Below are 72,089 nucleotides of genomic sequence, written 5' to 3'. Positions count from 1 at the left end.
AGGGAGAGAATATGAAACTCAATTTTTTTAAAAGAATTAACCAATTAATTTTTTTAAAAAAGGAGCAATATGAAGAGGAAAAAATTGTAATTGTACAGCATGTCCTCTGTGATTTTGCAAACAGTAAATTATCTTTCTCTCTAACGCACAGTCATATATTGGCAAAATGTGGGACTATTATCAATGTCAGTCACTCAGACAATAAAAAATGTGTTTCCTATGTACTAGGCAGAGTGTTAAGCTCTGGGGATAAAATGAAGAGCAAAATCGAATTCCTGCTCTCAAGGAGCTCTAATGGGAGAGACAAAATGAAAACAACTATATACAAACAAGATACATCCGGGAGAAATTGGAGATTATCAATATAGGAAGGCACTAGTATTAAGGAGGATCAAGACGCACACCATGGTTTCCCAGCTGCTTGCCATAGGACAAATCTGGCTGGCTGCCTATGTGTTTGTACTGTGAATTATGTATGTCTTTTACATTTTAAAATAAAGTGTTATTCTTTTGAAAATTTTAAAAACCACCCTTAGATCATTGCCTTATGAAAACAGGCAGGGGGCAGATTTGGCCCCTGGGTTGTAGTTTTGGCCCCTGCTCAGCACAATAGGTATTTTAACCTCTGTGACTCATGAATTTTCCATCCTTGCCAATGCTTTAAATTAAGCTGGGATCTCTGAGCTTTATAAACATTCAAACAATAAAGTTACTAATCTGAGAAGATAAAGTGCATGTGAGGCCACACGAGCACTTATTTAACACTTATTGTTTGCCAGGCAACATGACAGTTTTTGAGGATTCAAAGAAAGGCAAATAAGGCTATTGACCTTATAGAGCTTATATACTGATAGAGGAGACAACATGTAAATGAACAAGTATGATAGATAGGTGAATACATATATATATATATATATATATATATATATATATATATATATATATGTATATATATATGTATATATACATACATACATACACACATACATAATGTTTGTGTATACACACACAGAATATGTGAAAGGCAATATGGGAGAAGAAGACATTAGTAGCTAGGGAGGACCAAGAAAGGCCTCCTGCAGAAGCTAAGCTTTGAGCTTCCTCTTAAAGAAAGCTTGGGTAACTAAGAGACAGAGGTGAATAGTGAACACATTCCAGATGTGGATGACAGGTAGAGCAAGGGTATTTAAATGGAATTGCAAGGAGGCTAATTTTAATCAATTGTACAGCACATGGAGAGTAGTACAGTATAAGAAGATTGGAAATGGAGGAAGGACCCTAACTCATTAGAGTTATAAATGTGAAAAAAAGAATTTATGTCAGATTGCAGAGGTTATAAGGATTCATTGGAGTTCATTAAACAGGGTAGGAGTGACATAAATCAGTTTTTTTAGGAAGGTCACTTTGGCAGGTATGTGGAGAATGGATTATAAAAGGAAGAGACTTGAGATGGGGAGATCCATTAGAAGGTATATTTTCATCCTATATATGGAAGTACTAAAGAAAAAATATTTGAAATGAATCAGTGTCACAGACAAATATTTTGCCTTCTTTCCATAAACTTTTGAGAACTTGGCTTACAATAGGATTTTCTTCTGTAATACTGTCCTTTATTTTTTGCATCCAGAAGGAGAACATTAAAGTATGCTCCTATGATGGATGGGAAAAACCAATTATATTAGAAGTTATGTGCTAATTATGTCCCTCAAGTATGGCATAATAAAAATGTGGAATTTACTGAGAGGAGATCATGCCTTCTTCCTTATTCTGCTAATGCTATAGCATTCTTTGAAATTGCCTATTATACTATCATTTTCTAGCCTGTAGTCGATTGGCCACTTCTCCAGCCCATAACAGAGGACACTAAAATCATCATTTACATTCCCTTATCCCCATTAATTCAACAATCACAATCCATTAACTTCAGTGCAATTTAATTCAATAATAATTTATTAATGTCTACTAGGTGTAGGCCCTGTTCTAGGTGTGCGAATGGGGCTGGGAGTCAAAGACCACAATCCCCCTAAGTAGTTTGCATTTACCTGGAGGGGGAAACATGTATGCAGATAAACAAATACCACAAAATAGTGTGCATTCTTGAGGCCTTATGAGCCTTCCAGCCTCTAGTGCCTTCTCCACCCCAATTACCTTATATTTCTTGTGTGTGTATGTGTGTGTGTGTGTGTGTGTGTGTGTGTGTGTGTGTATTTATATACACACATGTATATGTGTATGCGTATTTGTTTGTAGTGATGGAGCATGCACAAATATCTTTGCTAATTTATAGTGAACCATGTGGGAGTGGTGAGGAGCCAGCTTCCAGCCATGTATGACTCACCATTGTAGTGAGTACTCATGATTGACAGCTGAGCTAAAACCCTATGAATATACTAAAGAGGTAGCTTGTCCAACAGCCGTTCCTCTTTCTTCCAGTTTCAAAATATGAAGATGACTCTGAACTGTCTGGAGTTTCAGGTGGGGAAAGACAACTGCTCATTTCTCACTTGCCTGTAAGCCATGGGTAAATAGGCTGCCTAATCAAGCTGGCACCTGACAGGGAAGCCTCCATTTTCTGGCTTCTTTCCTTTGATAAAAGTTTTGTGAGAATTCAAAAGGCATTAGGCACTTTGACTAACAATAGGAGAGAATGCCTACACAGTGGCAGGCTTGGGAGGGCACCAAGTAGGGAGTTGGAATCAGAAAAAATCTACTAGAAAAATCAATCTTAATGGACTGTTCACAAAATATCATTTCAGAGTTGAAATGTGAAGTTGCTAGTTAGAAGCTTTGTAGGAGAGGGGCTGATCCAAAATGGCAGAGTGAGAGGAATCAAAAATCTAGGAAATGCACCAGATTGAATCCTGAGAGGGAAATCTAGAAAGAAAAGGCACAGTTAACCCTTTATCCAGCACAGCTTAGTATAATTTGAGACACAGGGAGATTTTTGGACAGTGCAGATGCATTGGGTGGGCAATACTCTGTGTGGCTGAGCACTATACCTGGGGAGCACTGCAGTGACCACGGGCCGGCTGTGTACCAAGGCAAAAGGGGATTTCATCCCCATCTCAGTATATCCTGAGACCTATGTGAGGGACTGTGCCTGGGGCAGGGGTCAACTGGCAGCTTCACTGTTGCTTATTAACCAATCCCAAGTCTTAGATCCAAGCCAGAGTGAGAAAGTGCCTTGAACCCAGCAGTTACTTCCTGGGAAGGGAAGCCCTGAGGGGTTAAGAATGAGTGAGTTCGGAGTAGCAATGGTATGGCTCAGACTTCAGGCACAAAGCAGCGTAACACTTCTAATGATGAGTGTAGCTTAAAGAGGAATAAACCAAGACAGGACCTGACTTTAGGGGAGCCTATAATTCTGCCACACTGAATCAACAGAGCTTCCCAGCTGTTTGATAGGAGTGGAATCTAGAAGTAGTCTACTCTCATATAGACCCAAACCAGGTCAGAAACTAGAACATTTCAGAAGGGGGGACAATCAGCAAACTTTGTCCCAGATGAGACTACTTTGGGAGCACTGAAAGCTTGCACATCCCCAGTCTATCTCTGAGATCCTAGAATCATATACCACTAAGAAAGCAGCAGCATGACCAGCCCAGATTTCCCTCTAAAAGACTAGCATCAAGTCTGAAATCAGAAAGTAGGTTTGAAAAATGGGCAAACAAAAAACCCTATCATAATGAATTATTATAGTGGCAAGGATGCTTAAGACAGACATGCAAATGAGAAGGACTGCAAAATATCTACAATCATTGCCTCAGATAAAAAGACAGCTTTGTCTTAGACTCGACTAGAATTCCTGGAAGAGACAAAGCAAGAGTTAAAAACTGTTTTGTAAGTAGGATGAGAGTGCTTGAGAAAAAAAAAAACTGGAAAAGACATGAGAACAACAAAGAAAGAATTGGAAAGGAAATTAACAGTTTGGCAGAAGAGGAACAAAACCTCCCCTAAGCAAAAAAACTCCCTCCAAACTAGGATGGACTAAAAAGAAGCCAGTGATTCTGTGGAGCAATAAGAAATATTGAAACAAAGTCATAAGTCTGAAAAAGAGAAAAAGTGTAGGGCATCTCATAATAATAAAAAACTGACCAGGAAAGCCGATGGAAGAGAAAAAAAATTTTAAATCACTGAACTGTCTGAATGCCATCACCAAAAACAGAGCCTAAGCACCATATTTGAAGACTTTTAAAATTGCTAGGGTCTCTTGGAACCAAATGGCCCATTTGAAATAGAAAGCACACACTGGTCATCTCCTTAAAGAAACCCCCAAATGAAAATTCCCAGGGACATCAGAGCCAAAATCTAGAGTTTTCAAAAGAAAGAAAAAATACTGAAAGTAACCGGAAAGAAAGAATCCAAGTAGTGAGAAGGATCACTCATCCTTTAGTAGTCATCACCATAAAGCAGGGAGAACTTGGAATATGATACTGCCAAAGGCAAAGGATATGGATTTAAAGCCAAGAATAACTTACCTGGCAAAACCAAGAATAATCCTATAGGGAAAAATTGGACCCTTAATGAAACAGAGGATTTCCAAGCAATCTTGATAAAAAAAAAATAACAGAGCTGGGTACAAACTTTGAAGTATAAACACAGGACTGAAGAGAAACAATAAAAAGTAAATATGAATAAACAACGATAAAGGACTACACAAGAATAAATTGCTTAGATTAAATATGGTGAAAAGACGCATGTGGACTCTTTGATCCCTATCAGCATAAGGAAGTCCAATTAGACAAAGCCTGGGAGTGGTTGTCATATTTCAATGATATTAGGAAAATAATGGAAAGAGAAAAGTAGAAAAATATCCTGGGTGGAGGAAGGGAAGCTAGAGAAAGGTCAGGAAAATGATCTCAAATAATTAGGGTCCACCAGTAGACATCTTTATAAATAAAAAAAAAGGAGTGGGGGGGGGTATGTGGTTGGGTGGCTGACATTTGAACTTCAGTGGTCAAAAGAAGGAAAAATTCACATATGTTCTATTGGTTGCAGAAATAAAGTTTGCTCAACAAAAAATAGGAGGGAAAGAGGATAATAGGGTAGCTAAAGGGAAGGTAGATTAAGAGAGGTATTGACCTAAGCAAAGGAAATTCTAAAGTTAGACAAAAATATTTATGGCTCTTTTTTGAGGTGGCAAAGAATGAGTCTTTTGGAATACCCATAAATTGGGGAATAAATGAACTAGTTATGGTATATAAATGCAATGAAAGATACTATCCACCTCCTGATAGAGAAGTGTAGGACTCAGATTGCAGAATGAGGCAAATATTTTTAGGACATAGCCAATATAAAAATTTGTTTTGATTGACAATGTATGGTCAATGTTTTTTTTCCTGTTCTCAATGGGAGTGCACATGGAAGGATAACAAGACAGATCATAGATAATTAAAATAAAATACATTTTTTAAAACTTGGGAATTCTGATCAACATGACAAACAAACACAATTTCTAATGACTCACGATGAAACATGCTACTGACTTCCTGGCAAAAAAAGTGACAAGAGTCAGAAGGCAGATTGAGACTAATTTTAAAGACTCAAATCTTCAAATGAAAGAAAAATACTGAAAGTAACCAGAAAGAAAGAATCCAAGTAGTGAGAAGGATCATATATCATTTAGTAGCCATCACTATAAATCAGTGGAGAACTTGGAATATGATACTGAATGAAAAATTTTGTTCTGCTTGACTATAACATACCTTAACAGGAGTTATATTTTTCTTGCTTTTTAATTGGGGGAAGAGAAGGAGGTGATCCTGATATTTGCTTGAAAATAAAAGAAAATTTAATTTAAAAAAAAGAGGAATAAGCCTTGCAGGAATTCTTTTATGGCCCAGAGAAGCTCAAATCATGGTCTCCCAGCTAAAGGTGTTTGTAATACTAAGTGAGCTAATGATAATGTTGGTCACTTTATAATGTATGCTTATATAGATAATTGCTTCCTTTGGATAGACATGAATCATCTGTTCTGTACCTGATTCATCTTAGTCCTTTGGTTAGCACTTTTACTGATCCCTTTTTGGATGAGATATTGGCCAGAGCAAAAAATAGAATTTTCCTTGGAGAAGGTAGAAAAGAAGCAGTGAGCCAATGAATGGGAGAGTGGGGTAAGTGTCTGAGAAAGGTCAGGCTCCCCCAACAATGAATCTAGAATATAATTTCATAATTGGGAAACCAGGACTGGTTAAGGTCACCAGCCCACAGACCTTACCCTAGGAGCTGCTTCTAGACAATATGCTAAAATAGAAATATGCATGCTGTCTTCTCCAGTTAGATTGTAAACTTCTTGAAGGCAAGGACTACTTCAGGTGTGTGTGTGTGTGTGTGTGTGTGTGTGTGTGTGTATGCCCAGGGCTAACTACAGTACTTGGTACATAATAGATACTTAATAATAACTTCTTATTGGTTTATTAACCAATTAAATGGAATAGTGCTGGTACATAGTAAATGCTATATAAAAATTGGGTAAGCTAGATGGTACAGTGGAGAAAACAAAAGTGTGAGTCTTGACAGTGACGGTTGACTTACCGAACTATAGATATTCAACTAATCATTAACAGAAATGATAACTTCAGAAAAGTAGCAAAATCTAAATTAAGTTCACAGTATCATCAGCCTCTGTTCTTTAGGACCAAAGCACATAAAATAATATAGAAAAAAGAATGCCATTTAACCTTACTATGGAATGCATAAAATATTTGGACACTTTCTTACTAAGAAGAACACAGGGATTACACTAATATGATGAAAAAACAGCCCTTACAGAAATAAAGATAGGCAAATAATTAGCATGGCAATTAGCATACAAAAGTTTGAACCATACTGACATAATAAAAATTACAAAAAACCTTAAATTTCTTATCCAATGCCATGATGATCAAACTATCAAAAGTAACCTTCATGGAATTAGGCAAAATAAAAATAAAATTTGTTTGGAGGAATATAAGTCAAGAATCTCAGGGAATTAATAAAAGGTTCACAGAAACAAAATGTATACTATTAGAATTATAAGGGAAATAACTGACTGGATAAACAAACTTTCCATTAAGTTTATCTGATAAAGTTCTAATAACCAAGGTATATAGAAAACTTATATAAAATATATAAGAATAAAAGTTATTCCCCAGTCTTTAAAAAAGCAGGTTATAAGTAGATTTCTCAAAAGCAGAAAAAACAAACTATTAACGACTATATTGAAAATATGCTTCAAATCACTAATTGGAGAAACATATCTGAGATTTCCCCCATCCACCTGCTAGATTGGTAAAGATGACCAAAAACTCAGAAAATGACAAATGTTGGAGGGAATGTGGGAGGACAGGTATACTCTGATGTTCATGGAGCTACCAATTAGTCCAATCATTCTGGAAAGCAATGTGGAAATATTCCTCCAAATCACTAAACTATACATACAGTTTGATTAGTAAAACTAATATTAATCAGAATAGCTAGTTTTGCTTAGGACTTTAAGGTTAAGATATGTTTTACAAATATTATCCTAGTTTATCCTCACAATAACCCAAGGAAGCAGAAGCTATTATTATTTTAATTTTACAAAAGAGATACTGAAGCATATAGAGGTTAAATGATTTGTTTTGGATCACACAGCTAGGAAAAGTGTCTCAGACTAGAGTTAACTTCAGCTTATCTCGACTCCAATTCTAGCATTCTCTCCACATCACCACCTACATGCCTCTAGTAGACCTATGTGCCAAAAACATCGAAGAAAAAAAAGGCTATACATGAAATATTTATAATAGCTCTTTTGTGGCAGCTGAGTGAGTGTGTGGGGGGGGGCATCAATTGGGGAATGGATGAACATATTATGGAATGCAGATATAATGGAACATTATTGCAATGGAAAAATGATGAAAAGGAGAGATTCCGGGAAACCCTAAAAGACCTCCATAAACTGTTCAGAGGAAACTGAACAGAAGCTTAGAGAATCATTTGAATAATAATGTCAACATTGTAAAAGAAAACAACTTTGAATTTAATGTAATGACCAATCATGTCATAGGAAGGCTGGATAATGAAGCATGGCACCATCTTTTGGCAGACAGTTGATTGACTGTTGATACGGAATGAGATAGTCTCAGCCATGACCAATACATTGCTGATTTGTTTTGGCTGAATGTAATTATTTTTCCCCAACAAGGGAAGGCTTTTAGTTATGGGAGAGAGGAGTTTGGTGGGATGGTTTGGGATAGTGATAGTGATAAAAACCATAAAGGAAAAAAGGGCATCCATGAAACTCTTAAAAATACAAAGAAGACAGCAGATGGTAGTTAGGAATGGGACACAGGTAACTAGGGTAAGGTTGGTACTACCTTGATAAAACTAATCTATACTTTAAAAATCCAAGCCATATGTAACAGATTTATGGTTGAATATACATTCCTTAATTTCTGATTTTTCTTTGAATATGGAAAATTCTGTTTGTTGATGATTTCTAGTAGGTGATTTAAAAAAAAATCGAGAATACCAAGGGAATATATCTTGAACACTCACAGGAGAATATCCAGGATTTTTTTAAACAAAATATCATGGTTTAAAGATGCAAAGTTCTTAAAGAAATGACAAGACAGTGGGAAGAATGGATTTTTTATAAAGCCTAGGATGTCAGAAGACTATTGTTATACAGAGGAGCCAAACAGATTTTTCCCTAGATAAATTATAAAGAATTTATTTCTTTAAATAGAAAAAGATTCTGGCAAGAAAAACTCGTACCAGTAAAATAGAAAATAAAATACCAAAAAAAAACTTTTGACAAAACAATATGAAGAAAAAACTATCTTAACTAAAACTCTATATATTTCCACTGAAAGTATGTATATATATATATATATATGATCTATATGTATATATATCTATGCATGTGTGTATGTATAAATACATGTATATATATACATACAAACATACATACACACACATACATATATACATATATATATATAATCTTTGACAGAACCTTATAATAAAAATGTTGATTTCATAAGAAACTTTTAGAAAGAAGACAACCAGAAAAATGGTATCAATTATTAGATATGAAGGAAAAGAATACAGTGAGAAATGAGGCACTTATAAATTATTCTGACAGCCTAAAAATATATAACAGTATAGACATTGTAATTCATTTGGCTGGAAGCCTGGAAATTGCCTACCTAGGAAATGCTGAACCCAGTTAGACTTAACAAATACTTGCAATGGGGTAAAACATTTGAAAGTTAGCTAATAAATTTGATTCAATAAACATTTATTAAGTGCCAACTATATGCAAAACACTGAACTAGGTCTGGGGATAACAAAGATGAAAAAGGATGAAGTCCATCCCCCCCCCCAAGGATTTGTACCCTAATGAGAGATGTGGCATGTATACAAATAAGAGCAGTAGACTTTTAATTAATGAGGTATAAAATATTATAGAGGAAGCTACCTCCCCCATATGCATGTTCTACTAAGGCATTAGATAAGATTTGATAAGATATCCAAAGGAGAAGAATAAACATGTACTTTTATGCAGGTTCAGAAAAAAAGAAGATGGCTAGAAGTCTGCAGGTATTTGGAAAATTCTACAAATGAAGTAAGCACGAGTAATAGGTTGGGAAACTGACAGTATTTGTCCAGGAAATGGTACATACACAATATTCATATATGTATTGTATTTATGTGTGTGCATATATTTGTGCATACGTATATGTGTATAGGTTTGGATGTATTTCTAAGAAAGGCTATGGCAAATTTCAAAGCTTCCAGGCCAAATAAAAACTATTGTGAACAGCGAGCAAATTCAATTATCAAGCAACAATAATCAGGAACACACAAGACTCAGTAGCAACAATAATAAAACAGAAATAAAATCTTAGAATTTGATTTGTCAAAAGCAAAAAAAGTAAAGGCTTACAATCAAGAGTAACATGTTGTAAGATGGAATCTAATCCTATAGGTGGAGAAACAAATTGTTAATGGCATAAAAAACGCTGCAGCATTCTCTGTGAAAAGATAAACACAGAGCAGAAACATAAGAGTTGAGAGAAACGTAGAAAAGCAAGTGGGAGGGACTAAATGATGATGAAATGTTTGCATCATCACAGGAGAGAGAAGAGAGTATGTGCTGAATTGGGGGAAGACAGCTAGGCCTCACTGTAAGAGCACCTTAGTCCTACTGACTGCCCATCATCTATAAGTCTCAGAGAAGCTCCAAACATGCACAATAGGATCAACAGAACAGCAACAAAGCATTATGCTAATGAACTAACTTTAAAATGTTGCTGATAATTTGAGATGATGTGGCTATGCTAATCAACTACTCCTAAGGTGGTATGTATAAGGGTGAGTTTGCACCCCCAAACCTATAAAAATGAGACCCAAAACTCCTGCCCCCTGAGTACCCGTACATCTGTTGTGGGTCCATGCTGCCAGAATGTTCCCAACTCTAATCCATTACATAAAATGAATCTCTGTGCCCCATCCTTCTCCTCATTCTCTTCCCCATACTGCCTACCTCCTCCACTACCCCATTCATCTCCTTATGCAGTATGCCTCTGTTCCACCGTGCCCTTTGCCTCTGTATTTTCTCTGCTGTAATGGAAGCACCACTCTCAGCTTGCTGCCGTTATGATCTTTCCCGGTGAGTACACACACAAAAAACACAGGTATGCCTCTGTCTCCCTCAACCCAGAGGTCCCATTCCCTTAGTCATAAACTGAGAGCACCAGAATTCAGATTATAAGCTATTAACAGTCTTCCCTACCTTTGGACAAGTAGGATGCAATGAATTCATGGGTAGAAAGCAGGGGTGGGTAGCCAAATCTTATGTCTCCTTCTGTGAGATTCCCCCTTCTTTTATTGGAGCTGCAAAAAACAGACAAAAAAACTCAATAATTCCATAAATTAAATGGCAATTTCATGATGGTGGGAAGAGGGGATGAGAAGCGGGATGGTCAAGGGGACCAGAACAAGATAGATTTTTAACAGAATCATCTTCCCAGTGTCTCAGGTTCATAATTTTGGCATTCTATCTCAGTCTTCTTAAGCCATGGCAATGACACCAAGATGAGAGATAGGGTGTCATGTGCGAAGAACACAGAGAATGACATTTAGGCTGGGTGACAGAGTTTGGGGCTGGGCTATAATGTCCAATGAATATTGGTAATATAAGTTGAGGCTGGTTTGGGCAGGGCTTAAAAGCAAAACAAAGGTATTTTTATTTGATCCTACACACAACAAGAAGCCAATGAAGTTGGCTGTTATAAGCTAACTGGCCAGATCAGTGCTTAAGGCAAATAAATTCTGTGGCAGTCCATAGGAAAGATTACAATAGTGAGTGATAAAGCAGAGATAACATGTAGGAGGCTGTTGAAGTAATTCATATTAAAGGTGATAAAAAGCTAAACTGAGATAGTAGCAATGTGAGTAAAGAGAAGGTATCAGATTGAAGAGATATTAAGAAGGTAGAAATGGCAAGATTTGGTGGCATCTGGGATGAAGAAGAGGGAGGAGATGAGGATAATGCCCAAATTATGAACCCAAGACAGTGGAAAGAAGATTGTTAAAATGAGAAGAGGTATGAGGAGGAAACAGTTGAACTTTTGCACACCATATTTTGTAACATGTTGCATCTTTATTGTTATTTAATTCACAAAAAGATAGAAAACATACAACATTGTGCTTGTTATTTGTGAACTATAAAGAAACATTTAGTTTGGTAGAATAAATCAGCCTCTCCTTCAACAACATAACTTGTGTGCTCATATAAAAAATCCTGTAATATTCCTTGAAAAATGTAACAGCAAAGATAACTTTGTTCTAATATCCTCTGATTATTACTACCAAGAGAAGCGCAAAACAGGAATGTGTTCTCTTGCTAAAGATGCTTGCCATTGTAAAGGTGCATTTCCATCACATGGAAATCCAAATGATAAAGGAATTTCCTATGGATGGTGAAATCTTATAGATGCTACCATTGAACATTACCTAGTTCGTGGTTGCTTACAATTGTGCTAATTGCATCAAGCTTCAGAACACTGCAAGAATTTTTCAGTAAGAAATATAGTTATTAAAATGAGTTTGTTCCAACTCTTCATACAAGAAAAATATGTGAAAAGAGTACCTAATCTCTGGACTGTGATACATGATCTTAATGCTTTCATAGAGCTGGACCTTTAGTGCATATATGTGATACAAGTACTACAGATGGCTAGTAGCATGGCCTCGGATTTAAACTAGAGAAGAAGAGTGGGCTGAATTGCCTTTGATAATAGAGCAGTTTCTCTCTGGCTGGAATAAGATGGATCAGCCATACAATGAACGTGGGGGATTACTGTAGGATATAGCATGTACGCCATTGGAATTCACAAAATATCAAGAGAATAGGAAGACCCCCTAAAAATCATTGAGTAAATCTCTCTGTGAGAAATACAGTATTAGTTAAATGATTAGATCCAAAGGGTAGTAAGAGAAAATAGAAAAGAGTAAGCTCTTTAACCAAGTGTCCCAAGGGTAAATCTTCAATCCTTGTATGTTCAACAAATTTATAAATTATTTGGTTAAAAATACTGGTGTCACTTCCTTTAAATTTTCAGATAGCCCATATCTGTGAGGAATAATTAATATGTTGGTTGACAGAATCAAGATTTGTAAGGATCTCAACAGGCAAGAATGGGTACAATCAAATAAGATGAAATTTAATATGACACTCCTCTCCTTGAGTTCAAAAAATCAGTTTAGTAAGTAGAGATAGGGGAGGCCTGGCTTAACAGCATTTCATGTGAAGTAGTCCTTTAGGTGATAGCCAACCAAAAGCCAGCATGGCAAAATATCAGCCAAGAAATCTAACTCATTCTTGATATTAGAGGAATATGGTCAAAAGTAAGTGAGATTATACTCCTGCTCTACTCAGCTCTGGTCAGACCATAACTAGTATATGAGATTTATGTTAATACCAACTTTTAGGAAAGATACTCTTAAGATCGAGTACATACAATGGAGTATGACCAGATGGTAAGAGGATGGAAAACTATGCCAAATTTAGACTGGTTGAAGGCAAAGGAAATACTGTTCCTCTGAAAAATGGGGGCGTTAGACTAGATGTCTTCTCTATTATTATGAGGTTTAATCCTATAGAAGGGACTATTTAGAGGAAGCATATAATTATCTTGAAGGACTGTCATTTAGAATTGGAAGATTTGTTCTACTTGGCTCCAAAGGATAGAACCAGAAGTAATACATGTAAATTTAGAGAGACAGGTTTCAGCTTAGTATAATTACTAATCCCTCTCCACAGTGTTTTGGATAAATTGACATATTCTCTGTTCCATGTTCCCACCTCCATGGCTTAGTTTATATTGAATTCCTAGTTTAAAGCCATACTCGAATGCTACCGTTACACAGTCTTCCTTGATCCATTTAGACATCAGTGTTTTCTCTTGACCTCATGGACCATTTTGTTTTGTAACTTTCTTTTTGTTTAAAAATTTTTATTCTCGCCTCATATTCATATTTGAATATACCTTCCCCACCAGATCTCCTACCCAGTGAAACTTTGCATATAATGAAGGAAAAAAATAAGAAAAACCAACACTCATAACTGCCAACATGGATTTGCAATTTTCTAATGTGCTTATGTATGGCTGCATCTTAGTTGTCTGTCAAGCAGAATTCCCTACTAGACTATAATCTCCATGAAGGCAAAAAGCCATTTCTTATGCAAACTTTCTATCTCCTCTGGCACCTGGAATAGAGTTTTGCATATTGCTGAGTGCATTTAGAAGAAAGAAAGGAAAGGAGGAGAAAATGAAGGGGAATATTTCCTAATGTAATCCAGTTTGCTGTGGAGGAGAGAGGCTTCAGCAGATGCTATCTCAGAGTGTTATTGTGAAACTGAGGTTTCTGGGAGGATCATTTTAGAAGTCAGGACTAACAGAAAAGGTAGAAAGTGTAGCATTTGTGCGTGGGGGGTTCAAAATTTAGGCTTCAGTATTGGAAACATGTAGCCACATGCTAAGGAAGACCTGGCATTTCACTAACCCCACCCCCAGTTTTCCCCTCCTTCCAAGATATGGATGAGTCACCATTGTCACTGTTGCTATGGTTGTTACAGAGGGAATGTTGTGATGAGCAAATAAAAAAGGAGGGAAATACTGAGATGATCTGAGTGGTGATTGGTAAGATCTGCTTCTTACTCTCCTGCTAGGGACAGGAACAATTCCCATTAATTGCTCCCACTCCTCACATTTTTTTGTATCTTCCTCCTCCAAGGAAGAATCAAAAGCAAAAATAAAACTGCTGAATTTTGTTGCAGGCAGCAGAGTTTTAGTGCTACAGCCATGTGTCCATGAACTGTAACTCTCCCATTTTGGTCTTTAGTTTATACTATTCCCCTTTATTTAAAGAAAACCGGCAGCCACTAATTCTAGCTGTATGGTTAATGTAAGCAGCATGGATAGATAGATGTGGGAGAAGATTGGATTCTGGAGAGAAGAAGAAAGACATCACACTTCAGCTTCAAGTAAAGGGAGTCGGTGGAGGTAGTGAACTCCCATTGGAGGTCATTACCGTTTTGCAGGCAATTCAGAATTTGTGAACCTGCTCAAGATGATGGTCAAGAGAAAGACAGTAATTATCTAAATGTAATTGATATCTTCTAGATACAGTAAAAATAAGTTTACAAGTCAGGACTTCTAAAAGGAATTCATTGCCACGTGCACTGCACAGGTTCCCATTTGCATATGTTGGCATTTACTTTCTCTCAACCTAGTCTTTGACTTAAGTGTAATGAAAGGTTTACATGAGGGTGTTACCCTTTACTCAAGTCTATGTTAATATTACACTGATCATTGAGTTCTTTGAAAGTAAAATAGTCTGTCTCATCAGTTACCCATAAGTTAAGTCTTCAAGTAATGACTGGATAATCTCCTTTTAAGGAAAGTTACAAGATTGAAGTGGAGAGGGGGGAGAAGGAGGAAGAATTTTGTTTGTGGTTTGGTTGGACTAGGTGCCCTTTGCATTCCCTTCCACCTTAGATGCTCTGATGTTCTCCTTATGGGATGAAGAACTGATGAGGAAGAGATGATTGATGTTAGCTAAGTGGCACAGTGTAGAGAGTGCTGAACCTGGAGTCAGGAAGAGTTGAGCTAAAATTTAGCCTCAGATACTTCCTAGCTATGTGACTTTGAGCAAGTCACTTAACCTCTGCCTTGATTTAACCACTTACTAAATAGGGATATTTATAGTACCTACATAGCACAGTTGTTGTTAGAATCAAACAACTTATTTGTAAAGCACTTTGCAAACCTTCCAGCATTAAATAAATGTTAGCTCTTACAATGAATGTGGAAGCTTGCTGGGTCAAGAGCCCTGAACTTCTATATAGCACTTGTTGAAACAACGTGCTTCTATCAAGTTGTCCCTCACAAAGTTTTGTGTTTTGATTTCTTGACTAGTCTCACTGAAGCATTTGAGGCCAGGAGGAGAGAGAGAAGAATGTAGGGATAGAGGCAGAATCACAGAGGATACCTTCAGCTTCATGGAAGACTCCCTAATATCCCTTATAAGTGACATTCTTCACTTGCTTCCAGGAAAATTATTTCTTCTCCTAGAGCCTGAGAAGATATTAAAGTACCTTTCTTGGTTAAGTCTAATTCAGGAAGGTCCACTAGTAGTTTAGGTTCCACATTAGAAGAAAATGAGACACTTCTAGGTCATTCAATAATTAACAAAAATAAATGTACTGTACCATAGTAGGGAAAGAAAGGTCAATGAGGATAGGAACTGATAACACACAGTGGATTCAACTGACTGAAGGTCCTTGCCTGAATTACTCATTATGATCTGCCAGCTAAGCATCAGAGTGTCTGTGGAGCTCCTTGTGGCTGTTTTGTCCTTAGGCAAAAAGCAAATGGCATCAGCATACTGAGCTTAGGGTATTGCTTTTGTTGTAGGTACCCTTAAGTCAGCCAATTTTTTTTCTATCCCAGCTCAAAGTGAAAAATAATATTCCTTTTAAGGCATAGGAAATTCTTACTATTTCTGCATATGCCATCTTTGGCACATGGCATCCCATTTCAAAGAACTGTCAGAACTACAAGCAAAATCTGAAATCTTTTTTCCTGACTCAGCCAGGGTTGATCGGTATTTCAAAAAAAGAAACAATCCCCCAAATATAGCAAGCTGACAAGACTGGGGTTTTACATTTTGCAGTTCAGGACAAAGTGAAAAAAAGAGATTTTTCAAGAAGGGTTTGAACCATACCCATTAATCTTTCCCACACGATTTTAAAGTCTCCATTGTTAGAAAGATGTGACCACCCACTTTCAGGGAAAACCCAGGTGGTGAGCTGAAAAATGAATGTCTTAGCAGAAATTAAGGAAATACAGACACTAAAATTAAGTATCTTTTACAATTCTGCTTGAAAGATGTGGGGAATGAGGACCAATCTTCCATGCACCTGAGATGCTCTCATCCTGAAGAAGGAATTTGCAAAAAGAGAGGTAGCACTATATGCTCATAGCATATGGAAGTTAGGAGTTCTGACATATCTGCCCCTCTGGGTGTAATAAACAATCTAGAATACAAGGCAAAAATATATACATAACTACTTCATGTAAAACTATAGGGCATGATTGTAAGTGTGGTTTATGTGCCAATTTTTAACATTTCTATTTCAAAACAAGCCCCCACAAAAAGCATATCATCAGAAACTGCACAGACTGAGAAAGTGGTAATCCTACTTAACCACATTGTAGAAAACAAATAAAACAAATGCATACTTTCAACAATAACTAGAGCTCTAGACCTGGAGTGATGAAGATTCAAGTTCAAATCCAACCTCAGCCACTTTTAGGCTGTGTGATCCTTGGCAAGTCACTAAACCTCAATCTACCTTACTTTTCTTATATGTAAAATGAGTGTAATAGTAACACCTGCCTTCCAGGTTATTGCGATGAGAAAATGAGATTATATTTATAAAATATTTGCAAATCCTACAGCAACATATAAATGTTAGCTATGATGATTATAATGAAGATGGCGATGATAATGATGTTGATAATTATGTGCATCAGTTATGGTTGAAACAAGACTCAAAAATAAGAGAACGATTTTTATACCCATGACCCCTTACATTAATATAAAGCTTTATAGGGTGGAGCCAAGATGGTGGCTAGAAAACAGGGATTTGCTTAATCTCTTCCTCAAATCCCTCCAAACACCTATAAAATGGCTGTGAACAAACTCTAGAGCTACAGAACCCATGAAATAACAAAGGTAAGCTGGTCTCCAGCCCACGACTGCCTAGATGGTTGTTGGGAAGGGTCTATCACACCATACTGGGAGCAGAGCACAGCCCAGCATGGACCATGCCAGGAATGACCAGGCTGGGAATAGATGGGGCAAGGCAGGCCTTAGGGCCATGAATCACTGAGCTGTAGCAGTTACCAGACTTATCAACCCACAAACTCCAAAGACAACTTAGCTGGTCAGTGGAAAAACTGCTGGATCTGAATGAGAGAAGTGCGTGGTCAGACCCCAGCCCCAGGGGCAGTGGAGGTGGTAGGACTGCAGCAGCAGGAAGCTCCTGTGGCTGCTTTGAGAACTCTAGCTGCAGCTGCTTCTGGCCCCAGGCCCACCCAGTGGGAGGAATCAAGCAGTGGAACAGAGCTAGAGTGCAGGGAGTGCTTTGCTGGCACAGAGGCAGGGTTCTCTTGTTTTGCTCTGCTTGAATCTGGTCACGATCCTGGTTGGCAGTTCTTGGAGGAGGAGGAGTGCTGGTGTGGCAGAGCTTGTGGTGGCTTAGAAGTAGCTCTGAAAACAGCAGTGCAAGACCCCTGAAGCTTGAGACAAAGCACTTGCCACTCTGAAGGCAGTCATATCCTGACAAAAAGCTCAAGGGTCAAGTAGTTGGCTGGGAACATGAGCAAGTAGCACAAAAGGACTCAGACTATAGAATTTTTTTGGTGACAAAGAAGATCAAAACATACAGTCAGAAAAAGTCAACAAAGTCAAAGAGCCTACATCAAAAGCCTCCAAAAAATATGAATTGGTCTCAGGCCACAGAAGAGCTCAAAAGGATTTGGAAAAGCAAATAAGAGAAGTAGAGGAAAAATTGGGAAGAGAAATGAGAGTGATGCAAGAAAATCAATAAAAACAAGTCAATGACTTGCTAAAGGAGATTCAAAAAATACTGAAGAAAAAACACCTTAAAAAAAGACTAACCCAAATGGTAAAAGAGTTCCAAAAAGCCATCGAGGAGGAGAATGTCTTAAAAGCCAGAATTAGCCAAATGGAAAAGGAGGTCCAAAAGACCACTGAAGAAAATACTACCTTAAAAACTAGAATGGAGCAAATGGAAACTAATGACTTCATGACAGATCAAGAAATTATAAAACAGAACCAAAAGAATGAAAACATAAAATACAATGTAAAATATCTCATTGGAAAAACCACTGACCTGGAGAATAGATCCAGGAGAAATAACTTAAAAATTATTGGACTACCTGAAAGCCATAATCAAAAAAAGAGCCTAGACATCATCTTTCAAGAAATTATCAAGGAAAACTGCCCTGATATTCTAGAGCCAGGGGGTAAAATAGAAATTGAAAGAATCCACTGATCACCTCTTGAAAAAGATCCCAAAAAGAAAACTCCTAGGAATATTGTAGCCAAATTCCATAGTTCCCAGGTCAAGGAGAAAATATTGCAAGCAGCCTGAAAAAAAAAACAATTATTTAAATAAATAAAAATAAGTATAAAGTATAAATAAAAGTATAAATAAAAAATATAAATAAAAACAAGTATTGTGGAAACACAATCAGGATAACACAAGATCTAGCAGCTTCTACATTAAGGGATTGAAGGGCTTGAAATATGATATTCCATAGGTAAAAGGAGCTAAGATTAAAATCAAGAATTACCTACCCAGCAAAACTGAGTATAATACTCCAGAGCAAAATATGGATTTCCAATAAAATAGAGGACTTTCAAACTTTTTCAATGAAAAGCCCAGAGCTGAATAGAAAATTTGACTTTCAAACACAAGAATCAAGAGAAGAATGAAAAGGTAAACAGGAAACTGTTTTATTTACATTCCTACATGGAACAATGATATTTGTAACTCATGAAACCTTCCTCAGTATTAGGGTAGTTGAAGGGAATATGCATATATATATATATATATATATATATATATATATATATATATATATATAGACAAAGGGCCCAAATATGAAGGGATGATGTCTAAAAATAAACAAATAAATGCAATTAAGGGGTGAGAGAGGAATATATTGGGAGAAGGAGAAAGGGAGAGATAGAATGGGGGTAAGTTATCTCACATAAAAGTAGCAAGAAAAAGCAGTTCTATTGGAAGGGAAGAGGGGACAGGTGAAAGGGAATGAGTGAATCTTGCTCTCATCAGATTTGACTTAATGAGGGAACAATATACATCCTTAATTGCATATCTTACCCTATAGGAAAGTAGGGGGGAAAGGGAGAAGAGATGGGGGATGATAGAAAGGAGGGTAGATCAGGGCAGGATGTAATCAAAAACAAACACTTTTGGAAAGGGACAGGGTCAAGGGAGAAAACTGAATAAAGGGGCACAATATGGGTTGGATTGAAATATAGTTAGTCTTTTACAACATGACTGTTATGGAAGTGTTTTGCATAATGAAACATGTGTGGCATATGTTGGATTGCTTGCCTTTTCAAGGAGGGTGGGTGGGGAGGGAAGTAGGGAGAGAATTTGGAGCTCAAAGTTCTAAAAACAAATGTTTAAAAAATTGTTTTTACATGCAACTGGGAAATAAGATATACAAGCAATGGGGTATAGAAATCTGTCTTGCCCTACAAGAAAGTAAGGGGAAAGAGGATGGGGGAGGGAGTGGGGTGACAGAAGGGAAGGCAGACTGGGGAAATGGGCAATCAGAATACATGCCATCTTGGGATGGGGGGAGGTAGAAATGGAGAGAAAATTTGTAATTCAAAATCTTGTGAAAATCAATGTTGAAAACGAAAAATATTAAATAATAAAACAATTAAAAATATAGAACTTTATAGTTTTTCAGAGCTCCATATCATACATTATCTCATGTGATTCTTCTAACACATAGAGATTGGTAAGGCAAACATTATTATCCCACTTTTTAGAGATGAGGAAATTGGACATCAGGGATTTAAATTTAATTCAATTCAATAAATATGTACTAAGCAAGCATCTACTATGTGCCAGGCACTGGCATAAGTGCTCAAGATACAGAGACAAAAATGTAGCCCTCTCCCTCAAGGAGCTTATAATCTAATTGGGAGAAAACCTATAAAACCATATAAACAAAACAAACTATATACAGGATAAGCAGAAAATTATTAACAGAGAGAAGGAACTGGAATTAAGAGCGATTGGGGAAGACTTCTTGTAGGATTTTTTTTTGGTTGAGACTGAAAGAAAGCTAAGGAGGTCAGTAGTCTGAGTGGAAGAGGGAGAGCATTCCAGGCATGGGGGACAGCCAGAGAGAATGATAAGAGGTGAGGCATTCACATTTGTGTAACAGCCAGAAGGTCAGTGTCATTGGTTCCAGGAGTATTTGTTGGGGAGTATTGGCTTGGCAAAGCTCACACACTTTGTAAGAAGCAGAGTCAATTGTAATTGAAGTCTTCTAACTCCTTTTCTGGGGTTCTTTATAGTTGACATTCCAGAAAACTGCAGTTAATGGAACAGATACATTTTTGGAAAGATATTTTTTTGAGATCTATCTATCTATCTATGTCTGTATAGATCTACATTATATATATACGTATATATTTTTGCATATATACATGCATACACACATATGTGTGTGTATGAGTAAAACCTTTTGGTTTCAAAGGTCTCCATCACATAAATGTGTGCATACATCCAGGAACATTAAGACAATAGAAACTGGGGGGCGGAGCCAAGATGGCAGCTGGTAAGCAGGGACTAGAGTGAGCTCTGTTCCCGAGTCCCTCCAAAAACCTATAAAAAATGGCTCTGAACCAATTCTAGAACAGCAGAACCCACGGAACAGCAGAGGGAAGCAGGGCTCCAGCCCAGGACAGCCTGAATGGTCTCTGGGTGAGGTCTATTCCACACGGAGCTGGGAGCTGGGAGCTGGGAACGGAGTGGAGCAGAACCCAGCCTGAGCAGCATGGACCATCCAGACCAGAAGCCGGGCGGAGGGGGCCCTAGCGCCCTGATTCAGTGAGCTGCGGCAGTTACGAGACTTCTTAACCCACAAACACCAAAGACTGCGGAGAAGGTTAGTGGGAAAAGCTGCGGGAGTGGAAGGAGTTCCCGGTTCAGCTTCCAGCCCCGGGGGCAGCGGAGGTGGGGCAGCTACAGCTGTTGTTACTTCCGGCTCCAGGCCCACCTGGTGGGAGAAATTAAGTGGCGGATCAGAGCAGGGGTGCACAGCCTGCCGAAGATCTAAGCCCAGTTCGGGTTGGGGGTTCTTGGGGAAGGAGTAGTGCGGGTCTGACAGAGCTGGCACCTCCCCCCCAAACGTGGAACATAGAACTTTGTTAGTCTACAAGCAGTCATACCCCACTGAAAAACTCAAGGGTCAAGTTAGTTGGTTGGGAATATGGCCAGGCAGCGAAAACGCGCCCAGATTCAGTCTCAGACTTTGGATTCTTTCTTTGGTGACAAGAGAGACCAAAACATACAGCCTAAAGAAGACAACAAAGTCATAGAGCCTACAACAAAAGCCTCCAAGAAAAACATGAACTGGCCCCAGGCCATAGAAGAACTCAAAAAGGATTTGGAAAAGCAAGTTAGAGAAGTAGAGGAAAAATTGGGAAGAGAAATGAGAAGGATGCGAGAAAACCATGAAAAACAAGTCAATGACTTGCTAAAGGAGACCCAAAAAAATACTGAAAAATACGCTGAAGAAAATAACACATTAAAAAACAGACTAACTCAAATGGCAAAAGAGCTCCAAAAAGCCAATGAGGAGAAGAATGCCTTGAAAGGCAGAATTACCCAAATGGAAAGGGAGGTCCAAAAGACCACTGAAGAAAATACTACTTTAAAAATTAGATTGGAGCAAGTGGAAGCTAGTGACTTGATGAGAAATCAGGATATTATAAAACAGAACCAAAGGAATGAAAAAATGGAAGACAATGTGAAATATCTCCTTGAAAAAACTACTGACCTAGAAAACAGATCCAGGAGAGATAATTTAAAAATAATTGGACTACCTGAAAGCCATGATCAAAAAAAGAGCCTAGATACCATCTTTCAAGAAATTATCAAGGAGAACTGCCCTGATATTCTAGAGCCACAGGGCAAAATAGAAATTGAAAGAATCCATCGATCGTCTCCTCAAATAGATCCCAAAAAGAAATCTCCTAGGAATATTGTTGCCAAATTCCAGAGCTCCCAGATCAAGGAGAAAATACTGCAAGCAGCCAGAAAGAAACAATTTGAATATTGTGGAAACCCAATCAGAATAACCCAAGGTCTGGCAGCTTCTACGTTAAGAGATCGAAGGGCTTGGAATGCGATATTCCGGAGGTCAATGGAGCTAGGATTAAAACCTCGAATCACCTACCCAGCAAAACTGAGTATCATGTTCCAAGGCAAAATATGGATTTTCAATAAAATAGAGGACTTTCAAGCTTTCTCAGTGAAAAGACCAGAACTGAATAGAAAATTTGACTTTCAAACACAAGAATCAAGAGAAGCATGAAAAGGTAATCAAGAAACGGAAATTGCAAGGGACTTACTAAAGTTGAACTGTTTTGTTTACATTCCTACATGGAAAGATGATGTGTATGATTCATGAGACCTTAGTATTAGGGTAGTTGAAGGGAATATGCATATATATGTACATATTTATGTATATATATATATAAGTGAATGTGTATGTATGTATATATCTATGTGTATATGTATGTATGTGTATATATATATGTGTGTGTTTATATATATATGTGTGTGTTTATATATATATATATGTGTGTGTATATATATATATATATATATATATATATATATATGTAAAAAAGAGAGCGCAGACACAGGGTGAGTTGAAGATGAAGGGAAGATATCTAAAAGAAATAAAATGAAATTAAGGGATGAGAGAGCAACATACTGAGAGAGGGAGATAGGGAGAGATAGAATGGGGTGGATTATCTCGCATAAAGTTGGCAAGAGGAAGCAGTTCTGTGGGAGGAGGGGAGAGGGCAGGTGAGGGGGGAATGAGTGAACCTTGCTCACATCAGAATAGGCCTGAGAGGGAATACCATACATACTCAGTTGGGTATCTTACCCCACAGGAAAAAAGAGGGAGGAAGATTAATAAATAAATAAATAAATAAATAAATAAATAAATAAATAAATAAATAAATAAAAGGCCGGGGGGTGATGATGGAGGGGAGGGCAGATGGGGGTGGAGGTAATCAAAACAAACACTTTGGAAAGGGGACAGGGTCAAGGGAGAAAATTCAATAAAGCGGGATGGGTTGAAAAGGAGCAAAATGTAGTTAGCCTTTCACAACATAAGTATTGTGGAAGGGTTATACATAATGATACATGTGTGGCCTAGGTTGAATTGCTCGACTTCTTAGGGAGGGTGGGTGGGAAGGGAAGAGGGGAGAGAATTTGGAACTCAAAGTTTTAAAATCAGATGTTCAAAAATAAAAGTTATTGCATGCAACTAAAAAATAAGATACACAGGCAATGGGGCGTAGAAATTTATCTTGCCCTACAAGAAAGGAAGGGAAAAGGGGATGAGAGGGGAGGGAGGTGATAGAGGGGAGGGCTGACTGGGGAACAGGGCAACCAGAATATAAGCCATCTTGGAGTGGGGGGGAGGGCAGAAATGGGGAGAAAATTTGTAATTCAAACTGTTGTGAAAATCAATGCTGAAAACCAAATATGTTAAATAAATAAATTTAAATTAAAAAAAAAAGACAATAGAAACTGAATTTTGTTTCCTGTCTAGTGTTACTTCCTGTTTCTTAGTTCACTGACTATGCTACCTGCTAGGCTCCCAGTCACAAATTTTCATTATCTTTCTTATGTCTGTTTAGCTAATGTCTGTTGGGGATGGGGGCTTGATCTGTGATTTCATTGATACAGGGTCCTCCTGGGAGAGGAAGAATCCCCTAACAACTTCCCTGCAACTTACAGTCTTAGAATTGCCTATTGAGAGCATTGAAACATTAAGTGGCTTGTCTGGTCACACAGGCAGTATATATCAGAGAGAGAACTTAAGGCTAGGTCGTCCTGACCCCAAGGTCAATTCTGTCTACTACACCATGACTACCTACTATGCCTGGTTACTTTTGTAATTTCATAGACAGTAAAGACAGTTTTTCTTATACTTTGTGTCCCATGCCACTTATTACCACGCATCTGAAGGTACTCATATGGCTTCACAACATGTGAGAGCTGGGGAGAACTTCAGGATCATTTGGCCCTCTCCCTGGCTTGCTCTTTCACTTAAGTGAAGAAACTGAGACTTACAGAGGAAAAGTGACTTGTCCACCTTCCCAGTAACAGGCTGATAATTATGCGATGATGATCCAAAGATGACGGGCAGAGGCAAACCTCGACAAACTAGGGAGCAGCAGATATTTACTATCAACTCTCCAACATGCCTTTCTTTTTCTTTTCCCATTTCTTTTCCCTTCTTACTTCTCTCCCTCTTGGACCTTGTGGCCGGACATTGTTCTCTAGCCATCTTCAACCTCCTCCTGCAGTGTTATACCTAGACTAGCCCTCCCTATTAATGATCCTATGTTTAAATATTTCATATAATTCCCATTTCCTCAGGATAATAAAAATTGGAACACATTGAACTATTTTTCTAAGATAAAGTATGTAAGGTAATCATAACTAGCTTAATCTTTAATTCTTCACGTGACATTCGTGTTTTAAAAGAATATTTTTAAAATAGTGGTAGAATATCTGGTTGGTACATTGTGTAGGGGACCTTCCCAGTTACTTCTAAATTATACCATTACTCCAGCTTAAATATCCCCTCCTGAAGACATTTTGGTAATTCCTGCTCTACATTTAGGGGAAGCAATACGACTCTTAGCTTGGAATCTATGAACTTGTGGCTTAAAAATATTTTGAAAATGTTTCCATATAATTGATATCCTTTGTAAGTCCATGCATTTTATAGCTGCATTCACAAATATGATCCTGAGAAGGGGTCTGTAGTTTTCAGAAGACAGCCAAAAAGTTCCAAGACACAGAAAAGAAGTTGCAAAGGCTTTACAGTAAGTCTTAAGGAGTTAACTGTCATCTTTGAAAGAATCTATGTAAATTGCTGAGAGAGAAATAAAAAAAAAAACTGGTTTCATGAAGAGACATGGAGAGTTAATTGTCATCTAAGAAAGACTTTGAAGAGACATTTTGAGACAATTGAGTCAAACTCATTTTGTGGAGAAGATATCTTGAAATGAAACCATTCTGAGAAAAAAAAAAGTCCTTGAGACTTTAATGTCCACCTTAAGTGAACTGAATTATCGGATTATGGTTCTGGTATTTTGTAAGAGTCAGCAATTGCATCTGTTGGTGAGAGGTTTTCCATTTAAATGATTTTCCATTTAAATATTCTTTTGTTTATTTTTGGTTATAGTTAATGAATTATATAGCTAGTAATATTATTTTTTAAGCCCATGAGATCAGAATTTGAGACTGGCAGTAGAGAACGCATATAGGAAAAATGATTTCTCTTAACTTCTCATTAATATAGGTACATGGAAATACCTAAGCGAACTCAGGCCCTCTGAGGAACAGCTGTTAATGAAGAAGAGCAACATATAAACAGAGCTCAAGAAAACACCACTGAACTTTTGTATCTCAGAAAGGATGGCAAAAGAAGAAAGGACCTAAAGCAAAGGGCTTCTTGGGAGGTCAAGACATTCAGCTAGGTGAAACTGTTCCAAGGCCATGTGGAAAGCAGCCTGGGGATACCATAGAGGGCCAATCTGAAACCAGTATCATTTCCTATGAGGTCACCCTGAGTACTGAAGCTATAAACTTGTACCCCAAGGCATGTGACTTGATAGCAAAATGAAGACAGTCATAGTGACTACGGATATGAGGATGTCCTAAAATCTTAGGCTGAAACAAACACAATCTAAGATCAAATCATTCAAGGGAATGAGATCCAAAGCCTTGAATCTTAGATAGGTGACTACACAATAAAATGAATGAAATTTCAGTGACCAGGGTGGGGGAAGCACCAGAATATTAGACTATTACAGTGGATGGGACTTGCCTTAAGTATCTGGCATCTGGCAAGACTGAAATTCCCGGCCAGCACTATGGAGGAAGGTCATCCTAGCCACAGGTCATCTTCCATTCAGGGACTGCAAGGCAAGAAGATCTAGACTGTATTGGAATCAGGAGTTACTCTCATTATAATATCTTCCTACCCCATTGGGAGAGAATACCTGTGCCTAGTGAACACATTTCACTACACAGGAAGGAACAGATCTTTGCCTTGGGACAAAGTCCTAGTACAAGAATAGAAGTAGTTGATATGAGTAAAGAGGGAAAGACAAGCAAATGAATGAACAACTATTGGTTCTGTTCTATTGGTTATAAAAAAGCCAAGATAAAACTCAAAAGGAAGAAATAATTTCAAAATAATCACAGGGAGAACATCAGAGAAAGAATGAATTGGTCACTAATACTCCATGAATGGAATATAGAACAGAAGGGAGAATTCAAATGAGAATATTTTAAAATGAGATCAGAATATTTTTAAAGCAAATAGAGGAGAATAAAGAGTGGGTGATTTTACACAAGTAGTCAGAACCTGACAAATAGATTAGGTTATCAGAATTCAATGATTTGAGGAGGCAACAGGAACATAAGAACAAACCAAAAGTTTTTAAACTTAAAAGAACTTTTCACTTGAAGAAGAGGAGAATAATACTTTAAGAATTACTGGACTCCCCAAAAGCCATGACCAAACAAAACACTAAGTGCCATATTCTAAGAAACCAAAAAAAAAAAAGACACCACCGCCATCACTGCCATCACCACCACCACCAATGACAATTGCCTAATAGCTCAGAACTATTAAATCGACAAGGAAAATTTAAAATAGAAAGCATTGAATGATAGTCTTCTGAAAGATAGTCTAAATTTAGAATACACCAAAATATCTTGCTCCCAATCTGGAATTTTCATATCAAAGAAAATTCTAAAAGTGTCTAGGAAGAAATATATCAAGTACCACAGAACCAAAGTTAGGATCATACAAAGCTTAGAAGCAACTACTACCAAGGAAAGATACTTACGAAATGTGATATCAAAAGACAAAAGATTCTTTCACCAAGATACTTAATCCTTAAAACTAAGAATAATGGACCTTTTAGTTGAATACAAAATTTTGGGGCATTCCTTTTAAGAAAACTCAAGGTGGGTAAAATTTTAGGAGGCAAAAAAAAAAAACAGAGTGTTGAGAGTAGAGAAAAAACATTATAAGATATGACAGAAGGGGAAAAACAACATCTAATCATAATGGTAAAAGCAAATGAGTAGGTTGAATTCATGCAGAAAATGTAAAATGGTGGTGTAATGGATTAGACAGAAGAATGCAGCAATGTGTTGTTTATGAAAAACATGCAAAATTATAAAAAATCACACGGAATTAAGATAAAGTGTTACATACAATCTACTTTGCCTAAAATGAATCCAAAATTATCAGGGATGGGAGTCATAGTCTAAGAAAACTATGAAAATGAGCATGGTTAAGGGAATGAGACAAAGAAATTATATTATGCTTAAAGGAGTCATAACTGATAAAATGATATCAAAACTAAATTCATATTTATCAAATTTCCCAAATACATGAAAGAAAAAATTTATTTAAGGGAGAAAAAGATAGCAAACGCACAATTGTTGAGCTTAATGTGCCCATTTCAACTTAGATCTAACAAAAAAAAGATAAATGAAAAGTCAAAGATCTATGTAGAAAAAATAAATATGGTATGCTTCTTCAGATTAATGAATGGGAATTTTAGACATATACATACTTGTCAGCATATCTATTTCTTAACTTTTCATAGTGTGCTAGAAAGTAGTCAAACAAAAAAATAATTAAAAATGAAGAAAAGCAGAGATATTGAACACATCCATTGTTAACTACAACACACATGTATATACACATACACATACAAACACACATGTGTATATATGTAATATCTTTCTCTCTATTATCATGAAGGGTAGCTGTTTTCAATGCTTCTCAGATTGAAATGGATATGAAAAAATATAATCCTGAAGAGTATAAAGAATAAAAGGCAAGTCACAGAAAATGGCTAATTTTGTCAAAGAAAATTCTAACACTGAGACAACATGAAACAATTAGTCATAATCAAAGTAGTCCTTAGAAAAATATATTTTGACACATTCATCAATAAAAGAAAGACCAGATAAATAAATTGGGCATGTAAGTGAAGAGTAAAGCAGCAAAAACAAAAAAAATCAAATAAATACACAGAAGTTCTGAAAACAGAAGAGATAAAATTAAATATTAAGAAGACAAACATTGAATTAATAAATGAAACTAAGTTAAAAAAACTTAAAAGACTACATGATCATTAGTTAGTTTGTTTAAGGGAGAGGCGATCTTTATTACAGTCACCATTAAAAAATGAAAGATAAGACATCACAGTATAGCAAGAAAAATAAAAGCATAATGATTTGCTGCCCGTGTAAGACACTGGTTGTCTGAATTCCATTCACAGGGGGCATTAATAGATACTCTCTGTGGTCTGAACTTTCCCTGAGAAGAGGAAAGCTATAGTGACAGCAAAAGTAGGGTACAGGGAAGCCCTGGAGTACTAACTGGGCTCTCTTTCTTCCAGTCTCAAAAGAAGTATCAGCTTAAAATGATATTTTTCTGCTTCTTTAAATATTTCTAGCCTATGAATACAAAAGAATCATTACCAAACAAAGCACTTTTGTGGTCTCTGTCCTTCTAAGTGGAGAGGATTCCTTCCAATCTTACATTCACCAGTTTAACTTTCCTACCAAATGCTGACCACAACAAATAGTAATAGTAAGTAAACCCATTTATTCAAGTTGGCAGTAATTAAGAATCAAAGACATTCTAAAGATTAGGATATGTCAGAAAAATATAGAAGGGAATGAGCTCTTCGTTAGGAATGAGATGAGATCTCAGTTCAATGAAGACAGAAGTCCTGATTTCATCATTGGAAATTTTTGAAGATATCAGGGCGGCAAGCTTTATTTCATCACCTCTTTACCAGAAGGTGGAAGGTTATTTTTTGTTCAGTCTTTTGAAGCCATTATTGTTTGCTGCTTTGGCCAGAGTTCTTTGGCCAGCACTGTTTCTCTCACATTGTTACTATGGCCATTATGTAAGTTGTTTTCCTGTCCTGTAGTGTTTCTCTGTTTTAGTTAATATCAGGTCTTGGTTTTCAATAGAGACTGTTTTTTAGGGAAGAAGCTGTTTATTCCTCAGCTTTCTAGTGTTGTCATTTTTTTTAAACACAAGTAGGAATTATATTTTCTCAAAAACTTTCCTCCTTCCTGACCAGAAATTTCTTTGTAGATGAAATCAGGACTTCTTTTCTTCAGAGAAGTCTGTTTCCCTTATATATCTGCAACTTCCAAAGTGTGTCTCTTTCTACATGGAACTGGAGTCAATCGTCAAGAGATTTCTGGAACCAGAGGCATCTTAAGAGTATTAATTAACCATCTCTTCAACTTTCTTATACACTATCTATTCCTTTCATGTGGCCATGAAGTATCACATCAGTGTTCTCTCTGCCTATTAAGAAACTCTTCTGGAAAATGTTCCATGTTTGGTTTGTTAAAAAAAAGTTCTATGTGCCATGCACTGTGCTGATCATAGAGTACATGAATCCAAAATTTAAGAAAGTTTCTACCCATACAGAATTTAAATTTTTTATGGGGTGAGATACTGCATATAGGGGATTGGTGACCAGGGCAGGATCTTTTGGCAGAAATGATGAGTAGCACCCTAGGAGAGTAGATAGATTTTTAAATAATTGAATAATAGCTGGCATTTATATAGCACTTTTTTCCAGTAGCAAAGGCATTTTCAATTTGATTATGGTTCCAGAATTGAAAGTGGGGAGGGGATAAAGGAAGGCATGGAAGCTGAGGAGGACATGGCTAAGGAATGAAAAGAATCATTGATGGAACTAGATCATCTATAGCAGGTAATTTAGGCAACCACTATCAGGGAAAAAATGTTAGAAACTTTGCTCAGTTATGTACCCAAAACAAACAGGCAAAAACTAGATAAACATTTATAAAAATATAAAATATTAAAATTAACAGAACAATTGCTCGAGCATTTGTGTAACACAGTCTCTCTGTCTCTGTCTTTCTGTCTCTCTCCATATAGATGGCTATATACGTAAACACACATATACACGTGTGTGTGTACATGTGTCTATGTGTATATATGTATGTACAGAAAGATAGATATAGATAGATGTGAATGAACAGGCCATAAATGTATTATTATTAAAGAGAAAAAACCCAAACCTGAATATATTTATAAATTAATTCTATGAAATAATTAATGAAAAAAATTAAGTACAATACTACATAAATTGTTTGCAAATATATAAAAGGAAGGTATCCTACCAAATTCCTTTTTTTAACAAATACATTCCTGAAACTTAAACTGTGGAGAAATAAACAGGGTAACAAAGGGTAACAAGACTGAAGAGCAGTGTCTCAAATAAGGGTCATTCGTAGACTCCAATCAATTTATTCAAAAGATTTACTCTTGTATGGTTAAATTTATACCAGGGATATAGGTTACTTCAATATTAGGACAATTATGAACCCAATAAATTATATTAATAAAAAAAACAAAGGCAGAAAGTTTTTGAGGAAATACTTATCTTAAAAAAAGGAAACAAACGCTAGAATTCTAAGGAATTCTTTTAGTTTTTTCCTGAGTTTTTTTTTTTCCCTGAAAAAATAGTCTGTATTGAAAAAACCAAGGACTAGTATTATATAAAATAGAGAGAGTAGAGGACATGAAAACAAATTTTATAATGACCACAATAACAGTGTGAGGAGCGCCATGTTGAAAGGCCACAGAACTCTGACCAAAGCAGTAAACAGCAAAGGCTTTAAAAAACTGAAGAAAAAACCATACTTTCTATCTCCTGGCAAAGGAGTGATGCACTAAAGGTACAGAATCAGATAGGATTTCTCAGACATAGTCAATGTATTTATTTGTTTCATTTGACTATAATTGTTACAAAAGAACGTTCATAACTCAGGGTGAGGGGGTGTTAGTGATTAACGACAAATACGAAAAAGAAGAGCGTCGATAAAAACATAGGAGAAAAGGAATTTCAAAAACATGTCAGAGAAAAAAAGTGTTTGTTTATATGTTTATATGCTCATTTCATTTAAAGAACACCCTATTTGTAATAGAAGTTCAAATTTTCTCATGCAATCAATCTTCTTCTCTGCTCTATTTTGAAATATTTGTTTGTTAATGAATGTTAAGGTTAAAGTAAAAAAAATAGATTTCTCCAGTCATTAGCAACCAAGAGTGGGGTCTCACACCCAATCAATTAAAAAGATTTTGCATTTTTATTAGTTTATGTGGAAATATCAGAACATAAATAATTCAATCTATGAGCTTATTTTAAGTGCCCACTGTGTTTCAGTGATAAAAATACAAGAAACTCATGCTTAATCGCAAGGAGCAACATCCTGATAAGGGAGACAAAAGGGTCTAAATTAATTTATACAGAATATAGAATCATATGACAATAGTTAATACATAGTGCTCTGAGATTTGTGATTCATTTCACCTATGAAGAGAAAAAATACAAATAAACATAAAGTAGTTGAATGAAACATGGTTTTAAGAGGGGCAGTGCTAGCTGTTGGGGCAGGAAAGGCTTCATGTAAAAAGTGGTGATTGAGGTGTGTCTTGAAGGAAAAGAGATTTTAAGTGGCAGAGGTTAGGAGAATATATTTTAGCCATGGGGGACAACCAATGGAGAAGAATAAAGGTAGGAGATAGAGTATCATGTAAGAGGAACAGAAAAGGCTAACTCATTATATGAAAATAAGCCAGATAGATGGGAGTGATATACAGTGATATGGGAAACATGGGTTGGGGGAAGGTAGTTGGACATTTTAAAAGCTAAGCAAAGAAACAAATATTTAACTGTAGAGGCAACAAGTCACTGGAATTAAGTATGAGAGTGGCCCAGTCAGGTCTTTGTTAAGGAAAATCACTTAGTGAACAGTGTGGGAGATGGACCTAAGTGGGAAGAGACTAGAAGTGATGTAAATTAGGAGGCAATTTTGGAGAGAAGACCTGACAGTCTGAATTAAAGTTGTAATTGAGTAGAGACAAGGATTCAAACTGAGGAGTGTATAGGAAATAGAAAAGGCAAGATTTGACAAATGATTGTTTATGTGGGGATGGGGGAAAGCAAGAATTTGAGGATATCACCAATGTTGTGAGACTGGAAGATGAGAAGAATTGTGATGCTTTGAAAAGAAAAAGGGAATTTTTGATGAGGTGTGTGTGGGGTAAGATATCGAGTGCAGTTTGGTGCATATTGAGTTTAAGGTATTCCCTAGAAAGAGTTTAAAATGTAAAATGCTACTGAAGCTCAGGGGAGAGACTGACTCTTGATGTATGGATCTGGGCATCTTTGGATAAAGATGATAATTGAATTAATGAGAGCTGATGAGATCATCAATCAATCAGTAAACATTTGTTAAGCTCCTACTATATGCCAGGCACATATTAAGCTCTGGGGAGACAAAAGGAATCAAAAGACAATCAGTAAGGTGTTTAGGAGAGAGCTTTGTGGGACACTGCCACTCAGTGAAACCCCTGAATAATAAACTTTGAGGATTTGCTTTTCCCTTTCCATACTTCATTAAATTCTACTTTAGCCTTTCATATCCTTTTATATTGACTGTTTTTACCGGTTTGCTTTGCAGGTTTCCTTGCCTTTAGTTTCTCCCTCCTCTGATCTTCTTTCCTGTCTGAATAATCCTTTTAATACACTGGTCTAATCATATAACTTATCTATTCAAAACCTTTAATTAGAAACAGTTCACCTATTAACATGTAACCTCAATATCCTGACATTTAATGCCCTCTACCATCTAGCTCCAACATATTTGTCCAGCCTTAGGTCACACTATTCTCCTGCTCTGTGGCTCTGCATACAATACAATTTCAGGACATTCACCCTTTCAGCACAGTACAGATCTGGGCTAATCCACTCAAGCCCTGGCTCTAGTCATCCCTACCTCCCCCAAGCTGCTGCTTGTTTTCCTCCCACAGCTGCTGCTCTGGCGTGTCTCCTCCAGTGTGTTAGTGGGGCAGGGAGGGGGAAGGGGGTTATGTCCCAGGGGCCCTGCTCTAGGCACCTGGGAAACAGCTCCCATCACTGTTACTTGCCTGTTTTCCCTCAGGTTGCCGCTGCTCCTGGGGCTTCATAGAACCATACCCACCAAAACTGAGAAACAATGAAGAAGTATCCCAGGCCCCATGCTTTCCTTTTAATTTGAAGATCCTGCCCAACTATGCCGTTTTGTAACAACAATGCTACTTGCCGCTACTGTGACTGTGTAAGGCCAACAACACCAGCACACAGGACAGCTACTAGCTCAGGTTCTTTGATCTGCATTTCTAAGGAAAGCAACTTTAAGGGGTTTAAAATCTCACTTTAATTAAACATGCATATATCATTCACTTAGTTTCAGGGGAAAAACTCAGCACCCTGAACTTCAGAGAAAGTACAAACAAATTACAAGCAGAGAAAAATAACACAAATAACAGACAGACTTCAAACCGTCTGACCATAGCAATACCTATAGTTACCAGAGAGAGAAGCAATAACATTTGGGTTTTCAAAGCCAGGGGGTTCCTTAACGACTGCCCAAAGTCTCTACACCAACACTCTTCCAATTAGTGAGGCCTAAGCAAAATGCGAACCTCAGAGTATATATACACTTCTTCAGGGTCAGAGGGTGTCACAACCATGGGACTGAAACCCATGCGATCTAGACCTTCCCTTGACTTAAGCAGGTCATCAAAGACTCCAGATTCACTCAAAGACTCTTGATTGAAACAAAGGCAAGACTCAAAGGCACTTGATTGCCCTAGTGCTGAGAAGCACTCCAAAACAAAAAAAAAAAAAACAGCAAAAAGTCCCACCCTGCTTGCCATTACAGTTGTCCCCCTGTATCTAGAATGTACTTGTTCTTCACTTCTACCTCTTAGAATTCCCAATTATCTTGAATCTCTTGCTCATGGTCCGCCTTCTGTATGAGGTCTTTTCTAATTCCCTTAGCTTTTACTGTCTTTTCCTCTAAATTACCCTGTACCATGTGTGTGTTTTTCCTTATGTGTGTTCATCTTTTCAACTTAAAATAGAATGTAAGATTCTTGAGGACAGAAAGTGTTTCACTTTTGTATTTTAATCTTAGCTCCAAACACAGAAGGGTGAGGGAAAGAAATATGCATTTATTAAGCACCTACTGTGTCAAAGTGTTATGCTAAGCACATTACAAATATCTCATTTGATCCAGTAACTGACACATAGAAGGTACCTAATCATCACTTTTTGACCTATTAAGTAATAAGGTCTTTCAAAGGAGAGAACCACAATATATAGCCAAACTTTTGTTATGTAGATACGAATACAACAGGTTAAATCTTATTTCCTGAAATACAAAACATGGAAATTAGTGCTATTCTTTGCCATCAGCAGACTTGTAGTCTATCTAGTCATTAACAAAAGGAGATTTGTTTAGCCATAGTAAGGCAGGGATAATAAACAAGGATGTGCAGTGTGAATACCTTGCTGATTTAGCTGAGAACTGGTCCTGCCACCTTTGAGCTTCCCATGGTGGTTTGAAGGTCAAATAAAACTAAAGAACTGTAGCTTCTTGGGACTTTTCTGTTCTCAGATAACTAGAAATTGATGTCAACAGTCCTAGTCTTCTGTCTCCAGAGCCAATTAAGTTTCAAGAATGATTTCAATACCTTTTCAAGAAAAGAATTAGCTAAATCCACAAGATGGGGGATTCTGGTGGTTATTCCTCCTATCACACAGGTCATAGAACCATAGAAGACCTTAGAATTCATTTATTCGAACCTTTGGCATAGACAGGGAAACTGGGACCAGAGACGTTAGGTGACTTCAAGACTTTGTAACTAAATAGTGGTGAAAATGCAACCAGAACAAGGATCTTTTGTCTCAGAGTCCAGAGCTCATTCCACTAAACCCTGTGCCACTTATAACAAGGTTTAACCCGATTTTTCAAAAAAACAAGTATTTTTCTTTTTTAAACATACATTTTCTTTTCCCCTTATGAATTTTATCATTATTAAATACTGATATTTCAATATGCACTGAACAAGAAAGAGGCTTATATAAGAAACTGAGGACTTCTGTTGGATGTGGTCTTTTTATGTATAGGACTAGAGATGCAACATTAGCTCATGAGATATTCATTTTCAGATATGGACAAAATATTGGTTTGTTTGGCTGGACAACTTCTTATAAGGTAAGGCTTCTATTTGCAGGGGAGAAGCAGAAGTGGGGGTTAGAAGGTTAAGCACAGAGCCAGTATGGTTGTTGGAAAGATAATTTCTTTTGACTATTTCATAAGTAATGCTATCCATGAAAGTTTACTGAGAATATACTTCCCCTACCTTTTGGATACTTTAGCTATTCTTAACAGTGCCCTCTGGAGTTAGCTAAAAGTGACTACTATTTTCGAGGTGAAATATAGAAAGGACCAAGGAAAACAGGGGATTGGTAAGATGATGTAGACAATTCAGAACAATAAAAGGCTTTAATCTGAAATAATTGAAAGCCAGGTATTCTTTGTCTTTAACTATCTGGATAGGGCCTGCTATCCTATACATAGCTCTGGAGTCATGCAATAGAGTGGTTTTTACTCCTTTGATTTCCTGTTAAGTGTTTTGTTTTTTAGGCTTTCCTAGTTATACAAGCTGTCTTGGAGGCTTATTGATTCTTCCCTTCCAATGTTGTTGGGTTGTTGTTTGGTTTTTTTTTTTTTTTTTGGTTTGCTTCTTATTCATTCCTATTCTACTAGTCTGGACCCTTAGGGCTCAATGCCTCTTTTCTTGAAACATTCTCCTAGCTGGTCTCTTTGACTTTAGCTTCTTTTTTATCTAATGCAGCCATTCTTAATTGTGTGTGTGTGTGTGTGTGTGTGTGTGTGTGTGTGTGCGTGTGTGTGTGTGTGTGTGTGTGTGAGAGAGAGAGAGAGAGAGAGAGAGAGAGAGAGTGAGAGAGACAGAGGCAGAGACAGAGACAGAGAGACAGAGAGAGAGACAAAGAGAGAGACAGAGAGAGAGAGAGAGAGAGAGAGAGAGAGAGAGAGAGAGAGAGAGAGAGAGAGAGAGAGCATTTTGGAATTCTGGTAAAGCCTGTGGATCCTTTTGAGAATAATATTTTTAAATAATTGAATAATAGCTGGCATTTATATAGCACTTTAGGGAGCTAGGTGACACAGTGGATAGAGTGGCAGGTCTGAAGTCAAGAAGGCACATCTTCCTGAGATCAAATTTGGCCTCAGACATTTACTAGCTGTGTGACCCTGGACAAGTCAACTAACCCTGTTTGCCACAATTTCTTCATCTGTAAATAAATTAGAGAAGGAAAGGACAAACCACTCTAGCATCTTTGCCAAGAAAACTCCAAACGTGATCACAAAGAGTTAGACACAACCGAAACAACTAACAATAATATATAACACTTTAACATTTGCAAAGCCCTATAAAAATATTAAATCAATGTATCCTCACAAGAGCCCTGAGAGGTAGATGCCACTACTATCATCTCCATCTTACTTGTATATTGCTGCTAGATATCTTAAAATTTCTAAATATAGAAATGGAAGGAAACCTAGAACCCCCTTGTCCATTTTACAGATGAGGAAGCAGAGGCCCAGAAGGGTTAAATGACATACCCAAAGATGCACATGTACTAAAGAATAGAGACAGGATTAAAATGAGGAATGCTACTAACTCCAAATTCAATGTTCTTTTTCTGTCAAGCTTGGGGACGAGCAGAGGTTCATTACTGCCCACCACGTTAAGTCCAAATTCATCTTTTGGCTTTTGAGTTTCTCCTTGAAATCCGGATCTTTTCTACGACCTTTATACTCTCCACCTTTAATTCCTGCTTTCTAATGCAAACCATAGGATCTGGTCAGAGAGCTCTCTCTACTCCTATGGTCTAGCACACTTCATGCTAATTTTTGCCTTTGGTTGGGGTATTCCCCATATCTAGAATGTCGAAGGTAGCATGGCTTGGTGGGAAGGAGATTGCTACCTTAGAAATTAAGCGAGCTGGATTCTAGTCCTGGCCCTTCTGATATTTGTTATATGTATCTTTAAAAGCAACTTCTCTGGCTTATAGTTTCTTCATCTTAAAATGTGAAACTGCTTTATGTCTAAAGCATTCTGCCTTGTATTCAATTTAATTTGATTGGTGCCTTACTCTTTTTTTAAAAAAAAATTTAATCTATCAATCAATAAGCATTTATTAAGCTCCTGCTAAGTACTGGGAATACAAAGAAAAAGCCAAATAGCTTCTGCCCCTCAAGGAGCTTGCAATCTAAAAGGCAGGCAACAAGTAGGTATACTCTCTCTCTCTCTCTCTCTCTCTCTCTCTCTCTCTCTCTCTCTCTCTCCATATATATATGTGTATATATATATGTATATATATATATACTTATAAACCTCTACATATATAACTATATACATACACATATACATATTCATACCCACATGGGGCAGCTAGGTGGTACAGTGGATAGAGCAGTAGGCCTGAAATCAGGAAGATTCATCTTCATGAGTTCAAATCCAGCCTCAGCTGCTTACCAGCTGTGTGAACGTAGGCAAGTCACTTCATCCTATTTGCCTGATTTTCCCCATCTGTAAAATGAGATGGAGAAGGAAATGGCAAACCACTCCAGCATCTTTGCAAAGAAAACTCCAAATGGGATCAAAAAGAGTAGGACATGACAGAAATGACTGAAAAACATACATACATATACACACTATGTACACACCCATGCACATGTATATAGACACACATTGATACAGGACTCATATAAATCAGACACACAGTAACTCTGGAAAGGTAAGGGTTGAGGGGATGACCAGGGAAGGCCTCCTGCTGAAGGCATTTTGTTTTTAATTAAGATTTTTTATATTTAGTTAACAACACTCAGTTCCGCATGGTTTTGAGTTCCAGATTTTATTCCTCCCAAGTCTATCAAGTGTAGTCATCACAGAATCAATATATCTGTGTTTGTGTGTAATGTTCTTCTGCTTCTGCTTCACTCACTCAGCATTATATCATGTAGGTTTTTCCAGGTTATTATGAAGTCCATATCTTCCCCACTTCTTATAGCACAATAGTATTCCATTACCTTCATATACCAAAACTTGTTCAGCCATGCTCCAATTGATGGGCAGCCCCTTGATTTCCAATTCTTCTCTATCACAAAAAGAGCTGCTATAAATATTTTTGTACATACAGGTCCATTTCCCACTTGTGTGATCTGTTTGGGATATAGCCCTAGAAGGGGTATTGCTGGGTCAAAGAGTATGAACATTTTTATAACCCTTTGGGCATAGTTCCAAATTGCTCTCCAGAATGACTGGAGCAGTTCACAATTCCACCAGCAATGTAACAGTATTCCAATTTTCCCACATTCTCTCCAGCATTTATCATTTTCCTGTTTTGTCATTTTAGCCAATTTGACAGGAGAGATGTGGTACCCAAGAGTTGCTTTGATTTACATTTCTGTAATCAGTAGTGATTTAGAACATTTTTTCAGATGCCTATAAATATCTTTAATTTCTTCCTTTGACCATTTCTCCATTGGGGAGTGAAGTGTATTCCTATAAATTTAGTTCAGTTCCCTGTATATTTTAGAGATGAGGTCTTTATCTGAGACACTAGTTGTAAAGATTTTCTCCCGATTTTCTGCTCCACTCCTAATCTTTGTTGCATTGGCATTTTTTTATACAAAACTTTGCAAATAACATAATCAAAATCATACATTTTGCATTTTGTAATGCTCTCTATCTCTTGTTTTGTCATGAATTCTTTCCCTACCCATAAATCTGACAGGTAAATTATTCCTTGCTCTCCCAAATTGCTTATAGTATCAGCCTTTATTCCTAAATCATGAACTCATTTTGACTTTATTTGGGTATACAGTGTAAGATGTTGATCTATGCCCAGTTTTTGCTGTATCATTTTCTAATTTTCCCAGCAGTTTTTGTGAAATAGTGAATTCTTAGCCCAGAAGCTGGATTCTTTGGGTTTACCAAAGAGTAGATTGCTATAGTCATTGACTACTGTGTCTTGTGTACCTAACCTATTCTACCAATCAACCACTCTGTTTCTTAGCCAGTACCAGGTAGTTTTGATGACTGATGCTTTATTGTACAGTTTAATATCTGGTATGGCTAGCCACCTTCCCTAGCATTTCTTTTCATTAATTTCCTAGATATTCTAGACCTCTTGTTCTTCCAGCTGAATTTTGTTATTACTTTATCCAGCTCTGTAAAATAATTTTTTATAGTTCGATTGGTATGGTGCTGAATAGATAAATTAATTTAGGTAAAATTGTGATTTTTATTATATCTGCTCAGTCTAACCATGAGCAAGTGATATAAGTGATATTTTTTTCCATTTATTTAGATCTGACACTATTTGTGTGAACAGTGTTTCATAATTATGTTCATATAGGCCCTGGGTTTGTCTTGGAAAATAGACTCCCAAATATTTTATAGTGTCTACAGTAACTTCGAATGGAATTTCTCTATCTCTTGCTGTTGGGCATTGTCAGTAATGTATAGGAATGCTGAGGATTTATGTGGGTTTATTTTATATCCTGCAACTGTGCTAAAGTTGTTTATTATTTCAAGTAGTTTTTATTTGATTCTCTAGGATTCTCTAAGTACATCATCATATCATCCGCAAAAAGTGATAATTTAGTTTCTTCTTTATCCAGTCTAGTTCCTTCAATTTCTTTTTCTTCTCTTATTGCTACAGCTAACATTTCTAGTACCAAATTAAATAATAGGGGTGATAATAGACATCTTTATTTCACCCCTGATCTTATCGGGAATACATCTAGCTTATCCCCATTTCAAATACTGCTTGTTGATGGTTTTATAATTTTTATATTTAAATTTTTATATTCATAATTTTAAGAAACACTCTTTATTTCTATGCTTCCTAGTGTTTTATAATGGAAATGGATGTTGTATTTTGTCAAAGGCTTTTTCTGCATCTATTGAGATGATCATATAGTTTCTGCGAGTTTTATTGTTGATATGATCAATTATGCTGATAATTTTCCTAATATTGAACCAGCCTTGCATTCCTGGAATAAATCCTACCTGGTCATAATGTAGTATTCTCATGATAAGTTGTTGCGATCTTTTTGCTAGTATTTTATTTAAATTTTTTGCATCAATATTCATTAGGGGAATTATTCTATAATTTTCTTTCTCTGTTTTGACTCTTCCTGGTTTGGGTATTAGTACCATATTTGTGTCATAAAAAAAAGTTGGTAGGACTCCTTCTTTACTTATTTTCCCAAATAGTCTACAAAGTATAGGAAGTAATTGTTCTTTAAATGTTTGATAGAATTCACATGTAAAGCCATCTGGCCCTGGAGATTTTTTGCTAGGGAGTTCATTGATGGCTTTCTCAATTTATTTTTCTGAGATGGGTTATTTAGGTATTTTACTTCCTCTTCTGTTGACCTAGGTAATTTATATTTTTGTATGTATTCATCCATATCCCCTAAGTTTGTCAAATTTATGGGCATAAAATTGGGCAAAATAATTCCTAATTATTGTTTTAATTTCCTCTTCATTGGAGGTGAATTCACCCTTTTCATTTCTGATACTGGTAATTTGGTTTTCTTCTTTATTTTTTTAAACAAATTGACCAAATGTTTATCAATTTAATTGTTTTTTTCATAAAACCAGCTCTTGGTTTTATTTATTAATTTAATAATTTTCTCAATTTCAATTTTATTAATCTCTCCTTTGATTTTCAGCATTTCCAAATTGGCATTTAATTGGGGATTTTCAATTTGTTCTTTTTCTAGATTTTTCAGCTGCATGCCCAATTTATTTATCTCCTTTTTTACTATTTCACTCATGTAAGTAAGTATTTAGAGACATAAAACTTTCCCTAAGAACTGATTTTGCTGCATCCCATAAATTTTGGTATGTTGTCTCATTATAGTCATTGTCTTGAATGAAGTTATTAATTGTTTCTCTGATTTGTTCTTTGGACCACTCACTCTTTATAATTAGATTATTTAGTTTCCAACTACCTTTTAGTTTATTTTTCCTTGGTTCTTTATAACAAATAATTTTTATTGCATCATGATCTTAGAAGGATGTTTTGACTAGGTTTTGATGCTCTAGTACATGGTAATTTTTGAGTATATGGCATGTACTGCTCACAAAAAAGTATATTCCTTTTTATCCACATTTGGTTTTCTCCAGAGGTCTATCATATTCTTTTCACCTCCTTAACTTCTTTCTTATTTATTTTGAGGTTAGATTTATCAAGTTCAGAGAGGGGAAGGTTGAGGTCCCCCATTATTATAGTTTTGCTGTCTATTTCTTCCTCTCCCTTAACCTCTCCTCTAAGAATCTGCATGCTATACCAATTGGTGTATATATGTTAAATAATGGTATTGCTTCATTGTTTATGGTGCCTTTTAGCAGGATGTAGTGTCCTTCCTTACCTCTTTTAATTAGATCTATCTTTGCTTTTGCTTTGTCTGAGATTAGGATTGCTACCCCTGCTCTTTTTTACTTTAGCTGAAGCACAATATATTCTACTCCAACCTTTTGCCTTTACCCTGTGCGTATTCCCCTGTTTCAAATGTGTTTCTTGTAAACAGCATATTGTAGGATTATGGTTTTTAATCCATTCTGCTATCTGCTTCTGGTTTATGGGAGAGTTCATCCCATTCACATTCACAGTTATGATTTCTATCTGTGTCTTTTTCTCCATCCTATTTCCCACCACCCCATTTATGCTTTTATTTCTCCCTTCTCCCTTCCACTCCTCAACAGAGTTTTGCTTTTGACCACCACCTTCCTCAGTTTACCCTCCCTCTTGATTCCCCTCCCTTATCTTACCTTTTCCCCCTTGCTACTTCTTCCCTCCCTTCTGACCACACCCCTCCCTTTTTTCCCCTTTCCCCTCCTACTGCCTGTAGGAGAAGTTTGATTTCTGTACTTATCAGGGTGTGTTATTCCCTTCTTGAACCAAATCCAATGAGAGCAAAACTCAAATACTGCTCTTCTCCCTCCCTTATTTCCCTCTACTATAATACATTTTTGTGCTTCTTCATGTTATGTAATTTACTCTTTTCTACTACCTCCTTACCCCTTCTCCCAGAACCATCCCTTTATATCTCTTAATTATATTTTTACCATTATATCGGTTATTTTATACTGACATCCACAGTCTTTGATTATCCCTTTCAATTGTCATAATAACTGTATTATTCTCAAGACTGACATCTATATAAAACATATATAAAACAAAATAATCCTATATCAGGATGTAACTAGCCTTATTGATTAACTAGGGTTTTTTTTCCCTGTTTACCTTTTCATGTCTCTCTTGGTTTTTGTCCTTAGAGATCAAATTTTCCATTGAGCTCTGGCCTTTTCACCAGGAAGGTCTGGAATTCCCTTATTTCCCTGAATGTCCATCTCCTTGCCTGGAAAATTATGCTCAGTTTTTTTGGGTACTTGATCCTCAGTTGTAGTGCAAGTTCTTTTGCCTTTTGTAATATCATATTCCAATTTCTCCTGTCATTTAAGGTAGAAGATGAAAGATCCTGTATGATCCTGACTGTAGTTCTGTGTTATTTAAATTGTCTCTTTCTAGCTGCTTGCAGCATTTTTTCCTTGACCTGGTAGTTCTGGAATTCAGCTATGATATTCCTTAGAGTTTGCAATTTGGGATCTCTTTCAGGGAGTGATGGGTGGATTCTTTCGTTGACTATTTTACCCTCTGGTTCTAGGACCTCAGGGCAATTTTTCTTAAGGATTTCTTTGAAGATATTGTCCAGGCTCTTTTGTTCATCATGGCTTTCAGGTAGACCAATAATTCTTAGATTGTCTCTTCTGGATCTATTTTGCAGGCCAGTTGTTTTTCCAATTAGATATTTCATGTTTTCTTCTATTTTTTCATTCTTTAGATTTTGTTTGAATGATTCTTGATGTCTTATAGAGTCATTAGCTTATACTTGCCCAATTCTAACTTTTAATTTATTATTTTCTTCCTTTAGCTTCTCTAACTCTTTTTCCATTTGATTGATTTTACTTTTCAATGACACATTTTCTCCATTTATATTCTGATTCTTCTTAACCATTTCGCCAATTTTACTTTTTGAAGATTTGATTTCATCAGTGAATTTCTTACCATTTTTTCCTTTTCCCTTCCTAATTTAGTTTTTAAAGTGCTCCTTGAGTTCTTCCAGGAATGCTTTTTGGTCCGAAGACCAGTTCACTTTCCCTTTTGAGGTTTCAGATGTGGGTGTAGTGTCCATGCTGTCTTCTTCTGAATTGGTATTTCGATCTTCCCTGTCTCCATAATTGGAATCTATTGTCTTTGCCTTTTTAGTGTGTTTTTTCATGGTGTTTTTTTCCTCCTGGCTTCTAAAGTAGATCTCTGTTTCTGGGGCTCAGGGGGCTCTGTCCCAAGTTTCTTGTGTTGGAATCTATGGGCCTGCTCACTGACTTTATGTTCTATGGTCTCAGGTTTCATGAGGTATGGGAGAGGGCTGGTCTGGCTGCTGGGAGTTTCCTCTTCCACAGGACTGCTCTACAGCACAGGTGGTCTCAGTTGTTGTCTGTGCTGGTGTATGCCACTTCCCCTGGCTGTGCAAAGTCACGTCTGGGGTCCTGGCATTGATGTTTGTTAGCTCCTCCGCCTGGGGCTCAGTAATTCTCATTATTCTGGAGAGGTGGGGGCTGCTGAGACACCTCTCTTCCTGCACTAGTCTCCTTCATCTTCCACAAGAAGGGCCCTCTCCCCAACTTCTCTCACTACTGAAGCCCCCCTTCTGGCTCCTCTGCCTCTCCTGAGGGAGTATTCTCTGGGTTTATTCAAGGGGAATGAGAGCCATTTTACCTGGCCATCATGGCTCCTGGAAGTTCAGGAAGGTGAATTTCAAAAGTTTAAACTATGGGGTGGAGGCCTCAGGGTTTGCTGCTCCTGCAGCTGCAGGCTCTGCTCTGGTGTCTCCTGTGGCTCTGACAGACTCCTGCCCTGGGCTGAGAGGCCTGAGGCTCAGCCATAGCTTGTACTTCTGCCCTGGGCCTGTTCCTGCTCCAGCATTTCACTCACCCAGAAACCTTCCAGGCCAGCATGCTGGCTGGATTCCTCTGCTGTTTCCGGTTGGTTTGGTCTGGTGCCCTTCTTCGTGTGCAGTGCTCCTGCCCCTCTCAGTCTACTAGTGCCTTCTAACTCTCTCAAATCTGCTCAGATTCACTTTTTTAGATGTATCTGACAGAATTTGTGAGAGAGCTCCAGTAGTTCCTTACTTTCACAGCACCATCTTGGCTCCACCCCCTCAGTGCCTTACTCTTAGCACCATATTTCATTATAAATTCAAGGTTATTTAGTTTGTCATCATTAGATTGTGAGCTTCTTCGAGGGCAGGGACTTTTTTTTGCCTCTTTTTGTATCCTTAGAACTTAGCATAGTACCTAGCACACAACAGGTACTTAATAAATGTTTATTGACTGACTAACTACAGATATTTTATGACCTGCAGTGACTACTATCGTATCATGAGTTCAATTTTTTTTATGCTTAAAAACTAAGGTTCCACAGTCTATCCAAACTAATAATGTCTAATAACACTTTCTGAGATAAACTTCCATTCATACTCTATGTATGTACTCTATGTATTTGCACATAGACATTTACATGCTGTCTCTCTCAATAAAAATGTAAGCTTTTTGAGGGAAAGGGCCACTTTTTGCCTTTTTAAAATATTTATTTATTTAATTTATTTAGTATATTTAGTTTTCAGCATTGGTTTTCAGAAGAGTTTGAATTACAAATTTTCTCTCCATTTCTACCCTCGCCCCCCCACTCCAAGATGGCATATATTCTGGTTGCCCTGTTCCCCAGTCAGCTCTCCCTTCTGTCACCCCACTACCCTCCCATCCCCTTTTCCCTTACTTTCCTGTAGGGCAAGATACATTTCTATGCCCCATTGCATGTGTATCTTATTTCCTAGTTGCATACAAAAACTTTTTTTGTTGTTAAATGTCTGTTTTTAAAACTTTGATTTCCAAATTCCCTCCCCTCTTCCCTCCCCACCCACCCTCCCTAAGAATGCAAGCAATTCAACATAGGCCACATGTGTATCATTATGTATAACCCTTCCACAATACTCATGTTGTGAAAGACTAACTATATTTTGCTCCTTCCTAATCTATCCCCCTTTATTGAATTTTTTCCCTTCACCCTGTCCCTTTTCTAAAGTGCTTTTTATTGATTACCTCCTACCCCTATCTGCCCTCCCTTCTATCATCCCCCCCTTTTTTATCTTCTTCCTCCTTCTTTCCTGTGGGGTAAGATACCCAATTGAGTGTGTATGGTATTCCCTTCTCAGGTCAAATCCGATGAGAGCAAGATTCACTGATTCCCCTTCACCTGCCTCCTATTCCCTTCCTACAGAACTGCTTTTTCTTGCCACTTTTATGTGAGATAAGTTATCCCATTCTATCTCTGCTTTTCTCCCAGCTCCATGTGCTAGACCTTACCCCATGACCATCCAGGCTGTCCTGGGCTGGAGCTGCTATTCTGTCTGTTCTGCAGTTCTAAAATTTGTTCAGAGCCATTTTTTATAGGTTTTTGGAGGGACCTGGTGGGGAGCTCATGCAAGTCCCTGCTTTCCAGATGCCATCTTGGCTCTGTCCCTTTGCCTTTTTTTTCTTTTGGTATCTCATTATTGAACACAGTACTTAGCACATAGTAAGAATTTAATAAATCCTTGTTTGATTGAATTGCTCTGTTAGTAGTTTTTTAAAACCTTTTAGTGGTTTTATATCATTTACTAAATAAAATCTGAACTTTTAAAAATGGTACCTAAGATCTTCTGCATTCTGACTACAATCATTCCTGGCTTATCTCACACAATTACCTTTCACATGATACCTTATTTTAATTTTTCCACACTAGCTAAACTGCTTGATTTGATATTCTCCATTATAATTCTTTTCTTGCCTACTGCCTTGCCTTTACTCATGCTCTATCCAGTGCTTACAAAGTAGTGCTTACACTACCCCTGTTTCTGTCTGTTGAAATCAAACATTAAAGACAAGAAGTTGCTTTTTCCAAGGGAGAGGAAGCATTCATTCTAGAATTGATTGTGGCTTATTTTTAAGCAAAGTAGGGCTGTTGTTACAGAATTTTGTGAAGATTACTAGGACAGTGTTTAATTGATGGAATGGGAGATGAAAGACTAGATGAAAGGAGACTCTCAAGAACATATAGGATGTCGCTTCAGAGATCTTTCAGGCACGATTAGTCTAAATGAATTAAAGATCTCACCCAGCTCTCAGGTTTTTATATGGTTGCTAAGTCTTTTCTGGAAAAGCTTCCCTACCATAAATTGCCATCTGACCCAGGGTTCTCTCTTAATTTTCAGAGAGGGCAGCTAGATTAACACCAAGCCCCCAACCCCCCAGCGAGGGTGTGATTTTGCTTTTACATTCTATTATTGACACTTGATTAGCTTGGACTAGTTCTAGCTCATCTGCATCACCGTATATTGGCAGAATTGCCCAAGCTGGAATTGCCCCCCTGGAAACAGGAAAAGATTTCTGCCCTTTGGCAAAAGTAGTCATGATTTTATGGAAATGGACAAAAGGACCCTATATCCAAAACTCTACTTGTGAATAGAAAAGTTGTATTTTTTTCTGCTGGTGAAATCTCGTTAGGCAATTTTCTTACTCATGAAGTTGCAGTAGCAAGCTCTTTTCTTGGTGACTGTTATTTCTTATCTTGTTTAAAGATTCTAAGGAAGTTCCTTTGCGGCTAACAAGGCTGCACACATGTATTAGAAGATTAAATAAAATGAAAATTCAATGATCCCAAAGTTTCCTTACAGTAATCACTTGGTAGAATGGAGCAGATCAGAAAAGGCATGAGCTCATATTCAACAAGAGAGGCAGTATAGAGTAGTGAGAATACCATGGCAAATGGAGTCAGAAGAACTGATTGACCTTGAACAATTCAATTGAATATTTATACAAAGTAATTTTATAAATTCAAAGATAAATACAAAGACAAAGCAGTTCCTGCTTTCCAGAAGTAAAAATGCATATAGATAAGTAAGTACAAGGTAATTTGAGAAGGGGGAAACCACAAATATCTATGGGAGGGGGATAATTAGGAAAGTTTTTTTTGTTTTTATTTTTCATTTGTTTTTACTTAATATGAGTCTATGAGAATAAGGATTCTAAGTGAAAAAAGTGAAAAGGGAGTGGGTTACAGGAAAGGGGTAGGAGCCTTGCACCTTATGCAAAAACAGACACAATGAAATGCTGAGTTCAGGGAAATGTTAGTGGATGTTTAGCTGGAATAGAAAGTAGGTTAGAGGGGAATAATATGAAATATCTGGGAAAATACTTTAGCAAAATTCTAGAGGGCTCTAAAGCAATGGTGAATTACAGAAGATATTTGAGCAGAGGAGTGACATGGTCAAACCTCTGTGCCTTATGAATATCACTTTGGCTGCTGTGTGAATTATAGTCATTTATATGAGTCTTTGCCAAGCTTTTTTCATTAAGAACTCCTATCAGTATTTTTCCCTTGCAGATGTGATAGGCAGATGGAGCTTTTTTTAATGGTACCAGTAGAAGTGCTATGGTTGAGGTTAGGGCCTAAATTCCCTGCAGGACTAATGCCCTAGTTCAAAAAGGCATATACTGGGAATATGCAATTGTGGATTTTATGTGTGTATGGGGAGGGGTGTTATTCTGTGGTAATGGATGAAGGATAGGGAGGAATGGTATGGGAATCAAGATTCATGATTGGCTATCTAGAGAGAATTTTTGTCCAGAACAAAGTTCTCTCTGTCTCTTGATTCAAACTTAGAGTGTGCAAGATGGGTAACATTTCAATGAAGGAGGTTCACAAGAAGTAATTAAATAAACAGGACATTGAAAAAACAGCAGGGTCATTTAAAGAGAAAAAGAAGGCTAGTGGACAGTATCAACAAATGTAGGGTTAAGAAGGATGCAGATATATAAAGGTAGTCAGTCTTGACAATAAAAGATAAGAGCGAGGCCTTTCATTCAGGTTGTAGGGTTGGAATCCAGATAGAAAAGGAATAAAAATGAGTAGGAGAGATAAGCAAAGGGAGGTGTAAGTTAAGGATAGCTCTTTCAAGGAGGTTGCTTATGAAAGAGAGAAGAGACATAGGACAGTAGTTATTTTCAGAATGGAAGAGATATGAGCATGTTTCTAGGCAAACAAGGAAATATTGAAGATGAAAGAGGTGGGCAAATAATTAAAAGGATTGCCTCCTGCAGGAGATTAGATATATTGTTATCAAGGTCACAACTATAGGAATGACCTTGGTAAAGAAAGGGTCGTATGATTCTCAGTGACTAGAGAAGAGGAGAAGATAGGGAATCATGTGGAAATGTTTTGAAATACAGAGTAGGAGAGAAGAAGGATCTCAAGGGAAAATGGTTGGAATTTTTTCAATAAAGTAGAAAGTAGGGATATCGGCTTGGGTACTGGGGCAGAGATGGTATAAAGAGCTTGAGAGGAGAGAATGTATGGAAGGCTGTTCTAGGGAATCAGAAAATAGCTAATATGTTGATATTGATTTAAGGTTTGTGAAGCATTTGATCTCACTGCTCAGAACAACCCCCAAGGTAGTTGTTACTATTATCCTCATTTTAGAGATATTGAGAGAGGTTAAGTGACTTTCACAAGGTTACAGAGCTAGTTAGTGTCTGAGGTAAAATTTAAACTCAGCTCTTGACTCCAAATCTAGTATTCTACCTACCCTGGCACCTACCTGCCTGTTAGAGTTGTTCATCCTTCGTACTTGAAAAAGACCAACAACATCACAATAGCGGGGTCAAGATACAGTGTGTTCAGCTGTGGCCAATCAGTCTAATATGAGCTGGGACAGCTCTAGCACAGGTAAGGCACAAAGAGTCTGTGAACATTTGGGATGAAGATGTCTCTAGATCTGTGCATCTCATGATTCCTTTGAGCTCCTGCAATTTTAGTTTGCTCGTAAAGCGTAATGCCTTCTTTGATTCAGGTGTGCCATGCTGGGTGATCCCATGCCAGTGTCTCTCATGTTTTATAATCAATACTAAAATTCTTCAGAGACCTTGAGGGTGTCTTTGTACCACTTCTTCTGACCTCCATGTGAGCTCTTGTCTTGTGTGATTTCTCCATAAAATAGTCTTTTAAGCGAACGTACTTTTGGTGTTCAGACAAAGTGCCAGACCATTGTAGTTGTGCTCTCTGCTGCAGAGTTTGAGTGCTTGGTAGTTCAGCTTGAGAGAGGACTTCAGTGTCCAATACATTATCTTAAGAGATTAAATAAAATAAAAAATTACTAGGCATCAGCAAGGTTCCAAATAAGATAATAATACAAATTTGAAGAGGACTTAAAGTATGGCTGTATGAGTCAATGTTACTCAGCAGCCCGAGCATTGCAGAGGACAAGGTGGGTTGTGGGGATAACCCAGACAAATTATAGAAGCATCAGAAGAAGGAAATGAAAAGATTCAAGACCAGATGACAGTGTTGAGTAGAATGGTCAATTATTCAGGAGTGTCAAGCCTATTGAGAGAGGAAAATTTATATTATCATCTTAATTGGAACCTCACTGATCAATCTACAAACAATTTTATTAAGTGCTTACTATATGCTAGGCATTGTTGGAACCTCACTGATCAATTTAAAAATAATTTTATTAAGTACTTACTATATGCTAGGGATTGTGATAAGCACTAGAGATTTTTTTTCAAAAAGTGAAATGACAAACACAAATCTATGTCTAGACCCTTTCTCAGGGTCTTTTTTAGCTTGGATGAAGCACTAGAATGTATCCCTCCAGTACAAGAGTCTTTAACAAACTGGTATCACCTCTAAATCACAATGAGGCATCAGAACAGGACTTTAGTGTCACGACATAAATGTAAAGCCTTTAAAATTGGTATCCTTTTTTTCCAGGAAAGTAATCCTGGAGTCCCAGATGTGACCTTCAGCTATATTTTTAGCAACACTATGCCAAAAGTACAAATGGGATAGGCTCTCTGTATTAGTAATCCTTAAACCTTCATGTTCTTTCAATAACCTTGTGGCATCCTTTGATTTGTAGGCTTCTAAAAGAACATCTATAGTATTAAAAATTGTCATAGCAACTATGCACCGTTTTTATATAAATTATATTTTCTAGCAAGTAGGATCAATATTTCACAATTTCATTCTCAGCACTCTCTTCTGTGGGATGCTTACTGCAATACCTGTGATGCAGGATATAATTTTCTCTGACTTCCAGTCAATGGGTAATTTGCAACTTATTGTCCATGGGACACCAAGCAGAGGGCACACTATGCACAGAGGTCCATGGTTTAAAAGCCCTTTAGAAATTAACTGCAGCAAAAGGCAAGAGGAAGAGAAAAGAAATGAGGGAAAATTGACCCGGATCTTCTGGGTTTCTGAGGCAAGCCTTGAAATAATGGTAGAATTAGAAAAATGCCCCAGATGTTCTGGTCTGACGTTGTCAGGCCTCCTTACTCCTTACAGGCTGAGGTCCTTTGAATCTTTTGGTCCAGAAATGTACTGGCTTTCCATATATTTGCACTGCTTCTTGTATCCCACACCATACTGATTTGAGCGGAATAAAAATAATAATAAATACAGCTGACATTTATGTAGCATCCAAAAGCTCCCTTCCTACGGCACAAACTTTACAAAGGCATTTTCTGATACATCAGGGGAAAATTAGAGAGCAGGAGTAGCAATGCTGGGCTAGTTCTACCCAAAGGAAGCTTTTCAAGAGCCTACTGTTATTTGGCTGCAAACATTTATTTTTCTTTGCTTTATTCTGTTTCACGAACCAGAGGCAGGTAGCTTTAAGAGACAAAGCAGATGATGGATCAGAATATTTCTGTATATAACTCCACCCAATAACTCTTATCAAAAGTCAATTCAATAAATTCCACCAAGAAAATTGCCATCACTAGTCATCCTAACTCAAAATATTCTCCCTTTGCTCTTTAGTCCTAAAGTACTTTTTGTCTATTAGCATGCTTCTTTATATTGCTGCTTATATATACATATATGTATATACATATATCCATACATACACACATACACACATACACTATATCCAAATACTCTGTGAACTTGTATTATTGTTTGGACTTCTTTGTATCCCCCAGTATAAAAGTCCCAGTACTCTGTATATAGTAAACAATAAACTCTTGATTGATGAATCAATTTAATACAACACAGAATTCCCTGCCACAATTTACACTTCTGCTCCTACTCACATGTCACTATACAGTACTAGGACAATTGACCCAGTCCTACTGGCTCAATCTACTGAAAATTGCTGTCCTCTAGTTTCATTTGGATGTCACTGCCAAAGAGCCATCTTTTTACTCTTCCCTCATTGACTTGATTGAAATTTCCACAGCAGCTATTCTATTATGTCTTTTTTTTTCCCTCAAGTCTCCCATTGCTTCCCTCTTTCTCCCTCAAAGCACAGGACTTGACCTCATACTTTACTAAGAAAGTAGAGAAAATTTTGGAGGGAGTTACACTTCCTGCCCCATTCTCCAACTTGACTCCCCTTGATATTTTGGTGTTACAAAGATAAGAGAACTCTCTCTTGTATTGGCAATCAAAATGGGCTTGAGTGACATGTTTGTGACATCAGAGGCTTTTAGACCATGTGGGTTTAAGTCGCATTGAGGATTTTTGGTCACGTGGGTGAATGGCATGTGTGACTCACGTTTGACCCTGAGCAAGATATATAAAACCAGGGGTTGGATTTCTTATTTCGGGAACTCAGATCTGCAGCAATAGTGACACATGACTCTGAACCAGCCATTGTCAAGCTCCCCAGCTGAACCCAGATGGTGGTAACTATGAATTGTATTTGGTCTGTTTGTAATCTGATTGTATTTGCTCTGAAGTTCAGGGTGCTGACTTTTTTCCCCTGAACTAAGTGAATGATATGTCTATGTTGGATTAAAGTAAGATTGTTAACCCCTGAACATTGCTTTCCTTAGTAAAGCAGATCAAAAGGACCTGGGCTTGCAGCATTCTGTGAGCTGGTTGTTGTTGGTTTTACACCCCCACAGCAGCTGCTAGCCAGATTGTTGAAACACCTCTGGAGTCAGAGACCTTGGGTTCAAATCCTTTTTCTGAAGTTAACTATCTGTATGACCTTGGAACTTCTTGGGCATTACTTACCATACCAGCAAAATGAGGTTGTCTTACATCACCTGGGAAGTATCTTCCAGTGCTACATATGTGAACTCTGAGTTAGGACAGTATTCCTTATTCTCTCCACTTTTACTCGTGTCCCTTTTGAAGAGATGGGTCTTTCTCTTCACCAAGTCTAATATCTCTACTTGTACCCTTGATCTTATCCTCTCACATCTCCTTTGGAATATTTCCCCTACAGTAACACCCTTTTTCTAATCTTCAGTCTCTTGACATTTATTGGCTCTTTCTTTGCTGCCTTCACACTTGCTCAGGTTTACCTGACCATAAGAGCTACTGTGGGATGCATAGGGATGACAGATGCCCAAGTGCTCCATTGACATCCTCATGGTTTCAAGAGAAACAGAAACACTTTTTTAAAAGATTAATTTATTTATTTTTAGTTTTCAACATTCATTTCCACAAGATTTTGAGTTACAAACTTTCTCCCCATCTCTCCCCTCCCCCCAACCCAAGATGGCATGCATTCTGATTACCTCTTTCCCCCATCTGCTCTCCTTTCTATCACCCCACCCCCCTTATTCCCTTCCCCCTTACTTTCTTGTAGGATAAGATAGATTTCTATACCCCATTGCCTGTGTATCTGATTTCCCAGTTGCATATAAAACAATTTTTAACATTTATTTTTTAAAATTTTGAGTTCCAAATTCTCTCTCTTCTTCCCTCCCCACTCACCCTCCTTGAGAAGGGAAGCAATTCAATATAGGTTATACATGTGTTATTATGTAAAACACTTCCATAATAGTCATGTTTTGAAAGACTATATTTCCCTCTATCCTACACCGCCTCCCATTTATTCTATTTTCTCCTTTGACATTGTCCCTTTACAAACATGTTTGCTTCTGACTACCCCCTCCCAAAATCTGTCCTCCCTTCTATCACCAACCTTCTTATCCCTCTCCCCTCTACTTTACTGTAGGGTAAGATACCCAATTGAATGTGTGTGTTATTCCCTCCTCAAGCCAAATCATATGAGAGTAGGGTTTACTCATTCCCTTTCACTTCCCCCCTCTTCCCTTCCATTATAAGTTTTTTCTTGACTGTTTTATGTGAGATAATTTACTCCATTCTATCTCACCCTTTCTCCTTCTCCCAATATATTCCTTTCTCACCCCTTCCCTGTTTATCTTCTCATGCTTCTCTTCATTCTTGCATTTGAAAGTCAAAGCTTTTGATGTAGGATCTTTGACTTTGTTGTTGTAATGTTAATCAGGGTGGGACTTTTTTTAAATTTTTTTTTCTTTTAGAATGCTAAAATAATTGATTAAGTCTTGCTATGTGCTAAGCCCCAGGCCCACACCCTTTTGCTGATTAAGTGTAAAGCCTTCTGGGCCCTAAGAAGGGTATATAAACCCAAAGGTTAGCATTTTGTTTGGGGTTCTCACTCACTGGAAGAGTGTTGTGTGATTTGAGTAGATGAGACTCTGGACAACCATTGTTTGGAAAACCAAGATGTTGGTGCTCCGCTGGTAACTATGCATATTGTGATTTGGTTAGACAGAAATGTTAATCTATTTATATTGTCTCTGTTTTCAATTTCTGTTTGTATTTGTTCTGAAGTTCAGGATGCTGGCTTTCCCTCCTGAACTAAGTGAATTTTATGTATATGTTGCTTTCCTTAGAAAAGCAGATCAAAGAACCTATCCTGGTGTGTTGGTAACCAAAAATGGATTCCTTAACACTTAGTCAACAAGTGCCCTTGAATAGTTTGGCTTTTTCCCCTGAACTAACTGAATGCTGTCTGTATGTTGGATTGGAGTAAGCTTGTTGGCCCCTTCACCTTGCTTCCCTTGGTTAAGCAGATCGAAAGAACTGATGCTTTCCCTGGCGTAACTTACACCCCCACAGAAGCTGCTAGCCGGATGGTTAAAAACAGCTTCCATTGGAGCCAGAGACAGCTACAGCTACATCCGAAGCTGAAGCAGGAGCTGCCGGTAGCAGAGCTGACCTACGTGTGGACTGAGGAGTGCGGAACAAGGACTTGAGGCCCATGGGTAATCTTTTTACCATAGAGGGGAAGCATGTATATGATTTTGCTTTACACCATCATGCTTCTCTGTGGCCTCCTGGTTACTCTTGTGAGGCGGACTTATTGGGCCTGGAGGCTTTTGATCAAAATATCAAAATGGAGATGCTGGTTCATGAGTCTGTTACTTTGGAGTTTAAATACATGCTTTGATTCTTCTGCCTTCTATCTAGAGAATTCCTTATATCCTGCAGTTCCGAACCTTTCAGACATATATATGATTCTTTTTGAAATTATAAATTCTGCCCTCATAATACACCTGGAAGCTCTTGTTGCAAGCAGCATTGTTGTTACAGTTGTCTTCTTCTGGCTGTTTGTTTTGATCTTCTTTGTCACCAAAGTAAGATTCTATAGTCTAAGGTTTTTGTTTTTACATTTTCTGCTCATTTTCCCAGCCACTTACACGCCTTTTGAGCTCTTTGTCAAGGTATGATTCTGCTTCCAGAGTGGAGATATTTGGGGGAGAGCTCAAGCAAGTCTCTACTTTTACTCCACCATCTTGGCTCTGCCCCCCCCCCCCAACCAGAAGCATTTTTGATCACAATGTGTAAACCTCTATGGCAAACTGTGAGAGGCCATTGACAGGAGTCCCATTGTAAAGCAAGGCATGGATGGGTTGTGACATGCATCATTGGAGGAAATCAGTACGATCACAGATTCATTGGTATATTAGAGTATTCCTTTTCAGGAAATATACTCTTATCAAAGTGTGTTCTGAAAAGTTGCGTGAAGGAAAAAAGATTTCAGTGTTCTTCTAAAAGTAGAAAGCATTTAAAAAACGTAAGCTTCAAAGCTCTCAGGGATGCATCTATTGAGTATACCTAACCAACTCTAAGTGAATGCAAGACATCAGAAAGGAGAAAAAAGTTCTGGAGGAGTGTTTTTTTTCTTAAATAGTTTTCTAAAATGATAGCTTAAGAGTTGGAAACTAGCTTTTTAGGGAAATAATGATTCAGGGGGAAAAAACATCGTGGGTTCTTTATCAGACATGATTTTTTTTTCAATTTATGCTGTTGCCATCAGTCAGGGATGATGCAAAAGAATCTGAGGGAGCTGTTAGGGAGCTAGCTATTAGGACTGTTAAGAAGGTAATTTTGAGCTTTTTGATAAGCCCTTCCCAGGTATTTAAAGGTTTCTCTGACTAAAGAAAAAGGAAGATAAATAGAAGCTACTTGAAAGGATGTTTGTCCTTGACTGGCCTAAAACCTAAAGTGCCAGGGTTGCAGTTATCTACTATAAAAAAATTGGACTCTGAGGAAAGATTCAAGATGAATGCTTATTTTCTTTTCTCCTTAAGCATGTTATAGGAAAAACAAGTATGCAGGATAAGGGGAACATGGAATCCTGACACTGACTAAATGTATGACCTTGCAAAAGTCATTTGACCTTTCTGAGGTTCCATTTTCACTTTGCATAGATGTGAATAGGAGAGAATGATCATGATTTTTTTTTATTTTTGGACTTTGGAAGAATGAGTATTAATTTCAACAGGCAATTGGTTGAAATGGAAAAAGCAATGACTTTGAGTCAGAGAACTTGGGTTTCAAATCGTATTTTAGATGGTCATTGACTACATATTCTTGGGCAAATCATTTTATCTTCCTGGGTCTCAGTTTCCTCATTTGTAAAATGAAAGGGTGGGAATAAATAATCTTTGAAATACTTTCTAGTTCTTTGAGGTCTGGTTATTCAGAACAGCGAATTGGGAGAAACATACTAAAATATAATCATTTCATTGACCCTTGCTCTCTTTCATAAATTGTCCTTTTAAATATTATGCTAACACTACTTTATAAATAGCTATATTTAAAAGAATGAGCATTTTCCTATTTTCTCAATCAACTAAACTTAGTGTAAGTGTGGAGTAGATACACACCATCTCACAACATCACGTGGAACATTGCTTAGGCATCACCACCATCTTGCGGGCCAGTTACCTGAATTGTAGCCAAAACAATTAAAAGTAATAAACTTTGAGGAATTAAGCATTAATAAAACCCATACGTTGACAGAAAACATCTAAATAATCACTTGATAAATAAGCCTGGAAGCAAACATCAAACATCTCTTTATTCTCCCAGATTTGGGGCTCTTTAATGTTAAATCAATTCTTCCCTTCTCAAATTAAGTTGATCATTTTGAAGAATTGAGTCTTTAAAAACAAAATGAACCAAGAACAGCACAAGGGACCTTATTAAAGCTCTCACTTACATAAACATAAACACCTCTTCCTGATCATTAAAGCATCCCTGAAGCTTTTCAGGCTAAATCACAGAATCACCAATTCTGAGAGTTGGAAGGGTCCTCAGTGGTGACCTAAGTCAACTGAAACTCCACTATACCATATGTAATGAGTGGTTATCCAGTATCTTCTTGAAAACATCAAAAGGAAAGGAGGGGCAGCAAATTCCACCTAAATTGGCCTTTTTTTCAACTTCTAATCACTGCTGTTGATTCTGACCTTTGGGGTAAAATAAAATAAATCTGATCACTCCTCCACAAGACTGCCCTTTAAATATGGGAAGTTATCATCTCCCCACCTACTCCCATGGCAACCTTCACTTTTCTCTTCTCCAGGCTAAACTTGCCCAGTTCCTTCAAATGATCTTCATATGACCTGGACTGGACACCAATTATCTGGGCCGGCCCTCAATCACCCTGATTGCTCTCTCCTGGACATTACTCAGCTTATCTATATCTTCTTTAAATAGTAGTGTCCAGAATTGAACACAATATTCTCGATGACATCATTGAAAACTGACAAGAGCAGAGCACTGAGGTACTATCACCTCCCTCCCCCCCTCCTTGTCTCTCTCTCTCTCTCTCTCTCTCTCTCTCTCTCTCTCTTGTTTTCTTTTTCTTTCTTTTTTCTTCCTTCCTTCTTCCTCCTTCCTTCCTTCTGTCCTTTCTTCCTACCCACCCTCCTTCCTTCCTTCGTTCCTTCCTTCCCTCGTTCCTTCCTTCCTTCCTTTCTCTCTTTCCTTTTATTTGCTGCTATATCCCATTACTGACTCATATTGGACTTCCTGTATCCTAAAACTACCAGATTCAAAAAGACTGCTATATAACTTTGCCCACCTCCATCTTATACTTTTGAAATTGATTATTTTTAAATTCAAGAGTAAGACTTAATAATTATCCCTTTTGGATCTCAATGTGCTAGTCTACCGATCTTTTGAATTCCCAGTTTTCCATCCAGTGTGCTAACTATCCATTCCAGCTTTGTGTAATTTGCAAATCTTATGCACCTGACATCTATACTTTTATCTAAGCCATTGAAAAAATGTTAAGTAGCACAGGACCAATCACAGAACATTAGGGCGCTCCACAGAGGACACCATGTCATATTGACATCAAATCATTAAGAGCTAGTTTTTTCAAGCATTGACAGCTACTCGTAACATAGATTTATGATCAGGTGACATGCTTGGAATCATTTCCTAATTCAGAATTTTTTCTGAAAAAGATCATTAATTGAGGCTTATTTGACAAAGGTTCATTTTACCACACTGTAAATATCTATAGATATATTTTTGCTCATGCATTTTGTCCAGACCTTTGATCTCATCAGCATCTAGAGTTTCCTATTTGGAAAGTCCCATTACCAATGCATGTGGACAACTTGTGAAACCCACAGTTACTGAGAAGCAATGTGCCTTTTCCATGCTCATGCACTAATTCTCTAAAATGTACCAGATGCAAGTCTGGGATCTGTTTTCTTGAAACCAAGTTTAATTCTTTTCACTAAACCACACTGTATTTCTTTTATAATTTAGTAGCAACCTCATTTTTTTGTATTTTTCCAAAAACAAAAATAAAATACACCCACAAATCCATGAACTCACCAAAAAGTAAATGACTTTTAAATTGGCCAGCTAGAAGAATCAGAGAAAAAATTGCAATATCATTATGAAAACAGACTTTGGAGAAGAATCATGAAACTTAGCAAATCAGAAGCTGAAATTGGAATTATAATTCCTGAATAAATCATCATCTTGGCACTAGAAACAGTGTGTGCCTGCAAAAATTTTCATCCAGTGTTTTCCAAAACTCAAAATTCCTTCAAAGAATGATTTTTATAAGAAACTATTTTGTCCTGTCTTTTCTTTAGTAAGACCTCTATTTTTCCAATTGCTCCTCTCTATCTCCTTCATTACTTTAGATCACCTGCCAGATATCTGTCTCTGGCTTTGATGTAATCTGTAGTCTGAGAAGTAGAAATGTATCTCCCTTGATTCAAGAGTTCTTGAAGTCACTCCAGCCAAAGTACTTAACACTTCCCCTTTCACAATTTCCTTTTCCATCTTTGCTCTTCACTGGTTCCATCCCAGTGCCTCTTAGCACTTCCATTTCAACCTCATTCACATTTATGCTGACCTACCTGCCCTACTGTTTTTTGCTTGCCCTTACTATTTTTCTGTCTCTCTTCTTCCTCTACCCTCCTGAGTTTCACCTTATCTATGGCTGGTAACTAATTTTCTTCAGACTTTCCACACATTTCACTATAGGACTTTTCCCTTCTTTTTTCCCTTCTTTCTTTTCATATCAGCAATTTCAATCCTATTTATATTTGCTTTCTTCAAATTCTCTCCAAGTACCCTGCTCATCTTCATTCTATGGGAATCTGTGCCCAAATTGGTAGTGACACCTGGGGAAGAAACATCTTAATTGCTTTCTATTATTTGCATAAATCTTCCATGAAGTACAAGATGGGCTTTTAACCTTACTAATGAATAAACATGGTCGCCTATACAGGTGAAGTGTTAATTACTTTTGTTAGTTAACATTTTTGAGTGACAGCTGTGATATAGGTGAGCTGTCGAATTTGGGTGTTCCTTTTTTCAGAGTTGTTCCTCGTTAATCCAGCCCATGGTTTCTTAGCCATCTAATTTGTCACCACAGTCACTCGGAAAATGCATTTCTGCCTTGAGGGCAGCATTGCTTTTTTTTTCCTTGCAGGAGATGAGCTAAATTTCATCCAAATCTTAAACATATTAAAATGATCCTTTGTACTTATGCCTTCAGAGATAATAGCATTTCAAGGTAGATACTTGATGTTGTAGGCTGTATAAAAGACAAAGGGAAGGGGAAAGGAATGGAAGGACAGTGGAGAAAGTGGTACTGAACTTGGTAAAAGGAGGGACGTGTGTGGTGAACATGGGTGAACATCTCTGTGAGCCTCAATTTCTTCATACATAAAATGGGAAGGATAGCGACTGTGATCTGGGTTTGAATCCTACCTCCAACACTTATAGATGTAGATAAGTTATGCCATCTCTCTTTGCCTCAGTTTCATCATCTGTAAAAATTGAATGATTAAAGCAATTACTTCTTGTTTTTATTATTATATGTAAGAAACTTTGCAAACCTTAAAGTTCCATCTAACTCAGCTATTGCTTGATTATCCATGCTAATGGAAGAAAATATCCATGCTAATAGACGAAAACAAACAAATGCAGAGCAGTTAATTCTGTTAGGCAGCTAGGTGGCATGCATGATCTATAGATTCCTAGCTTCAATCAGGAAGACCAGAGTTCAAATCCTGACTCAGACACTCATTAATTATGTGACAGTGGACAAGTCACTTGGCCTCCATTTCCCCATTTTACAAATAGGGATACTAACAGCTGCTATTTCCCATGGTTGTTGTAAGGATTACATGAGATAACATATTTAAAGCACTTTCCCAACTTTAAAGTGCTACACACACACACACACACACACACACACACACACACACACACACATATATATATGTATACACACACACATACATATATTAACACACATAAATATGCACACATATATACGCACATATATTTATCCAATCTTCAACATTTGTATAATGAATTATTTCTTTAGCATTCAACATAAATCACTTTTTTAAAAATTGTGTTTATTCAATGTTTAATTTGTGGAATAAAACAACCTTTCCCATAACCACATTTAGCTTTCATGACTTCAAACATTTGTGTGATTTTATTTGTAATCTCATTTTTTTTTTATAAATTTCTTTATTTATTTTTAGTTTACCACGCATGGTTCTATATAGTTTTGAGTTCCAGTTTTTCTCCCCTCCCTCCCCCCTCCCTCCCCAAGACGGCATGAAGTCTCATATAACTGTCATGTATAACTTTGCATTGAATTAAATTATGCACTAGTCAAGTCGTGGAGAAGAATTTTGACCAATGGAATGAATCATGAGAAAGAAGAAACAGAACCAAAAGAAAAAACCCCAAAAACAAAAACAAAAGAGAAGCAGAAAAGGCGAGCATGTAGTGTGCCTCAGTCTGTATTCAAACTTCGCAGTTCTTTGTCTCAATGAAGATAGCATTCTCCATCGTGAGTCCCCTGGAGTTGTCCTTGCCCCTTAGGTTGCTGAGAAAAGCGCAGTTTGTCAGGGTTGGTCCTCACGGAATCCATATATCTGTGGCTGTGCACAACATTCTCCTGGCTCTGCTCCGCTCACTCAGCATTATGTGGTGTAGGTTTTTCCAGGTTGTTATGAAGTCTGCATCATCCCCATTTCTTATGGCACAATAGTATTCCATTACCTTCATGTACCACAGTTTGTTCAGCCATTCCCCAATTGGTGGGCATCCCTTTGATTTCCAATTCTTGGCTACCACAAAGAGAGCCGCTATAAATATTCTTGTACATATGGGTCCTTTTCCCGCTTGCGTGATTTCTTTGGGATACAACCCTAGAAGTGGTATTGCTGGGTCATAGGGCATGAACATTTCTATAGCCCTTTGGGCATAGTTGCAAACCGCCCTTCAAAATGGCTGGATCAGCTCACAACTCCACCAGCAATGCAACAATGTTCCAATTTCCCCACATCCTTTCCAGCATTTATCATTCTCCTGATTTGTTATTTTAGCCAATCGGACAGGAGAGATGTGGTATCTAAGAGTTGTTTTGATTTGCATTTCTCTAATCAGCAGAGATCCAGAGCATTTTTCCATATGCCTGTAGATAGCTTTAATTTCTTCCTTTGAAAACTGCCTGTTCATATCCTTTGACCATTTCTCAATTGGGGAATGGCTTGTATTCCCAAATATTTGGCTCAGCTCCCTGTATATTTTAGAGATGAGGCCTTTATCAGAGATATTAGTTGCAAAGATTTTCTCCCAATTTTCTGCTTCCCTCCTAATTCTTGTTGCATTGGCTTTTTTTGTACAAAAACATTTCAATTTGACATAATCAAAATTATCCATTTTGCATTTTGTAATGCTCTCTATCTCTTGTTGGGTCATGAATTCTTTACTTTTCCACAAATCTGATAAGTAAACTATTCCTTGCTTTCCCAAATTACTTAGAGTATCAACTTTTACTCCTAAATCATGAACCCATTTTGACTTTATTTTGGTATATGGTGTAAGATATTGGTCTATTCCCAGTTTTTGCCCTACCATTTTCCAATTTTCCTAACAGTTTTTGTGAAATAGTGAATTATTAGCCCAGAAACTGGCCTCTTTGGGTTTATCAAAGAGTAGATTGCTAAACTTGTTGATTTCACCTACTTGTGTACCTATCCTATTCCAGTGATCCACACCCCTGTTTCTTAACCAGTACCAGGCAGTTTTGATGACTGCTGCTGTGTAGTACAGTTTAATATCTGGTGTGGCTAAGCCACCATCTCTAGCATGTCTTTTCATTGATATCCTAGATACTCTAGACCTCTTGCTTTTCCAAATGAATTTTGTTATTATTTTGTCCAGCTCAGTAAAAAAAATTTTTGGTAGTTCGATTGGTATGGCACTGAATAGATAGATTAATTTAGGTAGAATTGTCATTTTTATTATATTAGCTCAGCCCAACCATGAGCAAGTGATATTTCTCCATTTATTTAGATCTGATTTTATTCGCGTGAAAAGGGTTTAATAGTTATGTTCATATAGGCCCTGGGTTTGTCTTGGCAAATAGACTCCCAGATATTTTATAGTGCCTTCAGTAACTTTGAATGGAATTTCTCTTTCTATCTCTTGCTGTTGGGCTTTGTCAGTAATGTATAGGAATGCTGAGGATTTATGTGGGTTTATTTTATATCCTGCAACTTTGCTAAAGTTGTTTATTATTTCGAGTAGTTTTTTACTTGATTCTCTAGGATTCTCTAGATAAATCATCATATCATCTGCAAAAGTGATAATTTAGTTTCTTCTTTTCCTATTCTAATTCCTTCAATTTCTTTTTCTTCTCTTATTGCTACAGCTAATGTTTCTAGTACCAAATTGAATAATAGGGGTGATAATGGACATCCTTGTTTCACCCCTGATCTTATTGGGAATGCATCTAGTTTATCCCCATTAAAAATAATGCTTGTCAATGGTTTTAGGTAGATGCTATTTATAATTTTGAGGAAGGTTCCACTTATTCCTATGCTTTCTAGTGTTTTTAATAGGAATGGGTGTTGTACTTTGTCAAAGGCTTTTTCTGCGTCTATTGAGATGATCATATGGTTTCTGCTAGTTTTGTTGTTGATATGGTCAATTATGCTAATGGTTTTCCTAATATTGAACCAGCCTTGCATTCCTGGAATAAATCCTACCTGGTCATAGTGTATTATTCTCGTAATGAGTTGCTGCAATCTTTTTGCTAATATTTTATTTAAAATTTTTGCATCAATATTCATTAGAGAAATTGGTCTATAATTTTCTTTCTCTGTTTTAACTCTACCTGGTTTGGGTATTAGTACCATATTTGTGTCATAAAAAGAATTTGGTAGGACTCCTTCTTCAACTATTTTCCCAAATAGTCTACAAAGTATTGGAATTAGTTGTTCTTTAAATGTTTGATAGAATTCACATGTAAAACCATCTGGCCCTGGAGATTTTTTCCTAGGGAGTTCGTTGATGGCCTGCTCAATTTCTTTTTCTGATATGGGGTCATTAAGAAATTTCACTTCCTTCTCTGTTAGTCTGGGCAGTTTATGTTTTTGTAGATATTCATCCATATCTCTAAGGTTGTCAAATTTATGGGCATACAGTTGGGCAAAATAATTCCTAATTATTGTTTTGATTTCCTCTTCATTAGAGGTGAACTCACCCTTTTCATTTTTGATACTGGTAATTTGATTTTCTGCTTTCTTTTTTTTAATCAAATTGGCCAAAGGTTTGTCAATTTTATTGGTTTTTTCATAAAACCAGCTCTTTGTTTTATTTATTAATTCAATAGTTTTCTTGGTTTCAATTTTATTAATCTCTCCTTTGGTTTTCAGTATTTCTAATTTGGGGGTTTTCAATTTGCTCTTTTTCTAGCTTTTTCAGCTGTATGCCCAGATCATTGATCTCCTCTTTCCCTATTTTATTCATGTAGGCATTTAGAGATATAAAACTCCCCCTAAGAACTGCTTTTGCTGCATCCCATAAGTTTTGGTATGTTGTTTCATTATTGTCATTCTCTTGAATGAAATTATTAATTGTTTCTCTGATTTGTTCTTTGGCCCACTCACTCTTTAGAATTAAATTATTTAGTTTCCAATTAGTTTTTAGCTTATTTTTCCATGGTACTTTATTAAAAATGATTCTTATTGCATCATGATCTGAAAAGGATGCATTGACTACTTCTGCTTTTCTGCACTGGATTGTGAGGTTTTTATGCCCTAGTACATGGTCAATTTTTGAGTATGTGCCATGTACTTTTGAGAAGAAAGTATATCCCTTTTTATCCCCATTCAGTTTTTTTACAGTGGTCTATCATATGTGCCTTTTCTAAAATTCTGTTTACCTCCTTAACTTTTTTCTTATTTATTTTGAGGTTAGCTTTATCAAGTTCAGAAAGGGGGAGGTTGAGGTCTCCCAATATTATAGTTTTGCTGTCTATTTCTTCCTGTAACTCCCTTAACCTCTCCTCTAAGAAATTGTATGCCTTACCACTTGGTGCATATATGTTAAGCAATGATATTGCTTCATTGTTTATGGTGCCTTTTAGCAGGATATAAGGTCCTTCCTTATCTCTTTTAATTAGATCTATCTTTACTTTTGCTTTGTCTGAGATTAGGATTGCTACACCTGCTTTTTTTACTTTAGCTGAGGCACCATATATTTTACTCCAGCCTTTTACCTTAACCCTATGTGTATCCCCCTGTTTCAGATGCGTTTCTTGTAAACAGCATATTGTAGGATTATGGTTTTTAATCCATTCTGCTATCTGCTTCTGTTTTGTGAGAATGTTCATCCCCTGCATGTTCAGGGTTCTGATTTCTATCTGTGTGTTTTTCTCCATCCTATTTCCCCCGTTTATGCTTTTATTTCTCCCTTTCCCCTTCCCCTCCTCAACAAAGTTTTGCTTTTGACCGCCGCTTTCCTCAGTTAACCCTCCCTCTTTATTCCCCTCCCTTATCTAACCGTTACCCACTTGCTACTTCTCCTCTTCCTTCTGCCCCCCCCTCCCTTTTTCCCTCCTTTCCCTCCCACTTCCCGTAGGACAAGTTAGATTTTTAAACTTATCAGAGTATGTTATTCCCTTCTTGAACTAGATCAGATGACAGTAAAGCTCAAATACTGCTCTTCTCCCTCCCTTCTTTCCCTCTACTATAATATGTTTTTTTGCCACTTCCTTTGGTGTAATTTACCCTTTTCTACTTCCTCCTTACCACTTCCCTCATAGTCCTCCCTTTATATCTCTTATTTATATTTTATATCTTTACATCGGTTAATTTATACAGGCATTCACAACCTATGTATAACCCTTTCATTTGTCATAATAGTTGTACCATTCACAAGAATGACTTATATATGTGTGTGTGTATATATATATATATATATATATATATATATATATATATATATATATATGTATATATACATAAAAACATACATAAGATGATATAATCCCACTTAAAGATGTAAACAACCTAAGCTTATTGGTTAATGAGGTTTGTGGGGTTTTTCCCCCTGGTTACCTTTTTATGTCTCTCTTGAGTTTTGTATTTGGAGATCGAATTTTCCATTGAGTTCTGGCCTTTTCATCAGGAAGGTCTGGAATTCCCTTATTTCATTGAATGTCGATCTCTTTGCCTGAAAAATTATGCTTAGTTTTGCTGGGTAGTTGATCCTTGGTTGTAGTCCCAGCTCCTTTGCCCTTCGGAATATCATATTCCAATTCCTCCTGTCTTTTAATGTGGAAGCTGAGAGATCCTGTGTGATCCTGACTGTAGTTCCACGATATTTGAATTGCTTCTTTTTGGCTGCTTGCAGTATTTTCTCCTTGAGTTTATAGCTCTGAAATTTGGCTATAATATTTCTTGGTGTTTTCAGTTTGGGATCTCTTTCAGGGGGTGATCGGTGAATTCTTTCATTGACTATTTTGCCCTCTGGTTCTAGGACCTCTGGGCAGTTGTCTTTGATAATTTCTTCGAAGATACTGTCAAGGCTCCTTTTTTCATCGTGGATTTCCGGTAGACCAATAACTCTCAAATTGTCTCTCCTGGATCTATTTTCCAGGTCAGTTGTTTTGCCAATCAGATATTTCACATTTTTTCCTATTTTTTCATTCTTTACGTTTTGTTTTATTACTTCTTGATGCCTCATAGATTCATTAGCTTCCACTTGCTCAAGTCTAATTTTAAATGAGTTAGTGTTTACATTTTGCTTTTGAGTCTCCATTTTCAATTGGTTGATTTCACCTCTCAGGGTGTCATTTTCTCTCTTTAGATTCTGTATCTCCGTAGCCATTTCGCCAATCTTATTCTTTAGGGACTTTTCCATTTTTTCCATGTTTTCTTTTATCTCCCTAATTTGGTTTTTAAAATCCTCCTTTAGCTCTTCCAGCAGTGCTTTTTGGGCTGGAGACCAGTTCATATTAGCTTTTGAGGTATCTGATGTATCTACTGTGTCAATGCCATTCTCCTCCATATCGATATTTTGATCCTGCCTGTCTCCATAAAAAGAATCTATTGTTCTCGGTTTTTTTTGTATTCTTCTTCATGTTTGTTGTTTTCCCTTTTCCTGGCGTTAGAACGAATTTCTATCTGTGGGTCTCAGGGCTTTCTGTCCCAGCTTACTTATTCTGGGGGTTGTGAGTCTAGTATTATAACCTTCAGTTTCCTGAGGTGTGGGGGAGGGGTCTGGCTCCCTGGCGTCTCACTCCCTGTGGGTGCTCTCCAGCACTTGCTTTTCAGGAATGGTCTCAGCTGTTTGTTGTTTGAGCTGATGACTGGAGCTTCCCCTGGGGGAGCAAAATTACGTCTGGGCTCCTGGCGTTGACCCCTGCCAACTCTTCCCCTCTGGGACTAATGAGCTTCTAGTATTTGTCCTGTGAAGCCCCGCTACTCTCTCCTCTGTTTCAGTTCTCTTTTTTTTTTTCCCAAGGAATTCTCTGGGTGGGGAGGGGAGGGATTAGAGCCATTTACCTGGCCATTGAGTCTTCCGGAAGTTCAAGAAGCCGAGTTCCTGGGTTTTGAAAGCGTCAGGAGTGGGTATTTTCACGGCCGGTGGCGTTGTGCTGCCTCTTGTCACTTCCCCAGACTGCCGTCCTGTGTTAGGAGTCCTGGGGATCTCTGTCGGTTCCGGGCGCCCAGCTTTCTCCCAGCCCGTCTCCCACATGGATTTCTCGGCCAGCCGCTTCCGCCTTGGTCTGGAGCCACTCCGCACCGAGCACTCTCCGAGCCTGCAAGTTCGTTCCTCCGGCCTTTCAGACTCTCCCAGCTCGGAAATTTGCCCCACGCAGACTACTCGCAGTTTCTGACTCTCTCAAATCTGCTCAAATTCACTTTTTTATAGGAACCTGACAGACCTTGTGAGAGAGCTCCGGTAAGACTCTGCCTTCATGTGGCCATCTTGGCTCCGCCCCCCTGTAATCTCATTTTTCACTTCTGCATTGGAAAGCACACATATTCCATGGCTATGTGCAGTAAAGACAGAGCGTTGGAGGTAATGTTCAGACCTCACCAGTTTCAGGCATCTGACAGTAGCAGCTAAAGTCTCAGCAGCCTCTCCCTTGGTTTTCAGAGGGTGGCCAAGGTAGGGAGGTTTGCCACAGCATTGTATATAGTGCATTGCCCTCACACAGACATTTGACACAGTGGAAGTTAAGATTCAATTTTTAAAAATGTTTTAGTTTTTAAAATTTTATTTATTGTACAGTATTTATGGTACTGTAGATTGCATCTGTTATGAAAAATGAATATTGTCTGAAATCAGTGGGTTTTTTTAATTGAGATGTTAGCACAAAGGGTCACAGAATTCTTGGGAATTACTAGTGAGAAAAAGTGTTTTGCATATTGCTAATTTTATTTTGTGTACTGCATTATATGGGTTACTTCATAGTTACTGTGTAAGGAAAAGTGCATATTATCAGAATTAATGCTTTGTTATAAAGAATTATATGCGGAACAGTGTGTTTTCAGCAATCTCTACCAAAAAACTAGTTTTTGGTGGTTATGGGAACCTAGGCCCCTATTTTCCAAAGCTTCAATATATCAGAACTTATGTTTTTGACTTTTGCACTATTTTCAAGGAGTATTATCTCACAGAAGTTGATGATTGATTGCATATATGTGTATGTGTGTATATACATACATACATATATACACACATATATAATGAAATAGATGTATTTTTGTGTATATATACATACCCATACACATATATGTGCATGCATACATGTATGTGTATGTATGTACATATAAATTCCTTTGGCTTTACAGTACAATTTTTGGCAAACTTAACAACAGTGCTTGACATCATCACCACTTAAGTTGAAGTGAATATTTGCTTAAATTAATATTAAAATTTGTTGTTATTTCTGAATATGTTTGATTAATAATGAAGATGTCTGTGCCCAATAATACAAGACAAAAGAAAATCAAGAAAGACTTTAAAATAATTTAGAATTAGAATAATTCTCAAAGTCATTATCATATGAATAATAGAGGTATTTTCATGTTATTTAAGCTTTAGTTATGCTTATTTATTGTTCAGAATTTATAAAAGAATCATTGTATTTTCTCCAGCAATTTACAAAGGGCCTCCATCTCCTAGGTACAGCAAATTCTAGTTCATATCCTCTTAAAAATCATTCAATAAATTAATTTGTCAGTCAACAAGGATTTAAGTGTCTACCATGTGCCAGACCTTGTGCTAAATGCTGGGGTACAAAGAAGGGCAAAAGGTAGTCCCTGCTCTCAGGGAGAGCATAGTCTAATAAGGGAGACAGTATGCAAAAAAAACCACATACAAATTAGGTAAATACAAGGTAGATTGGAGATAAGCCACCAAAGAGATTAAAGGCCTCCTTTGAATTCTTTTAAACATCTCATGGACCCCCATGCAACTCTATGAATGCCAGCTTGTTATCCCATTCTCCCGCTATATGATAGGCTCACTTTCTATTTTGATCAGTAGGGTGATTCAAAAAGAATTGAATCCTTTCAAAACTCTATTACTCCAAAATTAGGTTATATATGAACATGTACTATGCACTGCATTTTAGAGTTATTCTTACATTTCACAATTTTCTTCCTTTACAAATTGATTTATATATAACCTAGTTACTAAGTAATACATTTAAAAGGGTTCAATTCTTTTTGAATTACTCTATTAATACTCTCAATATCTTTTATGCTATTTCTAGACTGTAATTCATTGTTGCTAATATGTCATGTGCATCTCTCCATGGTGGTCTCTTTGAGAGCTTGAAATTTAGATTCTTCAGAAATTGTAACTAGAACTATAGAATCTTCCAGAGCAAGTTTTCTCCTGGAACAGTCTTTGGAAACCCAGGATCATCTTTACATGGCAGTGTAATATTGAAGTAGGATTCTTCTGGAGGTAAACTTTTTTACTTATAATGATAGTAATTGCTGTGAGGTCAGAGAACACAACTATATGTTGATAAAGATGTTTCTGCTGGCAAAGCCCTCTGAGCATTTTCACTGACCATTCCCCAAGCCAGCCTGGAATGCTCCCGCTCCTCCTCTTTGCCTCGTAGCTTCCCTGGATTCCTTCAGGTCTCAGCTAAAGTCCCACCTTCTTCAAGAAGCTTTGCTTAGCCCTCCTTAATGTTGCTGCCTTTTCTCTTAGATTATCGCTAATTTATCCTGTGTATATCTTGCTTGTACACAGCTGTCTGTATTTTGCCTCCCTCATTGTACTTTGGGGTCCTTGAGAGTAGGAACTGTTTTTATTTTTTGCCTTTCTTTGTATGCCCAGAACTTACCATGATGCCTGCCACTTAACAGGTTTTTAATAAGTGCTTGTTGCCTTGTAACATTGATTGAATAGGAATTAGCTCCCATGCTCCATGGAGAGAGAGATGGCATGTTTAACAATTGGTCAGCCTTTGTTTAAAAGACCTCCAGTTTGTGGGAACTGCCTCTTGAGTTGGCCTATCCCACTTTTGGAGAGATATGGTTATTAGGAATTTTTTGACTTTGAGTCTAAATCTCTTTACAACTTCAACACAGTGCCCCTGCTGGTTCAGGCCTCTAGGGCCAAGTAGAGTAAGTATAAATCCTCTTATCCACGACAGTCCTTCAAACCCTTGAACAGTGCTGTTACAGAGGAACATCTATGACCTCATCCGAAAGGGTCAGAGTATAAAATTATATACTAGTGCATATAGTCTTCATTTTAATTCACTCTTACAGGGTGTGACAGGCAAATATATGATTTAAGCCTGCAAGTCTTTAAGTTTGGAAATTCAATCGTAAGGTTACAAGTTGGTATACTTTGGCAGACTAGATCCTTCAGTCACAAAATCCCTATATAGTACATATCCAAAAAGAACCTGTCATCTAGTACTACTAAATATTGGCCTGTCCCATGGACCATTAAATAACTCTGCTCTGACCTGTGGATACATGAAAAAATAGATTCTTTAACTGAAACAAAGTGAAAAGAGTGAATGAAAGAGCAGAACATAAAGGTGAGTGAACTTATATAAAGGTTAATAGAGACAACTGATGTGATGATTTGTCCAAGGACTCCACATTTATAACAGATGGATATTAATATTTATTAGGGGCTATATGAGTCCCCTGTGTGGTCAATAAAGATTGCCCATGGAAAATGTGGCCAATGATCCCGAAGAGCTAATGACCTTAAGAGAAGTGACAGTAATAAAAGCCTTTCTGTCTCTTTCTGTCTCTCTGCTGCTCCAATACATGCATGAACACACATGAAGTATTTTTTTTCTTCAATATTCCACATATTCACCATTTCTGTCCTGTCTATTACTGGAGGTTGAAGTGTGAATAATTGTCTTCTTTCCAGCACAGGACGAATCCATGCTGTTAACAAGTGATGGAGTAAGAATGACAACCACCACCACAACAGAAACTTGTAATGTACTATTAGACAGTGGGAAACTAGACCTTTATCACAATTTTGCTCACATCTGTTCCATGTAGAGGTGAAGTTTATCATTGTGGCCAAGTTGCTTTACTTTAGGAGACAATATATGTCAATGAGATCATGCTTTATTATTTTACTAAACTGAGCATGTAAGATCAGATGTGCAACACAACTCTTAATGTCCTATGGCCAGCTTTAACCTCTAAATTCCATTCGGATTAATGGGTATAGAACCAGAAAGAACAGTGGGGTGTTATTGCTGTATGTTTATAAAATTCGAGATATGGCTTAATAATGTTCATATGTGTGTATTATCAAGGAGAGAATAGTCCTTGTCCGGTGAACATACCACAGACCAGGATTTCTCAATCTTTTTTGAGTCAAGGATCATGCTGGCAGTCTGGTGAAGTATATTGACTCTTCAGAATAATGTTTTTAATTATAGTAAATAAAAATGCTTAAGATTATAAAAACCTAAGTATATTGAAATTCGTTATCAAACTATTTTAACAACAACAACAAAACCTTATTCATGGACTCCAGGTTAAGAACTTCCATGGCATAGAAAGAGCAGACATATTGAGTTTAAGATACTTTAGGTTGAATGTGTGACATAAAAGACGGAGAGCTAATCTCCGAATCAGGAAGACTTATTTTTGTATATAGACTGTGTGACCCACCCCGAGTCACTCATCCTCTTAGTTACCCATAAATGCTGATCTGCAATAGCAGAGGAAGTTTTACCAACGTATACCAATGACCAGTCAGACCTAGTTTGTTTTTTTAAAGCACTATAGTAATTGTTGACATGCATAGAGTTAAGGCTTTCAAAGTGCCTTGTATTCATTATCTCATATGAACTTCACAATAAGCCTGTCATATTGGTGCTACAGCTAGCCTCCTAGCCTTTTTGAAGATGAGGAAATTGAAACTTAGAAAAGTTAAAAGGCTTCCCCTTGGTCAAACAGCTAGTGAATAGCAGATGTGGTGTTTGAATCCAAATATTTCAGACTCTATCTGCTCCACTGATTTGAAGAGGTCCTGGACCATAGCATCATAGCTAATGTTAGAAATCATCTGGTCCACTCCCTTCTTTTTCAAGATTTGGAAATGAACTCAGGTCCTGTGACTCCAAGTTCAATAGTCTTTCCATTGCA

Source organism: Trichosurus vulpecula, chromosome 2 (genome assembly GCF_011100635.1).
Source record: "Trichosurus vulpecula isolate mTriVul1 chromosome 2, mTriVul1.pri, whole genome shotgun sequence".
NCBI classification, from domain to species: Eukaryota; Metazoa; Chordata; class Mammalia; order Diprotodontia; family Phalangeridae; genus Trichosurus; species Trichosurus vulpecula.
This window is presented reverse-complemented; position numbering follows the sequence as displayed.